The sequence below is a fragment of the Quercus suber genome, unplaced genomic scaffold (assembly GCF_002906115.3).
Source record: "Quercus suber isolate HL8 unplaced genomic scaffold, Cork oak 2.0 scaffold_938, whole genome shotgun sequence".
Taxonomy (NCBI): Eukaryota; Viridiplantae; Streptophyta; class Magnoliopsida; order Fagales; family Fagaceae; genus Quercus; species Quercus suber.
Window position 1 is genome coordinate 121,519 of NW_027070361.1, and position 66,130 is coordinate 187,648.

At 33.2% G+C, this 66,130-nt stretch overlaps 2 protein-coding genes across 2 annotated transcripts; one reads left to right on the plus strand and one right to left on the minus strand.

The window, feature by feature from the left end:
- Nucleotides 1-4,800: 4,800 nt before the first annotated feature.
- Nucleotides 4,801-8,138, minus strand: LOC112024931 (probable NAD(P)H dehydrogenase (quinone) FQR1-like 1). The gene is made up of 4 exons (XM_024057586.2): nucleotides 7,993-8,138; nucleotides 6,020-6,113; nucleotides 5,368-5,630; nucleotides 4,801-5,197 (listed from the first exon to the last, which is right to left on the minus strand). Exons 1-4 carry the CDS (start codon nucleotides 8,013-8,015, stop codon nucleotides 4,966-4,968), a joined length of 612 nt encoding a protein of 203 aa, XP_023913354.1. The 5' UTR covers nucleotides 8,016-8,138; the 3' UTR covers nucleotides 4,801-4,965.
- Nucleotides 8,139-39,286: 31,148 nt separating this feature from the next.
- Nucleotides 39,287-41,516, plus strand: LOC112024777 (F-box/LRR-repeat MAX2 homolog A). Its single transcript, XM_024057418.2, has one exon. The coding sequence runs from the start codon at nucleotides 39,345-39,347 to the stop codon at nucleotides 41,514-41,516; it is 2,172 nt and encodes a 723-aa protein (XP_023913186.2). The 5' UTR covers nucleotides 39,287-39,344.
- Nucleotides 41,517-66,130: the final 24,614 nt, after the last annotated feature.

Consider the following 66,130-nt stretch of genomic DNA (forward strand, 5'->3'; position numbering starts at 1 on the left):
AAAAAAAAAAAAAAAAAAAAAAAAAAAAAACTTGTTTATGTTCATTTGTTTAGTAAACAAGACAAGTTTAAGTTTAGGTCCAACTTTATGCTCGATTATAAAACGAGTTAAGCTCAAATATAATTATGTATTTGTGGACAAGCTAGCGAACATTAGGCCAAGGACTTGAATTAACTATATATAAAACTATATATTTATATGTATACTTGTCTAAAAATATATTTTATAGACTTGAAATTGGATTGTATTAAGTTGTAAATTGGTTCATATGATATAATATCATTATTTGTAGTTTATTCATAGCATAAACAATCTATTTGTAGTAAAAATTTATAGATTTGTGTAAGGGTAAAACATTTTAGTTGTGGTTTTACTTAATATAGGAAAAAATAATAATAATCATGTAACTTGTGAATAAGCTCAAACTTGCTCAACAAATAAATGAACCAAACTTGAACTTATAATCTAATTTGGTGATGAGCTAGAGCATGGTTCGTATTTGAAATAAAATTAAATTAATAAGCCTAAACTTTTAATACTCAAATCTACTTATTTACAATCCTATACTTAACTCATTTGAAGCTCAAAAGGAAGTATGCCTTCATTTAATGAAGCATGGTTTATGATCTCTTTTCTAGTGTTTCTTTTTTGGTTTAGTTAATGGGCGCCTGTAGACACTCGATTTTACACCCATAATTTAATCTTGGAAGTAGGCTTGTCCACAAGTAGGGCTAGGTCAGTTTTGGACCCAACATGGACTCGCCCCACTAGCATCGGGTGGAGGGTAGAGGAACCCGAAACCGATTGCCAAAAAAATCGATTGAGTCGGTTTTGAGTGAGGGGTGAGCGTCGGTTGGTTGCCAGATTTTTTTTTTTATAAAAGAAGTCATTGAAATCTATAAAAAATAAAAAATAAAATAAAATAAAATAAAAAAGGTCGCCGAAATCTAGGAAAAGCCACTAGAATCTAGATTTTATCGCTGGAATTTGCATTTTTTTTTTGGTTGGAATCTACATTTTTTAGCTAAAAATTACTGGGATTTGGCTGGATCTGGCTAAATCCCACCAAAACTAGCAAGATCTGGTTGAGATCTCACTAGATCTAGTCGAGATCTCTTTGGATCTGGCTTGTTTTTACATGATTTGGCCCGATTTTTCAATAGCTCCGATCATGTTCAGATTGCTCAAGTTTTGGAAAAGCAAACCCGCCACTCGACCCGCCGGTTTTGGTTCTTGAGAACGGAAACCCATCGCCGACCAATTGGATCTTCGGTTCAGGCCGGAATTGGGTTAGCATTAGTGGTTTTGCCGGGTTGTCAAGCTCTAGTTGGGTCTGGACAACACTACTTGGAAGATGGCTAGAATGACTATTCATATACCCAAAAATTAGAGTTGCATTACTTGCATTGATTCATTCATTGCATATCATAAAAATGATCTTGAGATTCTAACAATCGCGATGGTATGCCTGATTCCCAAATTGGACTGTCAAATTGAAAAATATCACATGATCAAGTTTTCACGGTTTGCATGCATTTTGCTTGGGTGGAATCGATCACGTGTGATTAAATTAAAATAATTCAAATTGGTTAAACAATTAAAATTAATTAACTAATTTTGTGATTGGTTGTTGGTTTTGTCAAAAATAAGTCTGCTTGCATGGGAATAAAATGGATAATCAGATAATGAGAAAATTGTTGATAATTAAGTCTTTTTGGGATATTTATCTATTAGATAGTTATTACTTTAATGACCCGATTATCAAGGTAAAAGGGATTAATTTTAGAATATGAATTAAGAAACGCCTCTAGGTGCAATTCTCAACTCAAAAATCCTAAAAAAAGATCCAAATTGAACCAAAATTGGAAGAGGGGCCCGGCATCCAAGAGGGCTAGTCGGCACTCTTGGAGTGCTGATCGGCACTTCCTAAGTGCCGATTGTCACAATTTTGAGGCCCGACCGGGGAACCTTCTGATTAGGATAAAACCTATCCTTTTTGAACTTTTTGGGGATAACAGCGCATTCCAATTCGTATATGACCTTATTCAGCTTATTTTTCAAGCATTCAAACTCTACAAATAGAGGGGGAAAAAAATCAGAAGTCAAGGCCTTCTTTTTCAAAACTTCTTTGTTCCCCTTATGTTAAAGACGTTCTAGAAACCTTGGTTTTAAGAACTTCATTCTTGTAAGTAAAATATTTTAGATCTCAAAGAAGTGAAAATTTCTTTAATTTCTAAAGTATTCTTCCATCGAGGGGTACATTCATGCAAGTAGGTATTTAATTTCATTCTTGTGTTTATTTTTCTTTTCTCTTAATTGATATGTTTGTGTTGTTCATTGCATGTTTTTTTTTTTTTTTTAATGAATATGCGTCTAATGTCATTGTCAATATGATCTTGTTCACAATTTATATATGCCATGTTTATATGTTTAGTTGGAATTTTCCTTAGTTGATTAACATGTTTATGATTTAACTCTTCTTTAATTTCAAAATCTGCAATTAATCATTACACTTAAAAAAAAAAAAAATTGTATTTTCATTAAATATAGATCTAGATATTTTGGTCTAACAAAACGATCTGTATTTTCATTAATAAGATTTGAAATTTTTTCTGAAAACTGATCTTATTTTCATTAAATACAGATCCGAATTTTGCTACAAAACTTATCTGTATTTTCATTAAATACAATATGAAATTTTTTATAATAAAAAAATTTTTTTTTTTAAATAAAAATTGCATATTTTGGTTTTTTTTAAAAGTGAATTAATTTTGAATTTAGACTTTTAATATGTCATTGTAATGTCATCATCTAAAAGGGTATATAATGGTCACTTAGAGTCTAGAAGACCAGACTCGTCTGGCAGAATGGGTAGCCTAACATCATTCTCATTCCGTAACTTAGCCCCGAAACTGTAGGATTTTTGGTAGTAGACTAGTGTTTTGCCTTTTAGTTTTGGTAGATTGTAACTAGGATCAAATGCCTTGTAACTTTCTACAGATTAGATTGTAACTTTAGGACCAAAGCCTTGTAATGATTATTTGATCAAGATTGTATTTACATAATTAATGAAGTTTGATAAATTTGATGTAATTTTAGTGGAGTTGTGGTGTGCCTTTGTGTTTGAATCATCCATAACTTTTTTGTTATCTGATTATCACTTTATTCTCATGCAAGCAAGCCTATTTTTGACACTAACCAACAACCAATCACAGAATTATTTAATTAATTTTAATTGTTTAACCAGTCAGAATTAATTTAAATTAATTATACGTGATCGGTTTGACCCAAACAAAATGCATGCAGACCGCGAAAACTTGATCTTGTGATATCTTTCAATCTAACGGTCCGATTCAGGAATCGAACATACCGTCGCGATCGTAAGATCTCAATATCATTTTTATGATATGCAATGAATGAATTAATACATGTAATGCAACCCTAAATTTTGGGTATATGAATGGTCACTCTAGCCATCTTCCAAGATTAAATTATGAATGTAAAATCGAGTGTCTACACGTGATGACTTGATCCTTCTGCCAAGGATGTACGTAGGCAACCATACATTGGTCCAGTCACAACTTCCCCAAACCCACCATTTACCCATAAAGCACAAAAAAGAAAAAAAAATTGTTGCCCAAAATTTAACCATTCAATTAAACCATGCCATTACACAAACTTCAAAACCCAAACCCTAAAATACACTCTAATAAATAAAATAAAATAAAAAACCAAACCCTAAAAAGCCAAACCTTAAACAGAATCATAAACCTAAAAGTCGTAGATAATTCTTAAACCTAAGAGTTTCACATCAATTTTTAAAATAAACATATTCAAAGCCAAAAAATAAGAGAGTCATTTTTTCTTCAGTCTTTTCTCCTAGGTACTTTGTCATCTTTGTCTCTTCTTTTAAACTCATAACTGTTGTCCTCATGTTTGACTTGATTATCTTTAAGAAATTGCTTTCTCATAGAAGACGTGTCAGCCTCCTTATCCACAATTTTGTTCACCAACCAATTACAATATTCCATGGTCATCTTGTGAAAATGAACCTTAACAAAAGACTGATTCACTTGGTCAGCCATGTCCAAGCCCAACAGCATATTCCTTATAGAAGTAGGATTTGTGTCCAAGCCCAACAGCATATTCCCAACTTGATGACCTGGCCCAATCCAATTGGGTTTGATTGGTTTTAAGATTGGGTAGAGTATTTCTAAACTTAAAGGTTTGGTTGGGGAAGGGATTGGGGCAAAACAAATTTTCTGCAAAATGAAAAGGATGGATCATTTGAGAGCTTGTAGTGGAGAATCAAAAACATCATTAAGACTGGTATATCCTTCCCTCTAAAATCATTTGAGAATAAAACAAAAGGTTATCTATCACCTTCACATGGGCTAGTCATTTTGAGAATACTATGAAACATCCGCGTCAGTTATGGGCAACCAAATGTGATGCATTTAAAGATGTAAGGGACCCATAAATCCAACCCATATTTTCTCAGTACGAGGGAGAAAAAAAAAATTGGCATTATCAAATGTGGCTCATCTCAGTCTTCAAATGCAAATGGGCAGAGCTCATTTTGCTGCACTTCTTTTCAAACAGTAGTGGGATTCGGTATTTTTGGATTCTACATCTCCTAGTCAAAACATTAAGAAAAATGTTGCAATAACAAGTTCTTTTATTCTATGTTAGCCACAAAACTACAATGCATAGTTGCATACGCATATAGCATGGTCCAATAAGTTAATAAGAGAACTTGACTTTGCATATATTGGCCATACACACAACACATACTGGAAGGAAGGGAAACAGTTTCTGAGATAAAATCAAATATAGTTTTATTACAAACAAGGCAAATGGAAGGGAAACTAATCAGCAAAACACATAATTATAGTTTTAATACAACAAGGCAAATGAAAACAATTTCTGAGATGGGAAATGTTGTATATATGGTGAGGGATAAAATCAAGCTGTTCCCTTGAGTTTCTTTGAAATGCCAGCAAAATACTTTCCCTGGTGGAAAGCTAAGTCCAACTCCAGCTCAGAAGGCTGTCTTGATCCATCCCCGGCATAAGTTCCTGCACCATATGGGGAGCCACCTCTCACCTTCTCCATCTCAAACATGCCAGCTCCAAATGTGTACCCAATAGGCACAAAAATCATTCCATGGTGAACAAGCTGAGTAATGGCTGTCAAGCTGCATAGTTTTCCAATAAAAAGCAATAGGACAACAATATGTTAACTTCTTAGTTAAGAGGTATTTTTCACAAATTTTTTACACAACTGTTGATATGGTCAATTGTGATTGGTACATCTTAACAATACTTAAAAATTAATATATGTGAAACTTGTGAGATTAAAACTCACGGGGTAGTCTCTTGTCCACCTCCTTGTGATCCAGTGCTATAGAAAAGTCCTGCAGGCTTGCCTGCAAGCTCTTGAGTTCTCCATTGCGATCCAGTTGAATCTATAAAGGCTTTAAATTGTGCAGCCATCGTTCCATATCTAGTTGGGAAACCAAAAAGTAAACCATCAGCCTCAGCAAGCTCACCAGGAGTAATGACAGGTACATCACTCTTTGGTGGTGCTCCCAACTTCCCAAGAACTTCATCAGACAATGTCTCCGGTACCTGCAAGAGAGCCAGACATATTTCATTAAGACATTCTAACTTTTGCAGAAGACAATACCGTTTCCATATTCTAATTTTTTCTGTTTTTCCCCTAGCCAATGTTTCTTGGTAGGCAAGCTACAGTGCAGAAACGTTGTTGAATAAGACAGTCCAATTCAATTTTTAGATGCCTTATAGAATTCATGCTAAAGAATTAAAACATATATATAGAGAATCAAATATATGTGCAGATGCCCTTGCCAAATTAGGTACCAGTCAATAGCTATGTATATTCATTCAAATTGCAACAATTCTATGAACTGTAGTAGCCAATGTTCTCACTAAGAAATACTATTGAATTACACATCTTAAATTCAAAAAAGCTAATGACTAAAAAGACAATCACACACCTGCCACAGTTTTGCTTCTACTCCTTCCACGGATTCAGCTCCTTTCTTTATCTGTTCAGCCAGCTTCTCAACATGTCCATAAGTAGAATAGTAACTGCACCATTCATCAGGAAAGTTTCAATTACATCACTCAGATTTATACTAGTGCAATACACTTTGAAGATTAATACAGTTATTTCCTAAGTCGTGGTCTTCAAACATTAACAACCAAGCCTTGGTCTCAAAATTTTAGAGTCAGCTACAAAGAAAGCCAAATTTAAATTTACCTAGTTTTCCGATGGTGATGAATTCATCTTGAAGCATAACAAGACATGAAATAAAAACCATTCCTATAAAGCATTTGGGAGTTGTTAAAATGGAGGATTAAATTACTGTTCTAACAAGGGAACAGGTGAAGGAAAGGATTGAGAGCAAAGGACCCATATGTGGCAAGAACTAATCTCACTAATGATGAGTACAACTGAGATATGGGACCTCAAGCTCTAAAAAAAGGCATGGTCCTCCAATTTTCTTTCAGACATGATTTCAAAAGGTAGTTCAGGTTTCACAGTCACAATTTTTTTATTCATGCGTGGCTACTTCATAGCATAATGTAGTCAATTTCACTTTAGGCAACCATCTCTAGGAAATTATATGCAACATGAAGCACGGAAAATATTTGGGCCCTGTACTATAAATCTGTTTCTTTCGGTATTATTTTTATTCTACCATATTATTATTTTTTTTTTTACAAGATTTTTTTTTTCATAATCAATAAAGAATCTTATTTAAAAGCACGCTGACCTCATCAAAATTTACAACCAAGGCTAACAAGGTGCAGGTACTTATGGTTGATTTCTTGTTATTTGCATTCTGATCACTTTCAATATATTTCTTTTGTCACTGGATATGGTATGATACAATTTTTTTTGTATTACCTTTTTAGTAAACATTGGATACGATGCATTAAAGCTAGAGAAGAACAGCACTGCATCTGCATGTCTTGGTTACACTAAACAGTATCTTAGCCTCTTGATGTAATTGATAGAATTGAATTTGGCATTGTACATGTTAAATTACAAATTGTCCTAAAAAATTAAGTTGGAAAATTATGAATTTTTAATCATTTAATCATAATTCCAATACCTTTATTTACATATGGGTCAAAACTCTTCCCTATATAAATGAGGCCCAGTCCGTGAGATTTTTAACATTTTAAATTGGAAGCAAAATTGAAAATAATGATTGAACTTAAGACCTCTCGTTCTGATACAATGTTAAATCACCAATTCTTTTAAAATTTTGGTAATTTAACTTTTGAAACAATAAGTAATATAACATGGTAAATTTAAATGATTAAATTTACCATTTTTCAATAGCTTATATTTTTGGGAGAATCGATAATTTAACATAACAAACTACAAAGAAATTGTAAATTGATTATTTAATTTGGCTTCTTCAGGATTTCCTTTAACATCTACAGATTTCTACTAGTACAAAAGGTAAAAATTTTTATCAATGCCAAGCGAAGCCTTAAAAGCTCTTTCTCAAGAAACCAAACAGACCTTTAGGAGATGAAAATAACATTCACAAAACTTGGACAGGATAAAACATACAAATTATGCCAATATCAAGAAAACAAATCCGTTCTAATACAAAATCCAATCTGTTCGGTCATTTTTTCAAATCCAACTCATCATTTGAGCGTCGAGAGTTTTTATTTTCATTACATGAATATTATTAGAGGGGTACTAATTAGTGAGGAACTAAAAAAATTATTGGTTTCTTCTAAAAAACGAAATTATATATAACCCAAATTTAGAAGCAGAACAACCAAAGCAGAGAATGACATATGTACGTGTACAAGACAAACGAAACAAGTGAGAGAGAGAGAGAGAGAGAGAGAGAGAGAGAGAGGTTCTTACACAATATAAACTTTGGTAGCCAAAGTGAGAGAGAGAGAGAGAGAGAGAGAGAGAGAGAGAGGTTCTTACACAATATAAACTTTGGTAGCCATTAATCAATCAATGGAGTCTTAAGTCTTTTATCTGTCTCTGTGTACGTGTTTCTGTCTGCGTGAAAATTTGTAGCGAAAGTTGCGAAGAATGAATGAATAGTTGACAAGGTAGAAGAACGTGTAAGGCTTTTTATATATATAGATGCACTAAAAGTTTTGCCAATTTAATTAGTCGTAGTCAATGACTCTATGACATATAAATAAATATAAATATAGGATTGTAAATTGTTGATGACTTGATGTCATGCATGATCCACCCAAATCATCATCATTTGACTAACGTAATTGCTGATGGCTTGATGTCATGCAGGATCATGTACCCCATCATCATTTCCTAGGAGCTACAGTATTCTGGAAGTTGAAAGTTTCTAGAGCCAGAATTTTCAATAGCTGAAATATTCCATTTACAGAGAAAATTAATTAATGGTCATTAATATAAAGTTTGTCAGTTTCTACAGCTACTCAGCTGAATTTAAAATCAAATAAAAACTATAAACTATAAACTAAATGAAAAATGTATTGACTTATAAACTTTTTTATTTTTTATTTTTTCATTTGAGAAACACACATATATAGAGAAAGATGGATGAGATAAGAGAATACACTCATAACACTAAGTGTCATAGAGTAAGTGATAAACCCTTTCTTAATATCACACCTTATCGATGTGGGAAGACTCGATAGCACTGAGTATCTTTTTTTATTTGTAAATTTTTGTTGACCATTCCATCTAGACTAATCCACGTAATGAACGAAATGGATTTCTAAGTAATAAATACTGGACGATTGTTTTAAAGTTTAAATTAATAGGAAATAGTAAATTTAATCGTTCAATTATTAAAAGAGATTTGCAATAAACACCTTCCTAGGATAGATGACAGATTTGCATTAAGACCCTTCCTTGTAGGTGTGTATTGGATTTGCATGATCCCCTTACTGTAAATATGCTTTTTCCTAATTTCCTCACATAGACATCCATTTGAAAGTTGAATCTGATTTTTTTTTTTCTAAAGAAAAGTTGAATTTGATTTTGGCGTTAATTTCCAAATGTATATAATTTTATGCACCATTAATCATTATTTTAATACTCCACTTGCGTGTTAGCCCAAACTCTCCTCTAAATAAGTGGGGGTCAAATGATTGAGATTTTTAATATTTTAGGGTCAAATGATTGAGATTTTTAATATTTTAAATAAGAGATAGAAGAACTATTGCACACCCTTGGTGCGATGGTCACTCTACAAGTATAAGTACTTGTGGGGTGTGGGGTGTGGGGGGTAAGGTTCGGGGGTTTAAGTCTCTAGGAGGGAGTTTCACACACATACACTTAGATTATTCTAGAATAGAATTCTATCTTGTATTAAAAATAATAATAATAATAATAAATAAGAGGTAGAAGAGAGATAAAGTTCAGACTCATGATAATCTACTTAAAGTACCATGATAAACTAGGCAATAACCCAAACATTGTAAAGGATACGTTATTTAGACAATGTTTGTTTCAAATTTTTGGAACTTTTTAAGAGATTAAATCTACTTTATTTTCTAATGAATTGTTTAGAACTTTTTAAGAATTTTTTAAGTCTATTTTTTTTTTTTCATTATGGATTGGAACAAAATGTATATATATAAACATTTTTTGGCCATATAAAATTGTAAAATCTAAGCAATATAAAATTTTATTTTTAGAAAAATAAAAATGAACACGAAAGTGCTGCAAATCAGTCCAATCGAAATATGAGATTTTAGAAGTCAATATAAAATAAAAATAAAAACAAATATTTACAAGGATATCCATTTTAAATCCCTATCATGAGACTAGTAAGTAATAACTTCATCTTGTTATGCTTCTTTCAAATTTTCTATCATAATTTTCTTAGATAGAGTGGAACAATACGTATCCTTTTGTATTTTTATTTTGGACAAAAGACTAATAAATATGAGGTGCCAAGAGGGATAGAAAGAAATAGAAATATCAATAAAGTTAGGTTAGAACAAAAATTCAAGACACCCTCAAATTTTCCTAGACATAGCAAAATTGGTCAGAATTTTCTGACTCGACCTAACCTGACATGAACCCAATTTTTTTTAATCCAAGGCAAAAACAGGTTGACTTGTGACCCAACCTGTGTTTTTGTGAGCCAACCTGACCCAAACTCGAGCCATTTTTTAAAACTTTTTTTTGGTAAAAAATAAAATAAAATTAAGACAATATTGGTTTAATTGTTTGTTATGAGCTTTAAGGAAATAATTGAGATATTTACATAACTGCATGTAAATTAATTAAAAGATAAATGGTTGAGCATTCTATAATGAGTAAAGATTTTTAGACGTCAAATAGCAAAGTACATGCCAAGGTAATCTAATTATAGTAGAGTTAAAAACATAGATTTAAAATTGTAGACATGTGTGAGAAACATTCACAAGTATGAAAATTGTGAAGCCAAAGTATTAAATTAGCATAAATTATAAATGCTTAGACCTATTTTTTAACAATTTATGTCCAAAATAAATAGTTTTTCAAAATAAATTATGATATTTCCTAAAATGTGTGTTGCTTAACAATGATATGATATTCATAAAAGAAACCATGTATAAATAAGTAAACAATCAAACTTTAATATATATCTCAAATTGAAATAGAGTGTCAACCACAATTGATAATAGATTATAAAATTAATTTTCAAGATTGTAAATTTCTTATAGTTTTTATTCTTTGTCAAATGAGTTATCCAATAAGTCATTTGTAATTTTGTTTTATATTTTGGGATGTTGATATTGTGTAGAAATAAAACTTGCGTATTTGTTTTACTTATCTTTGTGTTATTTTGTCTTAGATAGCAATGTTAGGATTTGTATAATTTTAAAATTATTGAATAAGTATTAATAAGTTTAAATGAGTTCATTCTTGATATAAGTGGTAAATTTAAAGTAATGCATTTTACATCAAGTACGTAATTTATTGCATGACTTTTCAAATGGCAAATACATGTTATTTTCTTTATATAAAATAAAAAAAAAAATTAAAAGTTCATGTGAAAATACGGGTCAACCCGCCTCAAACCCATTTTTAACCAGCTTAAAATGACCCGTTTTGACCCGCAACCCAATTGACCCGACCCGACCAACCCGTTTTGCCTTTTGTCTAAATTTTCCTATCACTTTGTGACCTTATAAGGACTTGAGTGAGATATAAGAAATTAAAATACAAAGGCAGCAAAATTTGTTTCTTCCCTGATATTGGACTAAACAAACACTATATATGATATGCCTTATAATGGTTTGATGGTCATAGTTATATAGTTGCAATTTTTCATCTACAATAGCTCACATGTCAATATGAAACTTGGGTAAAATGCCCTAACACCGCATGAATTTTTTATTTTAACTAATTTAATACATAAACTTTAGTATTATAACAAATAGACGTGCCTTAACTTTAATTTTTTGCCAGTTCAATAGATAAACTTTGATATTGTACGACAACCCCCCTAAACTTTTATGTTGTTGCAATAAGATCCCTTCATTTTATTTTTTCCCCATATTGATTTGGTACAAAAGTAGGATAAATTGGGGGGAAAATTAAAGGGGTCATACGAATATTATCAAAGTGCATGGACTAAATTGGTGAAAGATAAAGTTAAGGGAGTCTATTTATTGCAGTACAAAAGTTCATGTATTAAATCTATTAAAATACCTATCAAAAAAAAAAATCTATTAAAATAAAAGTACAAAGAGTGTAAATAAAACTAACCCAAAGTTCAAGGGGGTGTCAAGGCATTTTTTTTCCTATGAAACTTTCTAACAAACTATGCAGAGTGATTCAACTTGATACTAGAAAATAAATTGGACAAAAGGGATGACTTTTTATTAAGAAAGAGACTTTTGTTCTCTAAATTTAGATGGATGCCATTGCCATTTGTTCATAAAGAAAGAAAGAACTTCATGTTGGAAGTCTATTCCTTCCAAAATATTCTTTGGGTTCTTCAATAGTTCTAGCCTTTTTTTTTTTTTTGATAGAGCTTATTACGTGGTTCATAGAATTATAGTCACTAGTTGATGTCCCGCACAATGTGCGGAAACTTTATACTTTTATTTTGAAATAATTTCTAACTTTATAGCCCTATAACACTTATTTTATGTTCAATTATAATGTACATATCATTAAGAGGAAGAAAATAAACCAAAATTATTATGACTATACATAATTAAGAATATGAATATATACAGCCTAAATGAATTCCTCAATTATTTAATTATTTTGGCTAATTAAAGTGTAGAATTATCTTTTACATTCCTTGAAAGAGAGTGGACAACTAGGCATATAATTTGTTGGTTTCAAGAGTCCTCTACATTAGAAATTAAAACAAAAAAACAAATTGAGGGAATTATTGTTTTTATCATATAAATTTTTTATTTATTTATTTTTAATAGATTCCACCATATAAAAGAAGATGTTGTAGAAATAATCCATTTTTGTGCAAAAATACTATCTGCGATAGGAAGAGTAAAGAGCAAATTAATGTGGCACTTAATAATAAGAGTCTTATCAGGAAGATTGTAGAGATAGTCTTTCAAAGTGTGTGTCCTATTTTATAATGTCAACCCATATTTTGTAGAATATGGGAAAAAGTTAATGTGGAAGGGTTAGGCTTGGCTCATAATATGTAACATAATAAGTAAGCTTGGGCTTTCATAAGGTTTGGTCTAATTTTAATTTAATTTTGAACTACATCTCATCTTTTAGATAACAGTTAAAAAAGAAAAATGTTAATGTGATCTTTTGGATAACAGTAACAAAAACTTAATGAAAATAAAGTTAAAAATACTAAATGAAATATTAGAACGCCACATGGCAGGAGCTCATACACTTCCACATGAGGTCTCTACTTTTAACTATACTATATATAAGAGGATTTACCTTTTTCAACTAGACTTTTATGTGGTTCAAAAATACCATCATTAATAAATGGTAACTTCATTTAGAAATATGTCATAAATGTTAAATAAAAAAATTTCATTTTAAATAATTCAAAAAGAGAATTTCTAAAATTTAAGATTTTTTTCCTTTCACATTCAAAAAGCCTAAAACTTAGGAACAATAAATGGAGAAGATAAAGGAAAAAGTCTAAAACTTAGGAACAATAAATTACTCTTTTAACTAGTTTGCGCCTTTTCATGATCCAAGCATTACTCCTCATAAGTGCATGCCATGTTGTGGAGTAATGCTTGGACCGCAACTTTTAGTATTTTGGACGTAACTTTTAGTATTTTAGTATTTTGGTCCACACATTACAAATTTTATTATTTTGGTCATAACTTTCAGCTCATACATTTATTTAAGTTGGGCTGGAAAGAAAATTCAAATGGCTACAACTTTGTAGTCTATGAAATTTCCAAATTTGAAGTTTAATGGGCCAAGAAAAGTTAGTTAATTGGAGATTGAAAAACTAGGGAATTTTTTTTTTCAAAAGGAAATTCTACTTGTAATAGGATTTATTGGCCTATTTAAAGGCGCTTTAGGTCAAAATTCAAAGGATTGCACCCTTAGAACTAAAATTAGGTTCTCTTAGAGTTTTCTTTCATGTAATAGGTTGCTAGAAGCCTTGCAAAGGTAAAGGATGAACCCAACCTTCTATGCATTTGTTCTTAAAAATACTTGTATGATTTTAATGTTTAAATTCTTGTGTTTTTGATAAATTCACTTGTATAGAAAAGTGTTTAGTAGTTATGTATAATTATTGTGATTTAATGTAGACTTTGGGTACGTTAATGCTTAGGATTCTTTTGAGGAGTAATGCTTGGACCACAACTTTTGTCACAACTCCACCACTCACAACTTGCCACATGAGCAAGTTGTGACAAAAGTACAAAAGTTGTGAACCTAACATTTTCATATTTTAAGTTATGGCAATCCTATGTAATTCCCTCAATTTACAGGGATAAATATCTGCAGTTCAACCATGAACCAGCTAGTAGTCCACTTCAATTATGAACAAAAACTAGAAAATCAAACAAAAATAGCAAAAACCGAAAACTACTGGTTCAATTGAACATACCAGGAACCGAAATAATTAAATTGGTTATGTGATGTATAGAAAGTGTCAATTGAATAGGTCATAACTCAATTGAATATTATTGTATATTGTAGATTACTAATCAACTCCCTTTTCCCATATATTTGACCATGGACTCGCCGAGTTGTTATTTCATGACAATCCTGCACTTGGGAGCAAGATTGAAGTTACAACAATGAACACCAGGATGAAGATGGATAATCTTCAAGCACGAAAAATAGTTTAGAGCCTTAAGACACCCAAGATTAGGCCTTAAAACAAATATACACATCCACTATGAGTCTTATTTATATTGTTTTTATTTTTATAAATAGATAGATAAATGGCAACTTATTTATTTTTTATATATAATTTAAAAAATCTAAAAGGGATTTGAATTTTTTAATTTAAAAATTAATTTTTTGAATTTAATACCTAAGAAAAACATCATAAAAGTAAACATACACATAAACATGAAAATAATTATTTCTGTTTTATTTCAACCCACACACATATGTTTTATTGAAATTTGAATTTTTTAGGCTATTCATATCCCTTTCTCCTTCATTTTTAATATACAAATCAATTTCTAACTATTTGTGCAAGACAAGCTTAAGATTCAAAGTTTCTAAGCTCTAAAGAAGTTTCAGTATTTAAAAATAATTTGATCTTGTTTTGTGTGATATTTCTCATATTAGAATATTGTTTATGATTTCAAACGAACAAGATGACCCCATCATCAAAGGAAGAAAATACTAAAACATTCTTGTATATCAATTTCATTCAATTTAGCAAATGAAAGAAAATTTGTTCAATTATTTAAGATGTATAACTTTTTTCAAAAATTTGTTATACTCACCACTAAAAGTACAACAAGTTTTATGAATTTTCTATGCTGCCTTTAACAAACAATGTTGGTCCTAATAAGTTTTTGACATTGATCTTTGGGTATAGGGTTTAGAAGAGAAGGGTCATGGGTGGTTGATTTGAAGGGCTAAGTTGATAGAAATCATTGGATTCAGAGAGGGGCAACCATCCAACCATTCACAATTTGAACCCTCTTTCTGAAACTGTTAAGAGTGTGAAGAAGAATAGGGAGAAGCAAAGCCCTTGGTCCTAATAAGTTTTAATACAGTGGTTTATAATATTATAAGAGGCTCTAATGCTTGATTGTTTTGCCCGATACACAAGGGAGTGTTGCCTGAGACACAAGGGATAGATTACACAATACGCATTTTACAGATAACAAATATGATTGATGGAAAACGGCTGATATGTAATATTTATAAATAATACTTTACAAATAATGTAATATACTAATATTTATTAAAAAAATATATATATATGTTATATTATATAGTAATTTTGCCTTCACCATAGTATTATTTAAATTCAATTTCTCATTGTTACCATACATATAAGTTTAGGGGTCCTTTTAAATAATATGATTAAAATCATATTTTAGGTAAGTTTTAGTTGAGTTATAAAATAAAAGTTGTTAGAACTGTCAGTATACGTGTTGTTGTGAGTATCCCTAAACCTTAGTATTTTAAGATATTGTTGCTTTCCTCAATTTAATTTTTCTTTACCAACCCACTCATAGTTCCTCTTCAATTAAATATTATTATATATTGTGGATTGCTAATTAACACCCTTTTTCTGTGGATTCAAAAATGGATTCGATGAGTTATTACTTCAAGACAGTCCTACAATTAGGATCAATATTGAAGTCACAACAAGAAACACTAGGATGAAGATGGATAATCTTCGAGCTTGAAAAATAGGTTAGAGCCTTAAGACACCCAAGATTAAGCTTTAAAAAAAATATACACATCCACTATGAGTCTATTTTATATTGTTTTTATTTTTATAAATGGCAACTTGCTTTTTTTTTTTTATAAATAATTTTAAAAATCTAAAAGGGGTAAGAATTTATTAATTAATAATTAATTTTTTTAATATAATACTTAAATAAAAACATAATAAAAATAAACACACACATAAACATGAAAATAAATATTTTTCTTTTATTTGAACTAGCAACATATGTTTTTATTATATTCAAATTTGAATTTTTTAGGCTATTCATATCCCATTCTCCTTTATTTTTAACCTACAAATCAATTTTTTACTCCAAATGTGATGCTCTTATTATAAGCTCCACCCTAGATCTTGTTACGAACTGCCTAGGCATGAGGCTTTTGGTTGTTGTACTCCTTTTGGTCATTTTTTGGTACTTGAAAAAATTTGTGACTAGTTTAAAGAATCCACTAAAAGTTTTTTCTCAAGAAATCAACATAACACATTCATTATGTGTGTAATGAATAAATTAAAATATTATGAAAGAGCTACAAATGCATCAAAATTTATTAGATTTGAATATAACTTTTTTAATTAAAGCCTAATAATATAAATGTGGGGCCAGAGAATTTGGCGACCCCGGCCCATTTCATACTGAGCCCAAGGCCCACGCCGAGAAAAAAGGAATATCCAAGGACGAACAAACAAGGCCCTAATTGCCGAGGGGCCCACACCAAGGAAGAAGGAATACCTGAGGACAAACGAAGAAGGCCCAAATTGCCGAGGAACATCGCCGAGGACAAGCTTGTCCTCAGTCAACCAAGATCATAGAAGGAAAGAGCGCCGCGCCATCAAAGGCAACCTCCCAGAGCATTCCAAAAAGAAGGACAAGTACAAGGGGCCAGCCGTGGGAGCATGGTGGAGGAGCAGTTTAAGAAGAAACTGTCACCTTCGCATTAAATACCCCCAACTAACGTCCTGACCACATTAATGAGGAAATGACTACTGAACAGCGCTACCTCGGTTACCACGACTTACAAGACGCTAGAGAGAGTGTCTGATGGAACAGACACTCAAGTATAGGTTTGGATGATCAACAAGTGGAAAGCCAAGATCGTCTAAAGAGGGGTATATAATAAGAGAAGCCCACCATAAAGAAAAAAAAGGCACGAGAGCGATCCCAAGAACTCCTGTAACCACTGCCATTCAGTATATACAAGAGCAGAGTTTCTCGGATGGTGCTGAGGACGAATTTTCCTTGATGAGCTCAATTTATTTCTGTTTGATCGTCATGAACCCCCATGCTAACTGTTGTCCACGCACCGAAACCTAGCTCTTTGGCCCACACTCTACAAATTTATTATATTGGGCTCACTGGAGCCAAGACCCCACACATTTTGGGCTTGGTCCGAAAATCGTAACCCTACAATAAACATTAAAATTAACATGTATGTTATTTGTTTGTTATTCAAATTTAAAAATTAAATTATACGATATATTTGCATATCAATTACTAATATTTTTAGGCATATCTTCCTCGTTTATTTTAATATACAAATTAATGATGGCCATTTTTTAATACCATGCAAATTAGATTAGTTTCTTAAAACTCAATTGTATGACTCATACTTATTAATAAAATTGTTTTTTTTTTTTTTATGAGATTGTATTTATGTGAACATTTGGACATAATGCGTTGTACCCCGTGATATGCATTGTATATTTGTTATTTAGTTATGTGAATGAGATTCACATATTGAATATCTAAATCACAAATCCTTCAAAACTTAAAATTTTAGTTCATAAACTGTAATTAGATTGGGCATCTTGTCTAATAAAACTATAATTTATCAATTATGATGATCTATCTTGATCATGAAAGTGCAAACTTCTAATTAATATGTTGGCATAAACTGTTAATCAGGAGAGAATAGGGAACTCAAACATGAATTGTTGATTGCTTTTGATGTTTGCCGATGTGAAATCTTGTATGGCCAATACTGAGGAGCGGCGTTACACTCTCTTCAGGGGGTTCAAATTAATGAATCCTCTAACTTCCAAATATATATATATATATATATATATATATATCTCTCTCTCTCTCTCTCTCTCTCTCTCTCTCTCTCAAGTATCTTTGCCTCTAAGAGGAAAGAGTAAATGTTTGTGGGTTGTGTGTGTTATTTTAATTTATTTATTTATTTTTGTTATAATTTTATTTGTGTGAATTGTGATTTGTGGATGTGTGAGTATACAGTAAAAATATAATATAACTTTATATAATTTAATATTTAGGAAATAGAGTTGGTTAATTTGTTACATGTTTGTGTATTATTATCATGTTATAATAATTTTTTTGTTATAAAGTTAGTGATTCAAGGAAAAAAAAAAAAGTAAAGCTAATGATTGTTCAAGTTTTTTTTTTTTTTTTAGAGAAAAAGAGTATTCAAGTATTTGAATAGTTCTTAAAAAAAAAAACTATGGGTTAATTTCACATTGGAAAATGAGTGTAAGTTAAAGAGATTTAAAGTTTGTGTTATGTATCCAAGAGTTAGGCCTTTTTAGATATACATAACAGTATGTTTCTTTAAAAATTTTCTCTCCTCTCCCCGTGTGTGTGTGTTAAAAATACTTAGTATTCTATAATAATAAAAAGTATTTGAATAGTTAAGTAAACACTTAGTGTATTATTTATGTATGGATGAGTACTATAGTTGTATAAGTTAATAATTAATACAGTGCTAGTGGGTTGCATTTTGTTATTTGGCTTAAAATATTTTTATAAAATCAATGACAAGTAAATAATGACAATTGCATAAAAAAAAAAACATGTTATAAAACTTAACAAAATAAAATGATCACAGATCCCCACATTGGTAATAGATAATGACAATTGATAATAAACATCAAGAGCGGCGCTATAATCTATTCAGCGGGTTCAAATGAATCCACTGACTTCAAAAAATAATAATATTATATATAATTTTGTTTTTGTTAGTTTAATACTTTAATTTATTCTTAAAAATATTTTTGCGCATTCTGACTTAAATCTTGCACACCCTCATTACAAGTATTTCCGACTCTAAGAGCAAAAAGTAAGTGTTTGTGAATTGTAAGTGTCCCTCTTTATTATAAATTATATTATATGTGTGTAAGTGTGTCTAATGTTGATTCTATGCATTACTTTTTGTTATAATGTTATTTGTGTGAATTATGATATGTGTGGATGTTTGTGTATATAGTATAAATATAATATAATTTTATATAATTTAATAATTAGGAAATAGAGAGGGTTAGTTACATGTGTGTGTATTTTTATCATATTATAATAACATTTTGTTATAAAGTTAGTTAAAATTCAAGAAAAAAAATGGTAAATGTAGTAATTTTTCAAGCATTTGATTGGTTAAGTAGACACAGTGTGTAAAATTTTATTTATAAATAAGTGTGGTTGTGTTCATCAATAATTAATATGAAGCCAATAAGTTGAGATTAGTTATTTATTGAAAATATTTTTATAAATACAAAGACAAATAGATAATAACAACAGCATAAAAATAAAAATATTAGACAAACATAATAAACTAAAATGGTCATAGGCTCATAGCTACCCACATTGATAATCGATATTCAATACTCATAATGAACTATTATGTAGTAATTTAAAATTTGAAAACTTGTAAATGGAAATTGTAAAACTTCATGTATTATTATTATTATTATTTTTCTCGATAACTCGATATATTTAAGTTTTCTTTTTGTTATTATGTTATAAAGTTAGTTAAAATTCAAGAAAAAAAATGGTAAATGTAGTAATTTTTCAAGCATTTGATTGGTTAAGTAGACACAGTGTGTAAAATTTTATTTATAAATAAGTGTGGTTGTGTTCATCAATAATTAATATGAAGCCAATAAGTTGAGATTAGTTATTTATTGAAAATATTTTTATAAATACAAAGACAAATAGATAATAACAACAGCATAAAAATAAAAATATTAGACAAACATAATAAACTAAAATGGTCATAGGCTCATAGCTACCCACATTGATAATCGATATTCAATACTCATAATGAACTATTATGTAGTAATTTAAAATTTGAAAACTTGTAAATGGAAATTGTAAAACTTCATGTATTATTATTATTATTATTTTTCTCGATAACTCGATATATTTAAGTTTTCTTTTTGTTATTTTTTTTTTTAATTTAAGTTTCTTAATGACTCCCTAAACAAAATTTCTAGAGCTGCCGCTAATGAACATCAATGTAACAATTTCAAATTTTGAAAACTTGTAGAAGGAAATTGTAAAACTTCATTTTTTTTTTTTTTTATTTTGTCGATAACTCGATATATTCAAGTTCTCTTTTTGTTAAATTCTATTTAATTTAAGTTTCTTAATGAACTCTTGCAAAAACAATTTCAGGAGCTGCCACTTTCAACACTTTAGTATATTAGGTAATCACATATGGTGTTGTAAGAACACTAAAATTCTTAAGGTGGAATTCATATTCTCTTTTAGAGGCACAAAATATCCCCTTTGAGATGGGTTTAATGGAAATTAATTATTCAGAGTATTGAGCCAACCACTTTAACAAAGAGACAAATATGGGTGATAGAGAGGTGGTAGTCTCTTGGGAATTAATTATTCTGGGGTGGGTTGGCCATTTATTTTGCCCTTTTTTCATTTGGCTGTAGGAAATGAAGGAAGAAAACTGGGAAAAGGAGAGGAAAATATGTTTTTGGACGTTGTTGGGGAGTGGGGTGGGGGTCAAATAAGAATTCATGTTTCTTTAGTCTAGACGTGCAAATGAGTAGGTCATCTTGTTACTTTGTTGTATGTAGCTATTGTACACGATTCAATGATAAACGATATTTTCCCTTTCACATATGGCATGATTGTTTTAGTTATGGACCTTATGGTCCTGGTAGTGGTGATGTCACTATAACCTGGTAAGAAATTGAGCGACGGTGCTGGGCCATAATACACCTTGTGTTCTTAAATCTCATATGCAGTTTTTTCATTGTGAACAATTCATTAACAATGTCATAGCCTTAGTTGTATTTTTCAGATGAACAACATTTTGTGATTCAGTTTTGTTTGTTTCAAGATTTATGCAAGTTACATGGTAAATTGATATCTGGACTGTGATTGGTTTTCTTTCATGATCTTTCTTTTATTTTATTTGTAAATGGTTGTCTTTCATGATTTGTTTGTTCATTTGTGTGGTTTGTTATTTTGGAATGACCCAGTTGTGGCATACATATATTTAGGTAACTGGTTATGAGATCAAGATTCTAAGGTTTATAAATTCACGATTTACATAGATGTTTATGATTGTAGGACGCCTGGATAAGTGGATATATAGCGGTGGGCTAAATGTGGTGAAAGCATATGGCGTTGTGGTTAAGGGTGTTTTGTTTTTGGGGCCTTTATTAGCCAACCCTTTTTAGGGCATCAAACGACACCGTATTGGCAGGTTTTCTCACTTTGCCGCAGTCATATTTGTTAGTGGGGGCAAAATTTAGGCAGAATAATTTAGTTGCGTTATACTTATATTAGGTTTCTTAATTAAATAAAACATAAATAACATCTATTTTCCTAAGACAATTAAATTCAATATAATTGTGATTGAATTTAATTGGGAATTTTAATGAATACTTAAGTTTTATTATTTTTAGGGAAATACTTGTTTTATACAAATCTCTCTAAATATATATAAAGAAATAAATAAATAAAAAGTCGCAATTTTGAGCTTGGAAATCGTGACTCAAGTCTCTATTTTTGTGCAACTTTCTCATGTGTAAAAGTGTATGCAACAAGTGTGTGTAATAAATACTACCCAATGAGTGTGTTGTTAAAACTTAAAAGCACACTTAACTAGAGTTAGTAAATGAAAAAAACTATTTATAAACAACTCGAGCTCAATTTAAGAAAAAAACTTGTTTGTGTTCATTTGTTTAATTCAAGCCCAACTTTAAGCTTGATTATAAAATGAGTTTAGCTCAAACATAATTATGTATTTGTGGACAAGCCAATGAACATAAGGGCAAGGGCTTGAATTAACTATATATAAAACTATATATATATATATATATACTTGTCTAAAAATATATTTATATAGACTTGAAATAAGATTGTATAAAGTTGTAAATTGGTTCATATGATATAAAATCATCATTTGTAGTTTATTCATAGCATAAACAACCTATTTGTAGTAAAACTTTATAGATTTGTGAAAGGATAAAACATTTTAGTCGTGGTTTTACTTAACGTAGGAAAAAAAAAATTAATCATGTAACTCATGAACAAATTCGAACTTGCTCAATAAGTAAATAAACCAAACTTGAACATATAATCTAATTTGGTGATGAGCTCAAACTCGGCTTTTGTTTGAAATTAAATTAAATTAACAAGTCTGAACTTTTAATACTCGAATCTACTTGTTTACAATCCTATAATTAGCTCAAAAGATTAGGCTTAAAGTAAACCTCCATTTAATGAAGCATGGTTTACGATCTCTTTTCAAGTGTTTCTTTTTTGGTTTAGTTAATGGGTGCTCTTAAAATATTTGTAAATAAACAATTTTAGGAAAGTTTTAATACCAATTTTATGAAAAGTTTCCTAAAATTTAGTTGCTTTTCTCTTTTCGTATGAAAAGTTTCTAAAATATTTCACAAATCATTACCTTGAGAATTTGTTAACTTTCTCCCTGTAGGGTCTAGTTTCTCTACGTAAACCCAAAGACAATTAATTTGTAGAGTATGGGTTGAAGAACTAGAGTGGACAAGGGAGTTTTTCCGCAAAAGATTATCACTTCTTTTCTTATTTATTGATCAGCTTTGCCCACATTCCATGCCCCGTTTCATACCCTCTCCCTCTATTATATAGCCACTCTCACTCTCATCCCTACCGTCCACGTGCTCCCCATCCGTGGACGTGCTCAAGTACCTGTCACGTCAGGCAGCTGCTTTTCATCTCTGTNTGTACCGTTTCGGGTTTACCGCAAAATAATATATATATATATATATTCATAACATTTAAAATAAATAAATTTAGTATCCTTTTAATAATGTTTTTACTAGTATATTTTTTTTTTATAATTACTAATATACTAATTAAGCTTATAAGTTATAGGTAGTAGATAAGAATAAAAAAAAATACAAAATGAAGTTATGGTGATGTCATTGACGTGTCTGGGCAGGGAAGCTGCTAATGGTCAAAGATGAAAAAAATTAAATAATATAAAAACTATGGCTTCAAAAGTTCAAATGAAAAAATCAAGAAACAATAAATGTTTTCTTATCTTTTCCCTCTGATACTGCTGCACTCTTTACTCTTTTTTTTCCTCTCCACACGTTTCCCTCTTTCAGTCTTTCTCACTGGCATTCACATCTTTCACTAAGAAAACTCAGCAAATACACGTCTCTCTCTATCTCAGTCACACATTTCTCCACAGGTTCCTCTCATCTTTTCACTTTTTTCTTCTCCACTTTCTTCTCCGCTTATAATTTCTTCTCCACTTTCAAATTTCAAACGATTTTAGCTCTCTCTTCTTAGCTTTATCTTTTGAGCTTTCAATTTTGTCTCGTTTCTCTCGTTCATATTGCTGCTTGTGTCACCGTCCATCACCACTCAAGATTCAGTGAGAGGTCGTTGGCTTCAATGAAAAAAAGACAGTGAGTGCATGAGGTGATTCTAACTTCATTTTACAAAGCTATTGTACGTTTTTCTTTCATTTTTCTCTTTCTTTCTGATAGGTTTTCTTAGCTTACTCAGTTTTTCACCATCCTGCCTTGAAAAACATTAAAATTAACCCCAAAAAAAAAAGCTTTTCATGTTTCGGCCGGTATCCATTTACCGGCCGGAACGGCCGGATTTCGCCTGTACGGCCGGTATGAGGCCGGTACGGCCGGTATTTTTTTCGGTACAAAACATAGGGGTATTCTGTACCGAATTGCTGGCCGGTACGGTATATACCGGCCGTACCGGCCGGTACGGTACGGTATTGACTCCCCTGGTGGTAGCACTGTTATGGTGTTGGTTGTGGCAAAGATTACAAACTATAATGGTAGGTGGTATGAGAGTGATAATGTTATAATTTAGAAAGTGACAGATTCCCATGAAATTTCGAGTTTGGAATTTGGATACTTGGGTTTTTAAAGTAACTCTTAAAATTACAACTTTAGCAAAGTGACACTTCAAAATTTTTAATTGAAACAAAATATTAATATTTATCACTCATTATTAAATAATTTAATCATTTGTAGAAAATTACCTCATTTCTAAACTTTTTTTAGATAACCTCTCTCTCTCTCTCTTAACTGATTCTACAAGTTAAAGTGAACTTTTGTAGAGATACATAAAAACTTCATCAAGTTTATTCCTTAATTTTTCAATCTCTTTTGAAACTTAAACCCTAATTTTATTCATTCTATTTAGGGGGAATTACACTTTTCTACCATAAATTATATAATATTTTACACTTTTTCCCTTAAACTATCGAAATGCACAATTGATTTCCTAAGTTATAATTTTGTAACACTTCACTCATTGCCATCTATTTTGGTGTAAGTTTGACAAAATTTAGTATTAAACAAACCAATTTACCTCTCACTCCAAAACAAATGATAGATGGTAAATTGGTCTTTTAATACTTCAATCCATTAGACTTAACATCAAAATAGATGGCAGAGAGTTTAGTGTTATAGAATTATAACTTTGGAGATCAATTATGCATTCCAATAATTCATTGGGTATATAAAATGAGATATAGTTTAGAGTAGAAGAATGTAATTTCTACTTACGGATTCTCTACATGTCAAACATTTACTGAAATCATAGACTTATCGAATTTAAGATTTGAACTTTATTTTTCTGTTAATTTTAATTTTCATAGAAGACAATTCATTATTGGTACAACATATGAGATAATCCATTCTCCATAAAACACAAAAATTAGTTGAAAACCAAAGACATAAGAATAGTAATTTGCTCTTAGAATCTAGAGACGACACTAAAAATGGGTGGCAGTTAGTAGTACGTCTTTCAAAATAGTAACGAGTTAATCAAAGGTAAAAGTCTTAGGTCTTTGTCGCCTGGTTTCTACCATAGGATAAGCCAAAGTCTTTTTCCCCTTGTCTTGCGAGTTAAAAGCCTTTGAATGATAAGGTTCCAATTCAATGTTCTAAATGGGTTTTTGAGACCCATATTGTCCAACAAGAGTGTCTTGTTGCTGCTTCTTTTTATGCCTAGTCTTGGCAAATACATGTAGAATGCTTTTTTGTTTATTGAAAAACTTACATAGATAAACTATATCTAGTTATTTGAGATTAGAAAGTTTAGGAGTGAAACATTTTCACAACACTCTTATTTTGAGTTATATTTTATTATTATTATTATTTCTTTTTATTTTAACTTATGATAATTTAACATCTTAGCTTGTTGTGAGATTTTAAGTGCATGTAAAAGAACAAATATGAGATAAATGTTTAAGATTTAATAACTTTACATTTTAGAATTATTTATTTATTTTAAGAGAAATTAAGAAATTTATCAAGCTTATTTATAGCTTTAACTTAAGAAGTTTATCAGGCTTATTTACAGCTTTAACTTAAGAAGTTTATTTAGCTTATTTACAATATTTTAAGTATACTTTTGCCTAATTTATTTTATAAATACAATATAAACTTATGAAAATAAACTCTTCCAAACTGCCGTTGCTATTAGCCAAACAATACTTTATGATGACATAATAGCTTATACTAGAGCATTTGCATAATGAGGAAGCATATAATAGAAAAATGTGTTAAATTTTCACATTCAAGTTCTAAAAATCACCCACATCAATCAAGATAAAAATGTATAAATTAGCAAAATTACTACTGTAAACTTGTAAATATACACAGTTATTATAGACTTGTATATTATTATTTTAATTTTTTTTCTCTCACCTTTTGTCTCATCAAATTCCTCTTTCTTTCTCTTCCTCTCTTTATGAAGATAATAATAAATAAAGAATGAATAATGATTTTTTTTTTTTTTTGGGGCTGTTGCTACTGCCAGTAAAGGGACATTTTTCAGATGGATGTCAAAAATGCATTCCTTAATAGGGATTAAGTGAAGAAGTGTATATGCAACCTCCTCCTAGTTTCTCTGTTGACTCAAACAAGGTTTGTCACCTTCGACGTGCACTTTATGGCCTTAACAAGCTCCACGAGTTTAGTTTGCCAAATTTAGCTCTACATCTCTCACTGGGTTACATGGCCAGTCACTATGATTCTACATTATTTCTCTCGTCGCACTGGCAAAGTCACTATTTTACTTCTCTTATATGTGGATGATATTATCATAACTGGTGATGACCTTAGTGGCATTCAAGAACTCAAGACTTTTTTCAGTCAGCAGTTTGAGATGAAAGATCTTGGACATCTCAGCTACTTTTGGGTCTTGAAATCACTCATTCTACAGATGGAATTTATATTACTCAAGCCAAGTATGCCTCTAAACTCTTGTCTCGCGCTGGACTCACTAATAGTAAGATTATTGACACTCCAGTTGAGCTTAATGCGCATCTGACTCCCTCAGGGGGAAACTATTGTCTAATCCCTCTCTTTACAGACGCTTAGTCGGCAGTTTTAGTTTATCTCACTGTCACTCATCCAGACATTTCCTATACTGTTTACCAGGTAAGCTAGTATCTGTCTACTCCACAATTGACTCACTATGCTGCTGTTCTGCGCATTCTTCGATACCTAAAGGGCACTCTCTTCCATGGTCTTTTCTACTCTACTCAGTCTCGTCTTACTCTCCGTGCATTTTTTATGTTGATTGGGCAGGAGACTCCACTAATCGCAGGTCCACCAATGATTATTACTTTCTTCTGGGTTTCTTCTCTGATTTCTTGGTGAAGTAAGAAACAAACTCATATGGCTCGCTCTAGTACTGAAGCAGAATTTGCCCTTGCTGATACCACATCTGAGCTCATTTTGGCTACGATGGCTTCTCAAAGACTTAGGTGTGTGTCTACATCCTCTGACTCCTCTTTATTGTGACAACCAGAGTGCTATTCATATTGCTCACAATAATGTCTTCCATGAACGGACTAAACACATCGAGATCGATTGTCATTTTATCCGTTTTCATCTTGTTCATAGTGCTCTCAAGGTGATCTCAGTCTCCTCTAAAGATCAACTTGCAGATATCTTCACCAAGTCACATCCTAAGGGATGCCTCGTACTTTGGTTGACAATCTCAAGTTGGTCTCACATGCACCTTGAGTTTGAGGGGGGCTGTTAACGTATATAGTGTTGTAGGCTTTAGGCCTAATTAGGTTACTTGTATAGCACACATATCATCTACTTGTACTACACACATATGTCTCCTATATAAAGGCACCTATGTACATCTTTTATCATGAAATGCAACACAATTACATTCAGTATTTCTAACATTTTTCATTAATATTTATGATTCTCTTTCTTCTTCTTCTTCTTCTTCTTCTTCTTCTCTCTCTCTCTCTCTCTGTCTCTCTCTGTCTCTCTCTCTCGTTATGTTCTCTCTTCTCTTCAAATCTGAAACCTCATGGCTGGACATGAACACCATCACCAAGCCATCATGGCCAAACCCATTGTCTCTCTCTAATTTTTTTTGCTGATTGTTAAGTCGTGGGTTGGTTGTTTTTATGGGATTTTTAGATGGGGTTTGGGGTTGTTATGGCTGTTTGTTTGTGCTCAATTTTATGTAACACTTAGGAGCTTGGATACATTGATGGCATGTGTCAGGTGGTGGTGGCAGCATGGGTTGTATGGTGGAGGCTATAGGTTGTGTGGGTCGTGCGGAGGTTATGGGTTTTGTGGTAGCGACGTAGGTAGTGTGGCATGGGGGTTATAGGTTGTGGGTCACGTGGGTTGTGAGTTTTGTGGTGTGGTTATTGCTAGGTTGTGGGGTGGTCGCGTGATGGTGGCACAGTGGTGGCGTGGTCGTATTTGGTCTGGTGTGGGTTATGGACTTTGTGGGTGTTTGGTGTGGGTCTAGTGTTTGGTGTGGATGGTAGCTGTCGTGGTGGTGTGGAAAAGAGAAAGATATGGTTGTTTGGTTTTGGGTTTTGTTTAGGTATGGGTTGGTTTTGTTTAGGTATTGGGTTTGAATTCGTGGCTTGGTGGTGGTGGGTGGTGCAACTGGCTTGCTCGGCGATGGTGATGAAGGGTTGAGAGAGAGATGTAGAGTAAGAGAAACAGAGATGGAAGGGAGAGATGTGAGATAGATATTATTATATTATTTTATTATGTAGTTTATTTCTATATATATTAAAAGAATTTACAAAGTTATTGCCTATTTTACTTTTAAATTTTTTTATAATTTAATAAATTATTTTTTGAAAAAAAAAAAATTTATTTGCCTAATTTAATTAACTTATTATTATTATTTCTAAACATAAATAATAAGGTTAAATTGTAAATATAAAAAAAATTAAAAACATATATTATTTTTAAAATATATATAATTTATAAGTAGAATTTCTTAAATACAGATCTTTTTTATATAATATAAATTTTATAACTTCTCTCAAAAGGTGAATAATAAGATAAGCATGTCTAAAGACCAAACATTGGGCGACACATTTTGTTGGTAATAAATGGGAAATTAATACAACATACATATATATAATATATGTGTGTGTGTGTGTGTGTGTGTGTGTAAAATTTAAGTATCAAATCCATTCTCTCAAAAAAAAAAAAAAGTATCAAATCCATTTAAAAATTTAAACGACAAGTACAATTGACCTTAGCTACTTCTAAGATCTTAAACCTAGGAGTGTTCGTGATGCAGTGCGGGTGGTTTTGGGTCATTTTTGGCACCGCATTTACGGTGCGGTTTAGCTAAAACCATAACTGCACCGCACTTTATTTTTGCAGTCACATGTGCGATGTGATGCGGTTTAGAGTTTAGCCAAAACCATAACCGCACCGCATCTCATTTTTGCAGTCATATGTGCGATACTATGTATAAGATGCGGTTTGAAGTTAGTATATTTTTCAAATTTTGGGTTTCCTACTTAGCCAAAACTAATTTTCCCTTTTTTGGGCCAAGTTTTTAAATTATTCAGCTAGTTTTTCTTTAATTTGGGTTGGTTTTTTAGTCAACACTTGCTAGGGTTATTAAACTTTTTTTTTTTGAAAACTAGGGTTATTAAACTATTAATAATATATTTAATATTAAAAATAAATAAATATATTAATATATAAAGAGGGTGTGATGCGGTGCGGTTTGTGCGGTTTCTTATTATAAAACCACAAACTGCACTGCACTATGCGGTTTTTTAGTCAACACTTGCTAGGGTTATTAATTTTTTTTTTTATTTTTAACTAGGGTTATTAAACTATTAATAATATATTTAATAGTAAAAAATAAATAAATATATTAATATATAGAAAGGGTGTGTGTAGTGCAATTTGTGCGGTTTTTTATTATAAAACCACAAACCGCATTGCACCATGCAGTGCGGTGCGGTGCGGTGGCAGTACACTATTACTTGTGGTGCGGTCCAGTGCGGTTATGCCATTTTGCAGGCGGTTTTGGTGCGATTTTTGCGGTTTATGCAATTTATGCAGTTTGGTGAATGCCCCCTACTTAAACCTCTCTATTTTCAATTATTTAAATAGGGTTTCAAAATCTTTTCTCTTGTCGAGAAGTTAATATCTTTTATATGATCAAACTGTAATGTCTAAGAACAACATAAATGCAAAATCATGTTCTCTTATCGAGAAGTTAATATCTTTATATGATCAAACTGTAATGTCCAGAACAACTAAAATGCAATGTTTAGCTGTTATGTTTTATTCCTTCTCTGTAGTATAGGTTATCAGGCGTACTTATTCATGTCATGGTGTTCCACTATGTTATAGCTGTCAAACCATCTCTATTGTGTCATCCCTCTTCCAGTCCCTGGAAAGCTGGTAGTCTATAAGCTTTCTGACGTTTTGCCAGAGGAGATGCACAAATCCTTAAAGGACATCTGATCTCTACACTCTACAGTGCAGAAGCTCCACTCTATCTTTGTGAGGCAATCCATATNGATGGGAAGTGCGGCAACTTTATTCATGAAGAAGATAAATACAAAGCATCTTGAATCACAACTGATTCAATAATGGGTAGATTTTTTTCTATCCAAGTTACAAAATTATCAATTCCTTTAGCATGCTTTGCCAAAATATATGCTAGTTTGTTTCCTTGTCTCTTCACATGTTGGAGATGACTTTGTATGAAATCCTTTAGTCTATGCTGAACATCCACAATGAGGTTTACAATAGTAACAAGGGGTGTGGTGGACCAGTTGAGAGCTTCAGAGATAGTGGACTCTGATACCCCATGCAAAAGAGATATCTTTCTCCATTGCCTTGGCTTTGGCCTCTAGTGGGCCCAAGGGTAGCTGAAGGTGTTTACTCATGGCTACTCTATCTTTGTGAGGCAATCCATATCCAAAATATTAGTTTGATTGGGATGCTTTGGAAATAAAACTGGAAACTGGAGAGAAGGATTGGTCTGTATCAATTTATAGGCTTAAAGGTTTCACTGAAAAAAGTAAAATAAAAATGAAGATGTGTGTAATGTCCAGACATCTGTTATTTTCTACTTCACAGGTGTTCGACACACTATCATATGCGGTTCCTTGTCTTTTGGGTTTGTCTTGAGGTTTGTGCTACTTCACAGGTTTTTTTTTTTTTGGCAAAAATGTAAAACTGACCCTTAACTTTCACATTTTTTCATTTCAGTCTTCTAACTTTTAATTTTTATCAATTCAAGGCTAAGTTATAAAATCAATTACTGCTGCCGTTAAAACCACCAAAACGACGCCGTTTTGCATGTGTATGTGTGTTTTTTTTAATAATTCAAAATTAAAAGAAAATAAGAAAAAATCTTGAAAAAAAGAAGAAGAAAAAAAGAAAGAAAGCATTAAGGGGAATGACCCTTTCCCTGAATCAAAACAAAACCAAGAACCCAAATTCCTAACCCATGTAACATTGAGACAGAGAGAGAGTGAGCCGGTTTGAGAGAGAGAGATTGAGTTCACTAGCGGCAAGAAACCTCATTGGGAGCACTCTGCTTCGACATTGAAGCAAACGACACAAACACATCATCATTATTCGGAGCCGAAGCAGGGCTCTTCGAGCCAGGCATTCCACCAAACACATCATCAACACCATAAATAGGCACCGTCGAAGGCTTCCCATTCCAATTATTCAAAAATATCGAATCGTAATCAAACAAATTAGATTGGTTTGTGGATTTACCAAGTCCCCCGAATAACAAATCATCAAACCCACCAAAATTTTGGGTTTTGGAATTGCCATTGGATTGAAAGACCCCATTTTGATCATCGAAGAAAGACCCAAAAGCAGAATTTAAATGCAGCGAAGATCTGGACGAAGAGGAAGAGGGTTCGGGGTTTTGACCTGAATTGAATCCGAAATCCGGGCCTGGGCATTGCTTGAACTTGTGGGTTGTTTCGAAGTGGCCATTGGAGCAGCTTTTCCTTGAGGCTTCAATCTAAATCGCAATTGTTCCCCTTAATGCTTTTTTTTTTCTTTTCTTTTTCCCCCAGATTTTTTCTTAAAAACACACACACACACGCAAAACGGTGTCGTTTTGGTGGTTTTAACGGCAATAGTAATTGAGTTGTAACGGAGCATTAATTGATAAAAATTGAAAGTTAGAGGACTGAATTGACAAAACTAAAAGTTAGAGGATTGAAATGAAAAAATGTCAAAGTTAGAGGGTCAATTTTGCATTTTTGCTTTTTTTTTTTATGTGTGTGTGTGTGTGTGTGTGTGTGTGTGTGTGAGAGAGAGAGAGAGAGAGAGAGAGAGAGAGAGAGAGAGAGACTTGTAGTGCTAGGAAACATAACTAAAAACCTCTGTAGGTTTGGTGTGTTTCACACCAAAATGCAATTACTGCAAAATTTTCAATTGTCACTCTGCAGATCTGCCTATTTCTTTTGATCTCTTGAATGTGAAGTCAGAAAAGTGGGGGAAAAGAATTAGGAAACTTAGGAAAGTCATTTGATTTGATCCCCATGACCCAAACCTATTATTGGATCTTAGGTTCTCTTCTCTCAAGTTTTGTTTCAAAGCTCCTGGCACATGTTCTGTTTAGCTGTTATGTTTTATTCCTTCTCTGTAGTATAGGTTATCAGGTGTACTTGTTCATGTCATGGTGTTCCACTATGTTATAGCTGTCAAACCATCTCTATTGTGTCATCCCTCTTCCAGTCCCTGGAAAGCTGGTAGTCTATAAGCTTTCTGACGTTTTGCCAGAGGAGATGCACAAATCCTTAAAGGACATCTGATCTCTACACTCTACTCTATCTTTGTGAGGCAATCCATATCCAAAATATTAGTTTGATTGGGATGCTTTGGAAATAAAACTGGAAACTGGAGAGAAGGAATGGTCTGTATCAATTTATAGGCTTAAAGGTTTCACTGAAAAAAGTAAAATAAAAATGAAGATGTGTGTAGTGTCCAGACATCTGTTATTTTCTACTTCACAGGTGTTCGACACACTATCATATGCGGTTCCTTGTCTTTTGGGTTTGTCTTGAGGTTAGTGGACATCTTTGCCCAATATCTCACACAATGGACTGTGGGATGAAGTTGATTTTTTGCTTATACTTAATGTAAATTTCAAAAGGTTGCAATATTGATCAAACCTATCCTATTTTACTTCTTAGGTTTTGGCTCCTGGTTCACAATCTCTCGACCCATGGTCTCTTAGGAAGTCCTTGGAATATCAACTAAGCTACATGTTGGTAAGGCTCACATTCATGATCCATTCAATTGAATGAAAGCTTTTACGATTAGCAATTTATTACTTAATGATATTTGGAGAGCTTCCTCATGACCCTACCTTGTTGGTGGGGAGTCCGTGCCTGCTGAAGTATAATATTCTAGTTGTTCCTAAAGAAATGTTGCTGTATCTTCTTTTGAGTACCCTAGAATTAAAAAAGAAAAGGAAAGGGAAACTCTTACATGCTGTTACTTGGACTGGTTATGATAGATTGAGGTGTAATTGTGGTGGGTTAAGGTTTACTAGGATTTGTGGATCCAGGGTTGAGAGTAGTAGAATTTAGGGCTCAAAATTGGCTCTAGAGAGTATTCAGAGTTTTATGGTCCTGACAGGTAAGAGTAAAGGCTTGACACGGGATTGTAAGAAAAATGGAAAAGAGGGAAGTTTATAGTATTTGAGTTGTATGAACAATACCCATGGCAATAAATAGTACCACGAGATAGGGAATAATAAAAGAGAGAAAAAGAATAATAAAAAAAAAGCTAACTTGTCTCAATGCTAAAAAGTAAAAACACTCCATTTATATTATTGGTAAATTGTATTTTATTTTAAGTTTTAGTAGTTAAGTAGGTTAATAACATAATATATCAATTTCCTAGAGTCAATGTTTTTTAAATCAATAATCAGGATTTTTTTAAAGTCAATTAAAATTAGGGTTTCTTAAGTCAACTAAAATTAAGGTAAGTCAGAGTCTATATAAGAACAATATTAAGCACAATATTAGTCCTATCTCCTATGGAAACTGCTTTCAGGTTTACAATTTGATTGATTAATAAAATCTCTCTTAAAATTATTTAATTGATTAATAAAATTTCTCCTAATTTTTTTTTTTGATACGGTGTTGAATTGGTGCTTTGTTCAAAATTAAGTAAATAAATGACCAATAATCGGAAGCACCAAAACCTCCACATATGATTTTCTTATTTTTAGACCTCCGCATCTTATTAGAAACCCATTAAAAATGTAAAATGCATTCTCAAGTACACAAAATCAAACCAACGTCCGGGAGTGCACAATACAAAAAAATTTACAACTTGCTATACTATAGTATTCTTATTGTAGCAACTTCTATTTCATTTTTATCTATTTTTTATTCACTCTCCTCTCTCTCTCTCTCTCTCTCTCTCTCTCTCTCTCTCAAATCAAAGATGGGGTGGGTTGGTGTTGTGTCACGGTGGAACACGATTTACGGGTGGTGTGTTTGTTAGAGGTGTTTGGTTAGAGGTGGTGGTAGTGGCGGGTTTAGCCGTGGGGTGAGGCTCCTTTCCAGTTTAACAGCCTCCTGTTTTCTCCCATTTTAAATAGAATGGATGACATGTGGCATATGGTCAATCCAACGGTTATAAATAAAATAAAATCACGCACAAATTTTCTCACTTTCTTTGTCTCATTTTTTCTCTCTCATAATTTCTTCACTTCAACAACTCCTAGTTTGGCAGTCCCAACTCCCAAATTAGAAAATTAAGTCTTCCTTTCTCTCTTCTATAGTTCTATACCTACACAAATTTCTCCTCATAATTTTCTCTCTCTCCATCACTTTCACATTCCTCCTTTTATTTGCCTCTCTCAGCTCTTTGCCTACAAAACCTAAATGGCTTGGCCCATAGATTAAGGTATCAGATACTCAACCAAATCAATTAAAAGAATTATAATCATTTGATTATGCTAGTAGGAATCCATGTTTGGATTATGGTTTGAAGGTGGCTAAAACTCTGATAGCTTATTGTTTTTATTCTTAAAAATTTAAATTGTCTTGTTCCTGAGGAAAAGACACAATCAATTCTTTTCTTTTCTTTTTCAATTTTTCTTGGCCACCAAACAGATCAAGGAATGGGGAAAAAACAATTGTTGGGGTTATTGTTGAACAATTGAGCAAATGGGTATTTGAAAAAGTGTTGGAAAAGAGTCAAATAGACAAGATGGAATCAGTTCAAAGAAAAAAAAAAGGGAAACAGTGAAGGGTGCTCGAGAAAAAGATGAGAAAGAAGAAAATGGGATCTCACCAACAAATATCATGATTATGCTGCAAAACCTCTTATTGTTCTTATAGAAAAATAAGGAAGACTAGATTTTCAGAGTTGGGAATTGGGACTGTCGAACTGGGAGGGGTTGAACCTTTGAAGAGAGAAGAAATGATGAGAGAGAGAGAGAATGAGACAAACGGAGAAAATGAGAAAAATCTGTGTTTGAGAGTTTTTTTTTTTTTTTTTTTTTTAACCATTGGATTGCCTTTATACCACATGTAACTCATCCTATTTAAAATGGGAGAAAATAGGAGACTGATAAACTGAAGAGGAGCCTCACGCTTAGTCATGGGTTGTTATTGGTCTTAGTATTGTTGATGTGGTTAGAAAATGGATTATTTTAATGGGATGGATTGTAAAATAAAGAATGAAATGCATGATGTGTTGTTAAGTGAGAATTTAAAATAGATAAAATGGTATTTTGGAGAGACAAAATGCATATTGTTTGCATTTCCCATATGGGAATACTTTTAGTGTGTACTAGCTAGTAAGGGTGTGTACTGGTCAGATTGGTTGGGTAGAGGGTAATATTTTTAACCAAACTGTTAATGGTGGGTTGAGAAAATTCCAATCCGCCACTAACCCACCAATCTATAAACCCAGTGGGTCGGTTACAAATCTTAACAGTTTCAACTTAGTGGATTAAGTGGGTTAGATGGGTTGATAAATTCAATTAACTAAATGAAATTATGTTAATTAAATCGAATAATTTTTTTCTCCCTCAAATAAGAAAAAAGAAGAAGAAAATTGCAAAACAATTACAAATACTACATTATTTTTTATTAAAATGACTAAAAACTTTATCACATTGAAAATAAAAACATCTTAGAATCTAAAATTAGACATGTACATAGAGTAAGAATAATAACAAAATCTTAGAGAGAGTAGCTGGAGTTTATTAAGGAAGAGAAAGGTGAAAAAATAAAAAATAAAAGAAAGGGCAAGAGACAAGAGAATTAAAGTAGATGAATATGTAAGGGAGAGTTTTGCAATATGACAAAGTGTGTGTATATATATATATATAGGTGGGGGGGTCGGGTTATGACAGGTTAGAAATATCTCAACTCATTACTCAACTCAACCCACTAAATTATCTATCTAACCCACCTAACCCGACCTGTCTCACTTAATGGATCCGCATGAATTGGTCGGGTTGGTTTGGGTTAGGCGGGTTGGCGAGTCAGGTGGGTTTTTAGCATAGCCCTACTAACTAGAAGTGCTTCAACCTTTGAGAAGTTTAATTTTTTTTATTTAACCAAACCAATTAAAAAAGAAAACATATGAGTAATATTACATGGTCAAGTCATGGAGAAAGAATTTAATTTGAAGAATTCTTTTGTAAATGTGTAGAGCAAAAAATCAGCCCAAGGAGAAACATATATATTCAAAGTAGAAAAATAGAAGTTGATTATCATGCTCATGAGTAGATATCTCATGAAACCCCTCTCACAACAACTAAGACCCATACGTGTGAGACCCATATGTAGTGTTAGGGAGATGTCTCCTAGGATAATCTTCCCGTGTTAATAGCTTTATTTTATGGTTTAGGAGCATCTGTCCCTGTAAAATATGATAAAACATTTCTTATGCCCGAATTATAATGTGGGCCTTTCATAGCCATGTGGGTTTTATGTTTGTGGGCCTGCAATCTTGTATGTATTGTATAAGATAATTTTCAATACTATGATTTATGAGGATGTGAATGGATTGGGTTAGGTTGGTTTGAGATTTTTTTTAGCCCATCGCATCTTTCTCAAATTTCTTAAATTGAGAAATTTCCAATCTCAACAAACCCATGGTACTAAAAGCCAACCAAACTTAATCCACATGAATCAGGTTGAAATGAGTTGAGTTGGATTTCTTAGACTTTATAAAAATATTTGATTTCATTTAATAGTTTAAATCCATCATTCAATAATAGAATTGGGCTTGGTACTTCAACATAGTCGAAACTAAGTTAAAAAAACATCAAAATAAATCAAGCTAACAAATTTAAACTAAGACCCAATATATATATATATATATATTAATTATTAATTGTATAGGTTGTGTGGAGATATTTAATTTGAAATCTTTCTATCCCAACTTGGACGTCAAAAAAAAACTTGTTAAGACCCAACCCACCCCAATCTATCAATCCACCACGAAAAATTGACCTAAGAAGTTGGGTTAGGCTGGGATGGAACGAGTTTATCTGAGTTGAATGTGGTAAAAGCTAGAAGTTAACTATCACATGGAGATTAAAAAAAAAAAAAAAGCGTTGATCATGACTAGCTTGAGAACCTCTTTTGGCAGGTGGCAGCAGCGGCACCACTTCTAGTACTTCCTAGCATATCTTTATCTATTACCTTTCATGCGGTGCCTTTCTCACTCCTTGAATTGCCTCTCTCCTCTCTGGCCACCAGTTCCCACTAACTGTTATCTTTTTCTTCACCTCCACAGGCCCGAACAGATTCTCTCTCTCTCTCTCTCTCTCTCTCTTAGTGAGCAACCACTTTTTCCTACTATGAATCTTTATCTTCAACCTCTTAGGTACTCACAGATAAACCCCATACTCTATTTATGAGAATGCAAGCAGGTCTTTTGTCCTCATCTTAGCCTAATTAGGATAGTACAAAGATACGGGCTGAGTGCGAGTTTAGAAAATATTAACTTGATGAACAGTATGACCTATAGGACTTTTAAAGGTTTAAGTCGTATTAACAACGTAAACTTACATTATAAACTCAAAAAATATGTATAAATATAAGTTTACGTTGCTAATACAATGTAAACTAAGAATTTTCCTAACTGATAATATATTAACAATACATCCCAAATAGATTTAGCTAGGCAATTTCTTTATACAACATTGAGACAACTTAGAGTACTAGCAATAGCGGTGCTAAATAGCTATATAGCTATTTTTAGCACCACTAAAACTTAAAATGTACCCTACAATAGTGGAGCCAAAGTAATATTTTTTGGCTCCACAGCTACAGTGCACAGCTATTTTTGGTTGTGCATGGTAGGTGAAAGGTAAAAAAATATATATATATTTTTTAATATTTTGCGTTCACACTACTTTTCCTCTTTTCTTGTCTCGGTGTAGTGATTTTTATGGCTTTAATGGTGGTTGTGGTTATGTTTTGGTGGTTGAATGAAATATTATTTTATTGTAGTGTTTATATTATTTTATTGTGTTAAAAGCTAAAATAAAATCACTGCTGTTGGACGTGCGAAGGTAAAATAAATAAAGTGACTTATTGTGGTGCTAAAAAGGTGAAAATTTGATTATAAAAAAGAAAAAGAAAAGATTATAAAAAAAAAAGGTAAAAATTTGAGTACATTGCTGATACTCTTAAAAGGAGAAGCAAATTTAGCCATGGCATGGGCTAAAGCATTTGCTACTCTTTTAACCCAGCAAAATCTACGAGAAACGGACTTCTACCAACAACAATGTTACTAATCAAGTCTGAGTTGATCCAAGGACAAACAGTAGCCCCATAGAACAGGTCTTAGCATCTCTCTCTCTCTCTCTCTCTCTCTCTCTATATATATATATATATATTATTTTTTTACAGCCAAAACAATTTTCTTGCCTTGCCTCTTAACCAGCCACATGGGGGATATGTAGGTATAGTACGATGCCAATGAAGAAATTATAGTACCAGACTACCAGGCGAAAAAAGTCTATAGCACATTGAGTTGGTGTGTGGTTCTAACCAAAGGTAAGTGTGCATAAAATGGTCCAATTTGAAGGATGTTATTCCTTAATTTGTTTAGAACAGTGTGTATATGGCGACATAATTGGTCAAATTTTTAATCTACTTGAATCTATATTCACATATCATATTAAGAATTGGTTGCACATATAATACTTGTATTACATATAAGAAGCGGAAACATAGATTACACATACCATAAAATTTAACACACGGCTAACATGAGTTTCCTACATCGTGCTTCTAAGTCCAATCATGGAGTGAAAGAACTTTAAAAGAAAATTCCTTTGCCTAAGCATTTCTTTGGCTGGAATAAAGTATTTCAAAGCGGACTTGCCTGGGGTCCAGTGCACCGCACCGAATACATTGACCCGTTGGAATGCTGTAACCAGATACTGGACCCAAGTTTTGTTCTTCCAAAACATAGTACCGGAAACAGCAGCCAAGTTCTGGACGGAAGAAATGGAGGTTGACCCATCACAAAAAGGTACATGAAAAACAAAAATATGGGTCAAGATCGACATGAGCTCCCTTCCTGACAACTGGCAGATCATTGTACCTTGATTTGGTGTATGTATCTTTATCTTCTACCTTACAGGTTCCTCCTGTCTTCCTGATCTCTCTGAGGCCACCAGTTCCCACTAACTGTATCCTTTTCTCCATCTCCATATGTTCGCGCATATTCTCTCTCCCTGAAATTTGTTTTTTTTTTGGGTAAGTGATGTCTCTCTGAATAAGCCACCACTTATTTAGATAATGAATCTTCTAGCATGGGTATACTCCTCTCTTGCTCTATGCCTCTACCTATGAGAATGCTGGTTTTTATTTTTCCATCCTTGTCTTCAGTCCTACACCACATAATAAAAGATATATTCATCATCCCCACCAGTTGGCGTTTTTGAATGGTTGAATCTTTTCTTTTCGCCCGCAAAACTTTGCCATTTGTAGGTACGACCTATTTTCCCACTGTATATAAGACAATAGTTGAGGTTTCTTTAACCACCCCAAAGCCATTCTTTTTCTCTCTTACAAGCAAAGTCCATGTCAAAATGACTGCACTTAACCATGTCCATTTCCACGATTTACCAGATTTAATTCTCTTCAATATATTCTCCTTAGTTACTGACACTCGTACCCGCAATGCCATTTCTCTTGTATGCCTCAAATGGCACCTGCTAGAGCGATCTACTCGCACTTCCCTTGCTCTCCGGGGCAACATTCGCGACCTCTTCCTTCTGCCAACTTGTTTCCAAGCTGTAACCAATCTTGACCTCTCTTTGCTCTCCCCTTGGGGCCATCCACTCTTGGATTACTCATCCCCTAACTCAATACTATTTGCTCAACTTTTTCGCCAAGCCTTCCCTTCCGTTGTTTCTCTTACAATATACGCTCGAAACCCTTCAATTCTCTATCTTTTTGCTCCTCAATGGCCTAATCTACGCCATGTTAAGCTCATACGTTGGCATCAACGTTTGTCTATTCCTCTTGGTTTTGATTTCCTCCCACTGTTTGAGCACTGCCTTTCGCTTTCTTCTCTTGATCTCTCTCATTTCTATTGCTGGACAGAAGATCTCCCCCCTGCGCTTAAAACCAACCCTAAAGTTGCAGCTTCTATCTCCTATCTCAATATCCTTAATACCTATTCTTACGCTGAGGGATACAAGTCCCATGAGCTCCTTGCCATTACATCTGCCTGCCCGAATCTCCGTCAGTTTCTGGCAACTTGTTTATTTGACCACAGACTCGTTGGGTTTGTTGGGGATGAAACTTTGTTCTCTCTTTCTTCGAATTGTCCTCGTCTTTCTCTTCTTCACCTTGTAGATGCTACTTCGTTGTCAAACGCCAGGGCGAACCATGATGATGAGGGGTACGCCACTGAAGACGCTAGAATCAGTCATGCAACGCTTGCGGGCCTTTGTGCTGGATTACCACTGCTTGAGGAGTTGGTTCTTGACGTTTGTCACAATGTTAGAGATACCGGATCAGCATCGGAAATACTTAATTCCAAGTGCCCGCGGCTTAAATCTTTGAAGCTGGGACATTTCCATGGGATTTGCAGGGGACTAGATTCACAGCTAAATGGGATTACACTATGTTCCAGGTTGGAATCCCTGTCTATCAAGAACTCTGCTGATTTAACCGATTCTAGCTTGATAGCTATCTCACATGGCTGCCCGAGACTGACCAAGTTTGAGGTGCATGGTTGCAAAAGGATCACGGAGATAGGGTTCAGAAAGTTTTCTTCCATCCTTAAGAGAACTTTAATTGATGTGAAAATCTCTAGCTGTAAGCATCTCAATGCTGTGTGTTCCTTACGTGCACTAGAACCAATTCGAGGCCAAATACAACAATTGCACATAGATTGTGTATGGGAAAGTGTCCAACGATTAGAAGGGGATCTGAATCAAATTGCTGGAAACAAATCTATCCAACCAGAAAAGCGTCTGGACAATAAGTTCTCTTCAAGGACATGGGCAAAGTTGCATTATCTTTCGCTTTGGATTTCTGTTGGGGAGCTTCTGAGTCCATTGACTTCATCAGTGGGCTTAAATGACTGTCCTGTACTAGAAGAGATACAAATACGAATCGAAGGTGACTGTAGGCAGCAGTCATGGCCTTCCATGCATGCATTTGAACTGAGCTCCCTTGAGTGTTATCCTAGGCTCTCAAAGATGAAACTGGATTGTGGAGGTACTATTGGTTATGCTCTTACTGCTCCTTATGGGTATGCGGATTTGAGCCTGTGGGAGCGATTTTATCTTAAGGGGGTTGGGAATTTGAACCTCACTGAGCTTGATTATTGGCCTCCACTGGACAGAGAGATTAATCATAGAGCTGTCTCTCTCCCAGCAGCAGGATTGCTTGCACAATGTGGGACACTCAGAAAGCTTTTTATTCATGGAACGGCTAACGAACACTTGATGATGTTTCTCTTGAAAATACCAACTCTCAGGGATGTACAGCTAAGAGAAGATTACCATCCTGCTTCAGAAAATGATTTCAGCACCGAATTGCGAGTGAGCTCGTGTTGTCGATTTGAGGACGCCCTCAATAGGCGTAAGATCCCTGACTGAAAATTGGGAGTCAAAGCTTCTCATAGCGTAGACATACATTCATAAAAAATAGCTAACTAAATAGAAAGAGTTATTCCATTTCAGTGAACCAATGTACCTTAATAGTCTAGAAATTACGAACATGTAAAAATTTAACTTTATATGTCTAAAGATATACAAGTCAAATAAGGATCTTTTAACTCTCAACTACCAAATTTGCGCTTTCTTTTCTTCTTAAAATAAAAATATAGTGCATATACTTTCTAAATGCAAAATTTAAAAAAAAAAAAAAAAAGAAGGTTTTTTTTTTTTGGAAAAATTAAAAAAGCTCTACTAAAGAGGCTTATTAATTATCTATTTCTAAAAACAAGTATCTTAAATATGGATTAGTTTAATACGAGTAATAAGATAAAATAATAATAACAAGAATACATCAGTCACATAAATGTAATACAAATTTTTTTTTTCTAATTCTAGGGGCAAGTAAAAATTTATAAATAAATTCTTTTTTTAATTATTAAAAAAGAAGAAAAAAAGAAAAAAAGAAGAAGAGTAGGGAATTTTTAAAATCTAGGAGGTGGCTCCCTTGATTTTATATCTTGGTACCCATTGTGGACAAGCAAGCAGATATATTTACAACCTTAGAGCAGGCAAGAAGTATTTTTTATTTATTTGTAGGAAAGTACTTATTTTNTTCTCAACTATATATATCAAAAAAAAAAAAAAAAAAAAAAAAAAAAAAAAACCGAAAAAAGAAAAAAAACTTAATTCCTGAGCCTGGTGAACGAACCGAGCAAGGAATTACCTACTATTCACAGTGCAATATCTATGGTTTTTTCGGCGAGTATAAAAGATAGGCTTAATCTTATATCATTCAATTGTAGTACAAAAATATTTCGCAGTAAGGAAGCCAAGTTACTTTATATCTTCACCGCAAATCGCTGCTCCGAAAGCTTAAAAACTAAAGAGTGCATTAAACTGTATCAATGTCATGCCAAAGAATTAAGGAGTCCTTTTCCCACGTTACTCTGTAAGAAAGGTCTAGGAACGTGTCACAGCAAGGAATCTTCCTTCATCTTCATGTACTTTCTTGGAGAGCTGTTATCACTTATCACCCCAAGCTTTTTTGTAGATATTGTTCTACCCATCCAATCCAAATGTAATTTGTGTAAGATTCTAACATATGTAGCTCATGTACTGCGGCTTTATTCCATTTCTTCACTTTCAGTCCTATCTAACCCTTCCTTTTGTGACCACGAAAAGCATCCCAAAGCTACTTTGGTGTCCATAACTTTATCATATGTGCCCAGTAGCTTTATCGGCCACATATCTAGCTTCTTAGTCATGAATCAAATATGAGCCTTGCAACAGGACGCGTACACGAGACTGCAATAGTTGCATGATTGGGCATGAGGACACACGAATGCAGGCGATAGATGGATTATTATTTATCTGATCAGTTTGCATATACCTAGGAGGTGGAAATAAAGTATAAGACCAATGTCTATTAACTTTTATACACACCGTACACACATGCCAATTTTGTACAAAATGTTTTAAAAAGTGGGTATAGTATGTGTAAGAGACATTTTTCAAAGTTGAATAGGTTATTTGAAGATTTCTTTTTCTTATGTAGACATTCTATTTTGTACCTATCTATAACATAGATTCTCACTACAAAGCAATATAGAGTATCGTATGTTGGGAATTCAACCTAAATTCCAACCTGTGAGAAACAAAAAAAATAGAGAAAACACAAGTCAAAGAAAAATAATCACACGCACAAGACAGTATTTACATGATTCGGCAATTTGCCTACGTCTATGGAGTTGTAAGGATTTCACTACTATCAGGGAAAAAATACAAAGTGCGGCTACAGTGTTTTTTTTTCTCTCTAAAAAACACAACAACAGTAGTAGTCACAAACCCTAATTATAAAAGTGGCTTTTATATCCTACTTACAGAGTTACAATGGGCTACAAAACGGGCCAAAAATAAACTAGGTTCCACAAAACCCAACAAATCTCCCACTTGAAGACTAGTTTAATCATCAACATCAGCCGCTATCCTCCAAAAGCAATCCCTCATCCCTGCAACTCATCCTCCTGTCCTCAAGCTAGAAAACCAATTGAAGCTGCACACAGCTTCAACTTCTCAATAGTGACACTCTTAGTCAACATGTCTGCCGGGTTCTTAGATCCACATATCTTCTCAAGCTGTGTGCATTCTGACTGTCACTGTGTAGAATGCCCATCTCCTGCTTCTTACCCAATTCATCTAAGAAACCATATAGCCAAATCATCTCCTTTCCAACTTCAGTTGCTGCAACATACTCAGCTTCTGTAGTAGATAAAGTAACAATTTTTTGCAAATTTGAAGCCCATGATATAGCTGTACCACCCAGAGTAAATACAAACCCAGTAGTACTCTTTCTACTATCAACATCACCAGCAAAATCAACATCTACATAACCTTGCAGCTTCAAACTTGCACCTGTGAAGTAAAGACATGTATCTGATGAACCCTTCAGATATCTCAGAATCCATTGACTGCCTCCCAATGCTGCTTTCCAGGCCTACTCATGAATCTACTCACAACTCCTACTGCATGTGTAATGTCTGACCTTATACACACCATAGCATACATCAAGCTGCCAATAGCTGAGGTATAGGGCACCTTACTCATATGGTCACTTTCTTCTTCTGTCTTCGGTGACTGTTCTTTACTCAATTTGAAATGACTATTCAAGGGTGTGCTCATTGGTTTAGATTCATTCATGTTGAACTTGTTAAGAACTTTCTTTACATACTCTGACTGTGAAAGTTTCAATGTACCATTAGCCTTGTCTCTAATGATTCTCATACTAAGGATTTGCTTTACAGCTCCCAAATCCTTCATTGCAAACTGTTTTGACAATTGCTTCTTCAAATTATTAATCTCCTCAATGCTAGACCCTGCAATGAGCATATCATCCACATACAACAGTAAAATGATATAAGAATTGTCAAAGAATTTAACATAGCAACAATGATCAGCTTCACATCTCTTGAACCCAATTTTATGCATAAAATTGTCAAATTTCTTGTACCACTGTTTAGGAGCTTGTTTTAGGCCATACAAGCTCTTTCTTAGTTTGCAGACTAGATTCTCTTGTCCCTGAACAATAAACCCTTCTGGCTGAATCATGTAAAGGTCTTCCTCCAAATCACCATGAAGGAATGCCGTCTTCACATCTAACTGCTCAAGATGTAAGTTTTCAGCAGCCACCATTCCCAGCACCAGTCTAATTGTTGACATCTTCACAACTGGAGAAAATATCTCTGTGTAGTCAATGCCTTCTTTCTGCTGGAACCCTTTAACAACTAATCTGGCCTTGTAACGTTTGCTACCATCATGCTCATTCTTTATTCTGTATACCCACTTGTTGTGCAAAACCTTCTTTCCTACTGGCAATTCAATTAATTCCCATATCTGATTCCCCATAAGGAATCCATCTCATCCTTCATGGCTAACTCCCACTTGCTTGAATTTTCATCTTGCAAGGCTTCATCATAACACTCTGGCTCACCACCATCAGTCAATAATAAATAATTTAAAGTGGGTGAATAACACTGTGGAGGTCTAATGTTCCTAGAAGATCTGCGGACTTCAGCTACAGGTATACTCTGATCTATCTGTGAATCTACATTCTCCTTATTTTCTTCACCCATTTTCTGGATAGTACTTTCAGTCAATCCATCTAAGTTGACAAACTCAGATTTCTTTTGATCTATCTCTGCAATATCTGAGACTACGGTTGACCTGTCCTTGTACATAACCTGTTCATTAAATATCACATTTCTACTTTTGATAATTTTCCTGTTTTGTTCATCCCAAAACCTATAGTCAAATTTCTCATCACCATAGCCAATGAAAAAACATATTTTAGACTTAGCATCAAGTTTACTACGAGCATCAGAATCAATATGAACATAAGAAACACAACCAAAAACTTTTAAATGGGAAAACTTTATCTCTTTACCGCTCCAAACCTCCTCAGAAAGTTTGAACTCCATGGGAACTGATGGCCCTCGGTTTATCAGGTAGGCTGCAGTGCTAACAGCATCAGCCCAGAAAGTTTTTGGTAGTTCAGCATGCGACCTCATACTCCTAACACGCTCATTAAGAGTTCTGTTCATGCGCTCAGCCACACCATTCTGCTGTGGTGTCCCAGGAATGGTCTTTTCCATCATAATTTCTTATGCAGCACAATACTCATTGAACCCTCCATCTATGTACTCTCCTCCATTATCAGACCTCAAACATTTTAGTTTTAAACTTGTTTCTGTCTCAACCATGGTCTTCCACTTCTTAAAAGTTTCAAATACATCAGATTTATTTTTCAGAAAATAAACCCATACCTTTCTGCTTGAGTCATCAATGAAAGTGATATAGTACCTTGAACCTCCAAGGGATGCAACCGGAGAAGGCCCCCACAAATCAATGTGCACTAACTCCAATTTTTCAGCGTTCGGTATCTTGCTAGTTTTCAAGAAGCTCACGTTTTTCTGCTTTTCTAAGATGCAGCTTTCACACATGTCAAAATCAATAGACTTTAATTCTGGTAGTTTTCCTTATGATAGCAACATCTTCATCCCTTTCTCACTCATGTGACCAAGTCTGCGGTGCCATAGGCTTGTATCAGTACTTGCATCAGCAATTGTAATTATGTCTATTGGACTTGAGGTCATATATAGAGTACCAGTATTCTTTCCACGAATTAATACCCTAGCTCCCTTTGTAACCTTCCAAGTACCACCAACAAATAATATTGCATGCTCTTTATCATCAAGTTGTCCAACAGAAATCAGATTCCTCCTCAGGTCAGGAATATGTCGAACCTTCTCTAGTAACCAAACAGACCCATTGGGCAACAATATCTGGACGTCTCCCATACCTACAACATTTAAGGTTGAACTATTAGCCAAATACACCTTACCAAAATCACCTACAACATAATTCTGTATGATTTCTCGGTGTGAAGTGGTATGAAACGAAACTCCTGAGTCCAAAACCCAATCATCAAGTGGACTGTCTACTGCAAGAAGTAATGCATCCTGTACCTCTTCTGTTACAACATTAGCAGAATCATCTTCATTCTTCTTTTTAGGATTTTTGCATTGGTTCCTAAAGTGACTTGTTTTCCCACAATTCCAGCATTGTACTTGTTGGCCTGATCTAGATTTACTTTTGTTCCGATTAGAATTTGTGGATTTTAATTTACCCCGATTTGAATTTCTGTTATTACCTTTACCTCTTGTCTCAAGGTTTAGGGCAAAACCAGATCCTGAGGTTTCACCTGCATCTCTTCTGCGAATCTCCTCAGCCAGAATTAAATTTCGAATATCACTGTACTTAAGCTTTTCCTTTCCTGTAGAATTACTTACTGCCATCCTCATTGCCTCCCAACTGTTTGGCAAAGAAGCCAAGACGATCAGAGCACGAATCTCATCATCAAAATCAATTTCTACAAACGACAATTGATTTGTGATAGTGTTAAATTCGTTCAGATGTTGTGCTACTGATGCATTCTCTGCCATCTTCAAATTGAATAGTTTCTTCATCAGATGCACCTTGTTATTTGCTGACGGCTTTTCATACATACCAGACAAAGCCTTCATCAGATCTGCTGTGGTCTTCTCCTTCACAACATTGTGTGCAACAGACCTAGACAGAGTTAACTTGATAACTCCCAGTACCAGTCTGTTAAGAAGAGCCCATTCATCAGCCTTCATAGCCTCAGGTTTTGTCCCCAAAAGAGGAAGATGCAATTTCCTCCCATAAAGATAATCTTCAATCTGCATCCTCCAATACGCGAACTTTTTTATTCCAGACGCTTTTCCTGCTTCCTCTGCCATTGCTCCCACTCAAACCTAACCCTAGGCTCTGATACCAGTTTTTGGGAATTCAACCTAAATTCCAACTTGTAAGAAACAAAAAAAATAGAGAAAACGCACGTCAAAGAAAAATAATCACACGCACAAGGCAGTATTTACGTGGTTCGGCAATTTGCCTACGTCCACGGAGTTGCAGGGATTTCACTATTATCAGGGAAAAAAATACAAAGTGCGGCTACAGTGTTTTTCTCTCTCTCTAAAAAACACAACAATAGTAGTAGTTACAAACCCTAATTATAAAAGCAGCTTTTATATCCTACTTACAGGGTTACAATGGGCTACAAAACGGGCCAAAAATAAACTAGGCTCCACAAAGCCCAACATCGTGATCATGATATCCTAAACAATTACAGTTAAAAAGGATAGAACAATGAGGCTTTAAGGAAACTATGTGTGCATGTGTACATAATTGTTGGGTCATATGCATGGTCATTTCATGCATATGCACCCAGCAACTATAAACCTTAAAAGCCAATTTAAAAAAAAAAAAAAAACTATCATTACAGAAGATATTTGAAGGATAATAATGTCATTTTCTCGAAGAAGTCAAAGAATATTTAATATTGATTTGCTAGAAAATATTTAGTTATTATGTTTTAATTCTCCCCGGTAGACAAATCATTTATTTTGTTTATAATTCCTATGAGTTAAGGTCTTGAAAATGTAATGTTTTTAATTGCTAACTTCATTCTCCTATGCTTAGAGGGTTGTTCTAAGCTTTAAAGAGTGTTTTTCTATAATAATAATAATAATAATAATAATAATAATAATAATAATAATAATAATAAAAAAGATTATAGAGTATTTTTAGAATTAAACTTTTTGCTTTTCAAAAGATGAGTTTCTTCTAAATTAACTCTTATCCTGTTGGTGGATTCCTTTGGGTGGCGAGTTTTGGTTTCTGTATCTCTTTGGTCGATGGTGATAATCTGTATCCTATTGAGTAGTGAGTCAATTCAGTTATGTATCTTTAGCTAAATTTCTTTGGGTGGTGATATCTATATCATCTTGGATTTGTTTTGGTGGTAAGCTTTTATTTATCCATTTAATTCTCGAGTGCTTTTCTTATTCTATATAACCCACAAAATATAAAAATATATACATCCACCATTCCCTGATTTATCATATCGGATAAGTTTGGGTTGCCTCATACAATTTTGGTATCACTAGCATTAAGGAGATGTTGATGTTTTCTTTCAACTATAGAGTTCTATTGTGGAGTTGAACCTTCCTTATCCTTGAGAACACTCTTAAAATTATTAGGAAAATGAAATTAAACCCAGTTAAAAGCCAAAATTGTTTAAATAAAAATGATGTGAGTGTGTCAAATCATCATTCAAAACTAATTTACCTTAACAGTTTGTAAAGTGATAATGTACTCATTTCTCTCACATTTATAGTGAATTATATTAATTAAATTTATGGTGGAATCTATCTTGAATGTGCGGAGGAAGCACCGTGTTACTGTAGTATGAGAATACCTATTAATTTTTCTCAAAATTCATATACATGTATTAATACTCATTTCAAGTACAAAATTAACATTGATACAAAATTATATATAAGATATATACATGAAATAACACAAAATAAGTATGGATGTACAATAATAGTTTCTTATAATAATATAAATTTGCAAAATTAAGCACGTAGGTAAGTATTTTATTATTATTTTTTGAGAAACAACGGGTAGTTAAGTAAAGTCTCAAACTATTATTCTAATTTGATTATCCCATGCGCATCAAAATTAGAGTGCAAGGGGAAAAAAAGTATTGATATAATAATAAACGCCGTAGAAATATCAAAGCTTATAGTCTTTTTATTAACTTAAATAAGGGGGTTATTAAACAATTTAGATGTTAATCAGGGAAATTTATTTTTAAAGGCCATATGGCACAATCTCATTGGGTAATATTTATCCAATCAACAAAAGAACAAAAATGGGCTTAATAAAATCACCCATACTACACGTGTTGGGTTTTTCCCAACACATCTCTTTCATCACTAAAAAAAATCCACTTCACTACACGACATGAGAAAAATATCCCATAATTTCCAGAACTCAATAGTTGGGCTTAAAAGCCCCAAAAGGACCTACTTCACGCGAGCACAAAGAGAAAAATAAAAGGCTCACACGAGGCTGCTTAGATCTCTTCAATTTTTAGTAACTTATATATTGTATTATAGCTATGCCATTGATGGCATGGGTATGACATATTCCTTATTATGGAGTTTGTCTAAATTCGTTGATAATTATTGGAATGAGAAATGTTTGACATAACTATTTTGAGCGGGTGTTGAGTTACGGGTTGGGCTCCCAAGTTTCATTTGACATGTATCTTATAGAGCTTCTATGTGATTAAAGCAACATCAGTTACATTTGGATTCATCATTAATACAAAATTTATTATACATCAATTATAATAAGTCATGTTAACAATTGTAAAATAAAGCGTAAAAATGTTGTATTTATTTCTTAAACATCTCAATCTTGTCCAACAAAAATTCCAATTCCTTATAGAAGATAGAGAGACAAAAATAGGTAAAGGGAAAAAAGGACAAATGGAGGAAATTCAAGCGAGAAAAACTTCGAGAAATTCAACAAGATAGTTGAGAAGGAGAATTTGATTAACAAAATTGAGTGCTGCTCAAGTGGAAGAGGTAAGGTAGCGATCAACTATCACAATAACACAATCAGCACCCTTAATCATATCAGATTTAATAAGATAATGAAACAAACAACCTACTATGACCCAACTACTTGCCATAAACATGAAAATTCGTTAAAAATTCGATTGTAATAAGTAATAGATAATCATTGTTAAGTCCATGGTTTCCATGTTAATGTGGGATTAATTCAGTGACAAAGTTTTATGTATTTTTCTCTCATTTTAATGTGTTTTTTTTTTTGGGCAAAATTGTATGTGAGTTGAGAGTACATGAGTCTAGTCAAACAATGGTCAAATCTGCCTGTGCTACCTACATGCAACTTGCATATGACCTACATAGCTCGAGAGTGACATGTGGCAGAAAACCTAGGTGGCAGTATGACAAGACATGTCATTACCGGTTAGCGACTTACTAGGACGTGACCCAGTCACAACTAGCATGCAGGCATAATGTCCTATTTTATCCTAAATATGCTCTTTTAGCCTTTTCAAATGGTCCAACACTAATGCTCTGTGCATGCTAAACGTAGCTAGTGAATGGGATTTGAGAAAACCCTATTGAGAGAATTCATTGCATCCCATCCACCTAGTAGGGAAAGAGAGAGCCTTTGCCTTAGCGCACAGTGGCGACGCCACTCAGAATCCATAGTGCAGGATCCTAAACTTTTTTTTTTTTTTTTTATATATAATAATTTAAATTCTTTTATTTGATTACCCTTAAAAAAATAAAAAAAAATAGGAACACCCTCGAGCCCTATAAGGAACACTCTCAAAATTTTTATGCCAAACAAATTTTGAACTAAAATCTTAAAAAAAATAAAAAATAAAAATTTAACAGAACGAGCCAAAAAAAAAAAAAGCCCAACTTCATTGTGTTGCCATAAGGTGTTGGTACTCCATCAGCAAGCCAATAAAGGTAGAGACATGGTGGAAAGAGAGTGAGGTAGAGACATGGTGACGACAGGGGCAATTGGAGAAGAGTCTTGAGATTGGAGACCAGAGAAAGCTTGAAAAGTGAGAAGTGAAAAGTGGAAACTATAGACAAGAAGAGAGATATCTGGATTTTTTTATTTTTAGTTTGAGTTGATGTTTTTATTTTGCGTGCAAGTCTCATACTAAAGTGCAAGCTAGCTGTATACAACCTACCTAGGAACTAATGAGATGAAAAAAAAAAAATTTGAAGATAGGTAGTATATTTTCTACCAATGAGAGAAAGACATGTTAGGCTAAAAAATTAATGAGAGAAAGATATGAGAAAAAATTAATGAAGCAACTAAACACCGATAATTAATAATTTAATTAACTAATACATTATAAAAGACAAACAAATTAAATTATGTTAGGCTAAACAATAATTAATAATTTAATAATTAATGAAACAACAATACAACAAATTATAGTTTATAAAAGACAAACAAATTTATGAAACAACTAAACAATAATAATTAATAATTTTATTAATATTTGAAATGAACTTATAGTTTATTGTACAGGTACTTTTGTTCATTTCTTTTCTTTTCTTTTCTTTTTTTCCTTTTGAGGTTTTTCGGTGTACAGAATGCAAATTTGTTTTGGCTTTAAGAATTTTTTTTTTTTAAATTTTTTTTTAAGGCCAAATCTTGAATTTTAACCGGTATTTACCGAAACACCCGAAATGACTCGAAATTTTTTCAAAGTGGAATAGGAACACCCTGAGCAAAATTCCTGGAGTCGCCACTGCTAGCGCAGAAAACATTTCCAACCTCTTCTCTCCATTTCTTTCACCACTATTACATCATTGAGATAAATATTTGTTACCTTTAAAATCTTCACAATACCTTAAGTGTTGTGAGTATATGTTGAAGGTTAGGAAACCATAGGAGCCATTACAAATCCAAACCTAGTTGGTGGCTTTTTGTTGGCGGCTCAACAGTGGTGTCTCCGACAAGCTAGTTGAAGAAAGGACTTGGTGAAATTGGTAGGTAGATAGAGCTTGGAGTGCTCAAGTACATATGGGGATATGGGCTTAGAGGGTTCATAGTCTTATTTGTACTACAACCATTCATCTAGTGGCAATTTTCCAACAGTGTGGTTAAGGGAGAGGTTTTTCGCTTGGGTGCTCAAGTTTTTCTCTTCCTAAACATTTCCTTGTGTTTAATTTGGTTTACTTTATTTTCCACATTTTCATATTGTCATTTTATGCTTTCGTTCATAATTGTTAGTTTAATTAGATTAGTAGTGATTAGGCCATAATTAAAGTTATGGGAGTTCTAAATTAATGCTAGGTTATTATTACAATTTCCCAATTATTAAATTAAAAAAAAAAATTTACTACACGTAACAATATCAATAGAATTGCTAATGATTCTAAACAAAATCAGTTGTTTAGGTACAATTGTGGAAATTTAATTTATAGAACTCTACAAGCAATGCTTTCCATCTTGTATAGTTGGAGATTTTTCCTAACACAAGTACATTTATTATTATTAAATTTTCAGTGGATTATCTCATTTTGTTTTCTTTGTCATCTTTGTTTCTCTCAAATTAAAATTATCTTATTGTAAATTTTATCCTTATTGCTCGGGTGTAGTATAATTCTTGTAGATTTATTTTACATAATCAATGGCTTTGCTAATGCTATAAACAAAAAATGACTATAAAATAGCATAATACCAATTGCAATTATAGCTGTGATTTTAGGGATTGTCATTAGAGTGTGGACAAGTGGTAAGAATGGATAGATTATATCACTTCAGATTGCAAATATTTATTACATCTCTAGAACCATAGCTATGGTTCTAGCTAGGTTTCCATAAATAATAATCTTTGCTAGAATTCGCAAAGGTTTAGGAGTGAGAATGATGACATTGATACCCCTATTCTACATTTTTCAATTTTCTTATTGGAATTCTAGGGACAAAATTGCTAAATGCCCTTTTTGGGCAAACTAAGCAGCGTTTTGTCCTATTTTTTAAACTAATTAGGGAAATGCCCCTCTTTTGAAACTCGATCAAAATCGAGTTAAAAAAAAAAAAATTCTAGAGCCCTATAGCTGCATTTTTAAGGAACTATAGTGACGTTTTCAGGACCTATATTGACGTTTTGTAACTCAACTTCCATTAAATCGAGTTATAGACAATTTTTTTAATTTTTTTTTACCTATAACTCGATTTCATATAAATCGAGTTACAAAATGCCACTATAGGTCCTAAAAAGTCACTATAGGTCCTTTAAAAACGCCGCTATAGGGCCTAAATCGATTTTAGAAACTCGATTTTTAAAAGAGGGACATTTCCCTAATTAGTTTGAGAAAGAGAGCAAAACTCTGCTTAGTTTGCCCAAAAAAGACATATAGCAATTTTGTCCGGAATTCTAGGGATCACCTTATCTCCTACTTTGTAAATGGTAGACGAAAGTTGTTGTTTAGCAGCTTTCTAGGACCATTTCCTAGAAGATAATTAAGAAATCATTTAAGAATAATTCATTGAATATGCCTATTGAACGCATCTTGAAAGTTCTTCCATTGCCTAAGATTCTTAGGTAATGGTTATATGGGTTGTCATTTTACTTCTATTTTAAATGAAAGGCTAATGTCAAAGGTAGAGCTCATATGTATATTAAATACAAACATGCAAGCCTAAACATAAATATAAACATTAACACATGCATATACATAAACTTAGACATTATAATGTATTTTGTAATTTTGATTTAGGTTGTGGCCCTCTCTATTTTGTTACTGTTATCAGGGCTGAGGCTTGCGGGTCTCTTTTGTAATCCTTTTTGTTTTTTTAAAGATCTTTTTTAGTTCATCCAAAAAAAAAAAAACTTAGACACTAAATTCAACAATGAATAATTTATAGAAACAAAAAATAGATAAATGAGTAAATATGTACGTCATAACTTGAATTTAAAAGTTTATATACAAAATTCACAAACAAAGTTAATGAGTTTTAAAAAGAAATTCTAAAGTTATTTTATTTTGTATTTTTAATGCTTGCTTAAATACTATTTTTTTTTTTTCATTTTCCATTTTTTCCTAACATATAAGTACAAATTTTAATGGTGTAATGATGTGGAAAGTTGATACTTTAGTTGATAAAATAGATAGCTGTGAAGGGAAAAGAATGAGAAAATATATTAAAGAGGAGAAGTAATTAATCCAATGAACAAATAATTTGACCTATTTTGTATGAATTCAGTAACCTGTATACTGGTCTACAAAGAACAACGATTCATATAATGATTTAGTAATTTGAAGCTTGTCAATAGAGGTCGTCGTTGAGTTGATTTGTAGGACCATTGTCAGGTAGGTAACTAGGAGATCCTTTTTGAAAAATGAATTCAATATGCCTATTTTAATCGCATCTTAAAAGTATATACTTTGCCCAATATTCACAAGATGATGAATATATAGGTAGTTTTTCTTATTCCAGTTTAAACGAAAGACCACCAAAAAAGGTAGAACACGTATTATATAGACAAATACACATACACACAAACATAAACATTTACATATGCATATACATAATCTAAGACAATACATTCAGAAATTTATTATTTATAGAAACCAAAAAAAAAAAAAAAAAAAAGCTAAATGAATATATATTGTGTGGGTATGAGCCCAAATTTGTATATTAGGCCTTGGGCCTTGTCCGATGACGAGGACATGTCCGAGGATGAGTAAATGATTGAGAAAGGCTCTAAAGTTGAGAATCACATAAAGAAAGAATGAAAGAATATAGTTCAAGAAGTAGCTCCTTCTTGGATACGATGAATATCGATCAAACCTGTATTTGGGCAATTTAGGTGACATATCAGGAAGTTTTAACGATAAGGATGAACCTCAGGCATGTACAAAGGCGATAGGAGCTCAGAAATATCTAAAAGAAAAGCTGCTATCAACCCATTAAATGCACTGCAGCAACTTTTCTAGCTGCATTTATGTGGAAAGAACCCCTAAACAGTGCAGTCTCAGCTACCACCAATCACAGAGCCAAAGAAGATGTCTGATGGGACATGCACTCAAGTGAAGGCTTAGATGATTAACAAGTGTACGACCAGGATGGTCTGAAAGGAAGTATATAATGTAAAAGACCTCCCATGAGAGGTGGATCAAAAAAAATGAGAAAAGAACAACTGTAGTATTCAAATCTGTATTAGCATTTAGTTCTATTGGTTTATTTTTATGATCCACCTCCTTGGACAACCAGCTCATCGAGTTTCACGTATGTTTAATGCTTGTTCATCTTTGAAATCCTTACTAGCCATTGTCTAATCAACCAAAAGCCAAGATCTTTCACCCACTCTCTACAAATTTATTATACTGGGCTCATTGAGCCTATATCTCGTATCCTTATGGCGTGGGCTACAAATTGTGACCCTACATATATATATATATATATAACTTAAACTAAATGTTTATATTATAAATTTTTATGAGTTTTGAAAGGGAATTCTAGCTTTATTTTATTTTACCTTTTTATCCTTTATCTTTGATAATATGACTTATTTTCTATTTTTTCCCCTACTCACTTACAATTATTAATGTTAGTCCTGTATTAGTGTAAAAGGTCAATATTTTTTCTAGGAAACCCTTGATTTTATTTATATAGTGTGTTTTTAAGATAAATATAATTTAGCATATATTTTTGATAATTTTTCTCTATGTAAATAATCTTGGTTTGGTTGGAATTATTTTATTTAGTTTTGTGTTGAATCCATATTTTTTTAGGTATATTTAGGGTATTGGGTGATTTTATTGTAAAGTGAAGTTGCAATAGTGCATTTGATAAATTGGATTCCATTGTTCTATGCTATAATTCTATACTGTAGATAGCAATTAATTTATTTTCTAACTTTTTAAATAAAATTAGTTTTTATTTTAATTATTATTATTTATTTTAAATTTTGAATGTCTATTAGAAAATATCAACTTGGATTTTTTTTTAATAAGAATAATATAATTACTAGTTGAATATTGTAGGGGGAAAAGGGCCCAGCCCAACATAATGGGCCGAAAGCCCATAGGAGAGCTATTTTGCGACCGAGAAGAAGGGGATGGAAAAGGCAGGGCCCATCTAGAAGTGTGACCCTCAGAAGGAAGAATTATTACAATCCGAAGAGGATATCGCCTGTCCGAAGAGGTTGTAATCCTCTGATGCAAATATTATAAATCAATTAAGTATGTAAAAGGCCAAAATGACCTTCCGAGGACTCCACCTGATCAAGATAAGCTCTGAGTATGCTGGGAAATAATAAGGATGGAGAAATATCTAAGGGAAAAGCTGCTACCACCGTATTTAATACTCTACAGCAACTTTTCTAGCCGCATTTATGTGGAGAAGACCCCTGAACAGTGCATTCTAACCTACCGCCACTCACACAGAGCTAAAAGAAGATGCTTGACGTGACATGTACTCAAGCAAACTTGTGGATGAGGAACAAGTGGATGATAGAGATGAGGAGAAGGGTGGTTATATAAAGGAAGAAGGCTCCTAACGAAAAGGGGGGGGAGGGAAGAAGAACAAAAAAAGAAAGAGAGAACTTGACTGTAACCCTAAGACCTTTGTTCATCAGATAAACAATAGTATAGCTCTTCGGATTTTCAGGTTTTACATGTAAATTCATGTTGGCTTGTATTTGAAAGTTGTAATTCATTGTTGTCAATCCAATACCTAACCTAGCTCTTTCACCCATACTCTACAAATTTATTGTTTTGGGCTTGGGCCACAAATCCTAACCCTACAATTGGCGCCGTCTATGGGAAGAGCTTGAGTGTAAGGGGAAGTAGCAGCAGTTGATCATGGCTGAACCAGGGCAACAACCAGCATAGTCTGGGGCGTCCCAACATATTGATCATTTTCTCAATTTGAAGCGGAGGCAAGACCATGAAGGCAGTGTGCATACTACACACACTGAACGAACTCAACCTCGTGGCGGAAGTCATGTTTCTCATGCAGAGAAAAACAGCATGCAAATAGAGATTGAAAGGTTAAGAAGGGAGTTGCGTCATGCGAAAAGAAAATGTGCTGCCTCACACTCTGATGACGACTCGGATGACGGACAAGACATCACCTATGAGCAGAGGTCTCGAACTCCAATCAGCGAATCTTTTTCATATGAGGATGAGCACCCTTGTAAGAAGCAACCTAAAGGGCCACCACCTGGAGGGGTGGGCAATGATGCCATGTGCAAGGCTTTGAATCAAATCTCCAGGTCATCTTTTACATGTAGGATTGAAGGAGCGAAGCTTCCTCGGCATTTTAATCAGCCAACCTTTACTATTTACAATGGTAAAACTAACCCTGTGGAACATGTGAGCCATTTTAACCAAAGGATGGCTGTCTACTCTAGAGATGAAGCTCTGATGTGCAAGGTATTCCCTTCTAGTCTTGGACCCGTGGCCATGAGGTGGTTTGATAACCTGAAAGTAGACTCCATCGATTCTTATCAAGAGCTCACTCAAGCTTTTAGTTCACGTTTCGTCACATGTCGAAGGGTGGCCAGGCCCTTGTCTTCTCTGCTATCCTTAAGCATGCGTTAGGGCGAGTCACTTAAGGCGTATTCGGATAGATATTAGGAGATGTTTAATGATATGGAGGGAAATTTAGATGCAATGGCCTTAGAGACGTTTAAGCTGGGTCTCCCCACTGATCATGGTTTAAGAACGTCCTTGTCCGGTAAGCCTGTCATTAACATGCGTCAGCTTATGGACCGTATTGAGAAATACAAAAGGGTTGAAGAAGATCAGCAGCAAGGGAAGGGAAAGGATAAAGTTACCCCCCAGGACAGGAAGGACTTCAGGTCGGATCGTTATAACAACAGTAAGCCGAGGAGAGATTTCGCCGGGCAGTCAGGCTCAACAAATGCTCAAGCAGTCAATACAGTGTTCAAAGAGCCCGTTCATCAAGTCCTGGAAAAGATCAAGAACGAGTCATTCTTTAGGTGGCCGAGTAAAATGGTAGGGAACCCTGTTGTGGTTGCGAAGATAGTTTAGGTGGTAGAGCCCATGAGAGGGTCATTCCCCCTTCAATGAAGGCTATCATTGGAATTACGACCTCTCCTTCTCTTTGGGCTGTTAATCCTCTCTGGAGGGCAATACCTCAGATTTACCCCGCAGGATACCATAATTTCGCTTGAATTCCTCTATCAACGCCGGACTATCGAGGAGATATTGGAATTTGCCCATTTCTAAGAAAATGACTGAAGCAATGAATAGAAGAAGGTTTTGAGGGAGAAAAGGTTAGCCGAAAGAAATAAAGATTAGAAGACGCCAAAACTTACACAAACAGGATTGGAGTAAAATCTCTAAACTCGAAATGAACTCTTTGTAGATCCTGGAGGCAAAGAACGCAGAAATTCCAAGAGGCGTGAAGGGCTTTCGAAGGAAAGGACTCTCTAGGTGCTCTAAGAATGCTTTGGGTACTCTGAGAATGTGTAAAGTAAAGAAAAATAACCTCCTTCAGAGGTTTATATACGGAGACAGATGAAGCGGTGTCATTCATTCCGTCCAAATCCCGAAAGAAGAACCCTGGCCGTTTTGATCAACAACCCCACCGTTGGATGCAAAGGACAAAAAGCCGGTGGAGTAATTAATACAGCGCTTTAGAAATATGGGGATCTGACAGCGGCAATAATAAAGCGCGCGTCTCTATGCTCGTGCGCGTGTAACGGGGTATTTATGACTTCCCCCTTCTAAATTTCTTTATTTTTCCTTATTTTTATCTCTTTTTCCTTGCGTGGCAGATCAAAATCTTACCTTTTCTCCTCGGATACGAGGGAAAAATTAAAATTTTGAGGGCTATTGTGAGGGGAAAAGAGCCCAGCCCAACATAATGGGCCGAAAGCCCATAGGAGAGCTATTTTGCAACCGAGAAGAAGGAGATGGAAAAGGCAGGGCCCATCTGGAAGTAGGACTCATAAGGAAGAATTATTACAATCTGAAGAGGATATCACCTGTCCGAAGAGGTTGTAATCCTCTGATGCAAATATTATAAATCAATTGAGTGTGTGAAAGGCCAAAATGACCTTCTGAGGACTCCACTTAATCAAGATAAGCTCTGAGTATGCTGAAAAACGATAAGGATGGAGAAATATCTAAGGAGAAAGCTACTACCACCGTATTTAATACTCTATAGCAACTTTTTTGGCCGCATTTATGTGGAGAAGACCTTTGAACAGTGCATTCTAACCTACCACCACTCACACAGAGCTAAAAGAAGATGCTTGACATGACATGTACTCAAGCAAACTCGTGGATGAGGAACAAGTGGACGATGGAGATGAGGAGAAGGGTGGCTATATAAAGAAAGGAGGCTCCTAATGAAAAGGGGGGGAGTTAAGAAGAACAAAAAAAGAAAGAGAGAACTTGACTGTAACTCTAAGACCTTTGTTCATCAGATAAACAATAGTATAGCTCTTCGGATTTTCAGGTTTTACGTGTAAATTCATGTTGGCTTGTGTTTGAAAGTTGTGATTCATTGTTGTCAATCCAATACCTAACCTAGCTCTTTCACCCATACTCTACAAATTTATTGTTTTGGGCTTGGGCCACAAATCCTAACCCTACAAATATTATATAGGATAAGTTTGTTACTAGTGATATAAAAAATCACACTTTAATAAAAAACTAGTTAGGATATAATGAAATAATACAACAAATGTTAACAATGAAAATAATTGTAATGATATTTAAATATGTAATATACCAATTTTTTTATTATATAAAAAGAATAGATTTTTTTCCCAAATGCATAAATTGCTCAAGAAGTTTTATTGGTAATACTTGTTATAGTTGGTTTTGCAAAAAAAATTATTTCAAGATTAAAATTGATAAAAGCTTACTTAATATCGATTTGATTAGCCGTATTATCAATTGAAAATGAGATATTAACAAAACCTATATACATAAACATAAATAATAATTGCACATCTCAATAAGCTATAAACATTAAAATACTTTACTGAAATGCAAAATTTACTAATTAATATAAAATAGATCCCATTTAAGGCCATTGTCTTAGGCTTCAAAGTGTATTGAGCCAACTATTTGGAGACAAAAATAAAATTTGTGTTTTTTTTTTGGGTGGGGGGGGGGGGGGGAGAAGATTTAAGTACTTTATATATTTGCTTAAGTTAAGAAGTGTTGGTAATAAATATCATAATTTCTGAGAAATGAGTAAACTAACACCATAATAATTCAATAAAAGATGAAGTGATAGATTGAAAAGTTTTATATATTTGCTTAAAAGTTGAAAATTTTATTGAATTATCATAATTTGTGTTGAAGTGATAGATTACATCACTTAAAAGGTTTGCTATTTCCTTTAGCATCCTTTTGCTAATCTGAGTTAGAGCCAAAGGTTTCATTCGAAATTATGAAGGGACTAGTCATTAACCCAAGAATCTTCCAAGCCTTGTAGATCTATATATTCTGTCTATCCTTTCTTTATGAATTCTCTATTTTTGTTTCCTTTTTGGTCTCAAGGTTTGCCTTTGAAGTGATTTGTAAAGTTGTGATTTACAACTATGTTTTATGTTGGTTTTATTTCATGACAAAAAGTGTTGTAATTGTATTAATTTTGTTTCTTGTATTTTGTGAGATTTTATTGTATTGGGTTTAGTATTAAGTTGGTAAAGAATCAAGTATGAAATGAAGAATCAGTGCAATTTTGCGACTAACCCACAAGAAGCTCACGAGTAAGGTTCCTCAAAAAGGTCACATGAGAAGCACATGCTAAAAGTTGAAGAGTCTTTCAGGTTATCAATTTCACGACTGTCTTATGAGAAGGGCCAACCCACGTGGTACCCACAAAACGTTCTCCTAGAGGATTTTAAGTGTGATCTTCTTACCCTTCACCTATACCCACAAGAAGCTCACGAGTAAAGGTTTCCTAAAAAGGGCACATGAGAAGCACATGCTAAAAGTTGAAGAGTCGTTTCAGGTTGTCAATTTCACGACTGTCTTATGAGAAAGGCAACCCCAGAGGTACCCGCAAAACATTCTGCCTAAAGGATTTTAAGTGTGATCTTCTTACCCTTCACCTATACTATATACGCCATCATTACCATAAAAGTAAGTGAGGCCATTCAGAGAGAAAAACTCTAGATAGGAGATTTGTATCTAAAAATGACCCACACCTTTTCAGAGTGTAGAGAGTGTTTTGGAGCTTGGGAAGCTTTGGGGATTTGCCAAAAGAAGTCGGTGAGGCTTGGGGGATGCAATCGGGCGTATTACGGGATCCGGAAAGTTAGAGAAGACATGACTCTGAGAAGTTCGTTGGTAGTAGGAGCTTGGTGGGTTCAAGTACATTGGGTAGACTAAGCTTGTAGGGTCTTTTTTTTATTCGTGTACTCTAACTTTATTCTTTAGTGGATCGATTTTGACTTAAAGGGTCACGGAGAGGTTTTTCGCCGAGTTCTTAGGTTTCCTCTTCGATAACACGTCTCGGTGTTATTTTGTGTTTGCATCTCTCTTTCTTACTCTTGTGCTTTACATTTATTGTTTGTTGTTCATGTTTATGCACTAGAGCACTATCGGTTCATTGTGCACATTTACTTTTGTTCTGTACTTTGATTAAGTAAGAGTAAAAGCAATTTAGTCGTAATCTAAAATTTGGGGTCTAAACAAGCTCCTGTGCTTTTTTGGCACAAATTTGAGAGCTTTCACGATTGTATCATAATATGACAAACAATTAGAGTTCTGATAGAAGCATGTTCGTACAAATGTTTAACATCTGTGTATGAAATTTGAGACAATATGTGGCAATCCTCATATTACTAGAATATTACAAACTCTTCGTCTCAAGATAATAATAATAATTATCCTCATTGCGCGTGCGATGAGGCTCTTTCTTTTTTTTAGCTACACATTTTTCTATAAATACTAAGCATTGACTTATGGCCTAGTTTTTCACAGGAATTTCATCCTTTATGATATTCCCTATTTCCATGTCCTTCTATTATAGGACCTATCATTACAGACAAATCAATTGAATAAAATAAAGTAAAAAAACAAAAATACCCGAAATTATATAGTTCACTGTTACAAAATTACAAAAAAAAAAAAAACAAAGAGAGAGAGAGAGAGAGAGAGAGAGAGAGAGAGAGAGAGAGAATCTATTAACACATGTAACTCATTCATATACAAAAAATAATAACTTTTAAGGAGAACTAAAAGGAATAAAGGAAAAAAAAAAAAAAAACAAATAGGAGAAGAAAACAATGTCATCATCTCTTGAACCTTTTTCATTCTTTGACTTTAATCTCATTTGGAACTTAGTTATTTCTTTTGGCACCATAAAAGCATATATACAACAAATGAAATTGCTCCTATAACCCTACAAATAGTTATTATACAATGTTGATTATTTCAATTTTTTTCTTACAATTTCCATAACAAATAAATCAAAATCAATACTTCAATCAAAATCATATGGGCAATAAAACAATAAACAAACAAACAAAATTACAAGAGAAAAAGAGAGGTTTTTATTTTTATTTATTTTTAGATTAAATAGGAGGAAGAGAAACATTTATTTATGTTTGATTTTGGAAACTGACTTACCATTCAGAAGTAATAAAGAGAAGTGGAAGTGCCTAAATTTAAGGGATATGGATAAGGAATTATCATTGAGAATGAGAGAGAGAGACACTAACGTGAGAGAGGGCGAAAAATGGTTCAAAACTACCTATAATTGTTAATCTTTTTCTTTATTATTTTTTTTTTGATAAAAAGAACTTTAACCAGAACTAAAATCTTTTAGACGTTGGAATTCAAACTGGAACTAAAAACCTTTTAACTAGAACTAAAAAATTTAACTGGGTAAGTGTTAAATCAGAAGTTGGAATTAAAATATATAAAAAAAAAAAAAAAATCTGTGCACGTATATCTTTTTATTAAATTTTTGAGAGCCAAAAAATGGAGCATGGGTTTAGGAGAAGTTTGTTGGTAACCACTATTATTGGGCTATTAGGAAAGTATTCATTTAGTGGGAAGTTATTGAGAAGAAATTGTAGTTTTTTTTTTTTTTTTTTTAATGCTTCTAATATAGATTTTTTTTTTTGGTTGAATTACAGTTTTATCCCCATTTTTTATTTTTTAAGAGTAAGGCTATCTAATTAAATTGGGGTATTTTGATAATTCGGGAAAGTGATAACTAACTTTGTTAGGGACATATTTTATGTAACTGGCTAATTCTTTAACAAAATGCACTTTACTTGTAATTTGGTAGATCTATGATTTTAATACTTGACTTGAACAATATGTTTCTAAAAGCTTGACAGCAATCTCAATAGAAAGACTTCTATCGAGGTTTATAGTCGAAGCTCGACAAAAGCTTGACACAAGCTGTTTCTGTCGAGACTTACGAAATTAGAATTTTTAGATCTGATTTTTGGCCCTAGCTGACATGTATGTGTAGGGTTTCTTTTCTCAGAACTCTAGACATATATAATGCTTATTTTAAAAGTTGTTATATATGGAGAACACATGCAGAAAGTGACCTACTGCCTTGTTCTCTCTGAAAGAAGTTACTACGTCTTTATGCCATTAGGTTTTATAACCAAGGAGCTTTTTGATCTTCATCATTGATGAACTGAAGAACTTTGCAGTCAACATCTTCTTCAAGTTGCTGGTGTCAATCACGTACTTGGATCTGTGCATCATTGGTTAGTCACATATTGGGATTTGTACATTGAATTGGAAGAGTGCCGCTACAATACAAGTCCAATTGGGTATTGGGGTAAGGGTTCAACCGTAGGTTGGTATTTCGGGAGAAGCCGAAGGGTTTGATAAGATTCCTTATACTTATATCTGCTTGTGACTGATTATTAGGAGTAGTGACCTGAAAATCATCCAGTAGGGTTTTTGCCTTAGAGGTTTTTCCCATTCATAAATAACTCACTGTGTCAATTTAATTTTTGCTGCATTTAGTTTAGTTGGTGATTTGTTTGTGTTACCACACTATTGCATGTAATTGAACTTAATTAATTAACTTGGGTAATTAATTAATTTTGCAAGGGGTCAATACATTTTTGCCCTATCAAACTTTCTAAATTCTCTTAATATATAGAGATAATACAAACCCTAGGTTTAGGTGGCCTATCTTAAGGGTCTGTTTGAAAATCACTTATTTTGTTGAAACTGAAAACTTTTTGCTGAAAGTACTGTAGCAAAAAAAGTTAAAAGCTAGCTGATTGTTTTTTTGCAAAAAGTGCTGTAGAAAAAAGTTGAAAGTGCTAAAAGTATTGTAGAAAAGAAAAAAAAAAAGTGTAATTTTAACCCTATTTTAATGCTTGAATATGCAAAATGACTTCAAAACATGAAAAAAAAAATATTTAACAACAACTCTTTTTCTTTTTCTTTTTTCTTAGCTATAATTTACTATCAAATTTGTTATATCATAATTAAGATACATATTTCATAAAAGCCATCAAATAGAGTAACCAAAAAAATACCATAATTTTAATGGTAATTATAACAACAAGCTTTTAGATTTTGATAAAAAAAAATACCATAATATGATTGGTAATTATAATATTAGTAACAAAGGAAGTTCTACAATGGACGAATCCCACATATCAATATTGTGATATTGTTCCAAAACACTTTCATCTCAAGTTCATCTAAATAAGAAATCACATGTGCCATTTCATTATAATAACCTTGCCACTTTCATTTCTGTCCCGTCTAAGAAGCCCTTAGTCAATATCATTGTCTTCATGTGCTCTAATAAAATTATGAAGAATGATTGTAACAACAATAATGCGTTCTTGAATGCATATATCATAGTTGGGCATATCTCATCGTTGTGTGTAAATTTTCGTTAATGCATATTCATCTATATATATATATATATATAGGCAAAGCTGAGAAAAAATCCAACTAGAGTTCAAATTGGAATTCAATTAGAGTCTAATTTTGTGCTACATGTCTCATCTAATCTAAGTTTTTAAATTTTTGTGCCAAGTTAGTTAATTCAATGTAAAAATTGGAATCCAATTAGAGTTTACTTTTGTACCACATGTCTCATCTAATGTAAGTTAACATCAATAGCATCATTGCAATTCGTCATTCTCATGCATAAGTACGGGTTACATACTAGTTTAAATAAAAGACAACTAACATTGTGTAAATAAAGACATGCTACAAACAAGAGCTACAATTTAACAAAGTTATAATTGTGTAATTGTTAAGATCATCATGAAAGAGTTATTTACTATGGAGTTGTTCCTACTACTGCGTGAAATTGTTATTGCTGTTGTGAGGACTATTGTCATGCCTTAAACCCAAGTATAAAGATAGGCTCATGACAACTGCCGCACGCTTATAAAGTAAGCACCCCACAAGTGTGCAAAACCTTCTTAGCAACTAAAATTTATCCTCAAAAATTAAATCAAATAAATTCAAAATACCACAACAATTTCTTTATGAATAGATCTCCAATAATTTAATAGGAACAAAATCCAAACCTCATGTACATAATGCCAATTGTCCAATACATATAAAACTATTAGAAGACCATCCAATCCCAAAATCACTAAGCTTCTATTCCTGCTCACAACATAACATCAAAACTCCCAAAACTTGCTATTCTTCACAATTTGAAACTGGAGGGGAAAAAGGGGTGAGCTGACAACTCAAAAACCAAAATCCTAATAAGTTCTATCAAGCAATAAATTTGTAAAGTAATAAGATATAATACGAGTCTTCAAGAGTTATGATATACTATAGGTTTTCAAAAATAACTAAAGAAGTTTCATAATCTTAAAATAATAAGTTGCAAATATATCACATACTTTAATGTTACAAATATATCATAAATGATTTAGAAAGTAGTCAATTTTCCATATATCAAAAGTTATAACTTACAATAGGTTCCAAAAATACAAAAACAGTTTTAATAACTCAAAATAGTTCAAATACTCAAACATTTCCAAAATCAAATATGTAGTTTTAAGGATTCAAAATAGTTCAAATATTTAAACGTAATTCATATTCTTAACAATCTTATGACTATGGTTACACTATATCCCCGTGACTAAGCAT

Coding starts and splice junctions, on each gene's coding strand:
- LOC112024931 (XM_024057586.2), bottom strand. CDS start 8,015: ATGGCTACCAAAGTTTATATTGT. Junction 6,114..7,992: donor GCTACCAAAGTTTATATTGT/GTAAGAACCTCT, acceptor TGAATGGTGCAG/TTACTATTCTACTTATGGAC. Junction 5,198..5,367: donor GGTGGACAAGAGACTACCCC/GTGAGTTTTAAT, acceptor AAAACTATGCAG/CTTGACAGCCATTACTCAGC.
- LOC112024777 (XM_024057418.2), top strand. CDS start 39,345: ATGGTTGAATCTTTTCTTTTCGCCCGCAAAACTTTGCCATTTGTAGGT.